This window comes from Phycodurus eques, chromosome 15 (genome assembly GCF_024500275.1).
Source record: "Phycodurus eques isolate BA_2022a chromosome 15, UOR_Pequ_1.1, whole genome shotgun sequence".
Taxonomy (NCBI): domain Eukaryota; kingdom Metazoa; phylum Chordata; class Actinopteri; order Syngnathiformes; family Syngnathidae; genus Phycodurus; species Phycodurus eques.
Window position 1 is genome coordinate 18,385,023 of NC_084539.1, and position 69,909 is coordinate 18,454,931.

A 69,909-nucleotide genomic window follows, 5' to 3' on the forward strand; every position below is an offset into this window, starting at 1 on the left:
TCTATGTATAGTATATTTTGTATTTTGCCACAATTTCAAATTTACAGACGTCAAAGCATTTTTGTGTTTATACGTAGCACCAAGGATTACCCGGTGGTACCTCGCAGCACGGTGCGCCAACGCGTGAGCTCCAGCCAGAGTCCGTTCAGCGGGGAAGTCCAAGGCCTGGCCACCCCGAGCTCCCAGTACTCCCAGTGCGAGAACGGGGTGACGAGCACCTCGCAGGACTTGCTGCCCCAGTCGGGCTCCTATCCCCTCCCCCACGAGCATGGGCAGGCGTACCACTGCATCAAGAGGAAAGGTAGGCCGCTATCTCATGTATGTTGAACAGTTTGTTATCTGAATAAGATTATACTATGATGCATAAAAAATATGGCATTTACCACAACCTGACAATCTGAATCCAATGAGATCCAAAATAAGCGGTCAGTGTATTAAAAATTCTCACTTTATATTTGTTTAATTGATGTTGATGCTCTAATTAAAAGTAATAAATCAGGGGTTGCTCACCTGTTACTGAGTACTTGTAGTTTTTTTTTTCACTGAATAATTATTCTTACACAAGTAGTTATTTGGAGGACTACTTTTTACTGGCTTCATATTATCAAGTAACAGCACTCTTACTTTAGTCCAATTTTTGGCTTATCTGGCCACCTTTGGTCAAGGGTAAAAAAAAAAAAAAAAAAAAAGACCTTCTCTCACCAAGTCTTAAGTTCCTTGAAGGCTCTAAATTGTTTCTGCGATTTAGTGGTGACCAGTTCAGGGGTGTATCCCGCCTCTCATCATAAGTCAGTTGGGATAGACTCCAGTTCACCCATGACCCGAAAGAGGACTGTAGAAGATGGATGGTATTTTTGATAGAACCAGTGAATATGTTTGGATTCCAGATAACTGACATCCTTCTCCCCCAATTTCTCTGTCAAGACTTGACTGTAGTTGTTTTTTTATTAATTTTTTTGTGTGAATCCAGCAGCAGCGGAGGATGAATGCCACTCAGGCGAGCACAGCTACAAGAAAGCCTACTTGGAGAGCTCGTCCAGCGAGGAGGACCATTACTATCGCCCGGTCAGCTACGCACAGAGCCTGGGCCTCACCGCCGGGCCCTACCGCAGCGAGTCCAGCCAGCGCCAGGCCTGCATGTACGCCGGCGCCTCGCAGGGTGCCGAGCCCGTTCCCAGCTTGGAGGACATCAGCTGTAACACCTGGGCCGGCGTGTCGCCCTACGGGAGCTGTTCGGTGGCCACCATGCAGCCTATGGAGCGACTGCCCTACCAGCACTTCTCTGCTCACTTCACGTCAGGTTCTCTGGTGTCCAGACTCGGCGGGGTGGGGAGCCACTCCTCGCCCCAGCTGGCCGACGGTCACCACGCCGCCATGTACCAGAGCTCCATGACGCACCAGACTCTGGGTCGCCAGTGTAGCCCCGGCGCCGGGATCCAGTCGCCGACCGCCGGCCTGCAGGGGAACGAGTACCTCTACACGCACGGCATACCGCGCACGCTATCGCCGCACCAGTACCACGCGGTTCATAGCGTCAGCATCATGCCAGAGTGGAACGATAACAGCTAGAGGAGTATTTCAGGGTTACAGAAGGCAAGATCTTTAGATGCATTTCTATTTATACTTTTATATGGTGTGTGTTCAGCGACACTGGTAGGATGTCAGCGAGCGGGCAAGTCACATGAACATGAGAAATGTGGCACTTGAATGCACATAAAGACTGCGCGTGCGCGCACACACAAACGCGCGCACACACACACACAAAGACTCCACTCCAGAGACAAATGCGAATGTCGCACGGTTGAAAGGTTCACTGTACATATGGCTATTTGGATTAATACCCCGATTTTGTCTAAGGGACTTTCCCTTCTTGTGTTGCATGAGCCTTGGTTCTCAAGTTATTGTAGTCACCAACAAAGTTCCGAAGCAGATGATGGACTTTGTTGTGGCTCTCAAGTGATTGGATTGGGTTTTGGGCCTACATTTAACTCTTGCAGCCCTCCATCCAGTTTTAATCGTCACAAGCAAGCTGGAGTCCACCCCCGCTGCTGTTGGACAAGGGTACACCATGGACTTCTTCAGTCAATTACAGGACACCTGTACAAAAACAACAATTTGCCCTAACATTCAGTCTACAATTAAGCTAACATGCATATTGTACATGTTTTGGACTGTTGGAGAAGAATGGAGAACTCAGGAGGAGAATTTGTCAAAATGTCTTCAAATACTTCACTGGAGCACTCTTATTTGTGGTCTAATCTCCAATCTGGACCGGAAATGTATTTCAGTCTCAATGTCAGGTTCTCCAGCCCACTAAACAGCCAAGTTTACAATATTACAAAGCCTCCAAAGGTATTCAATTGAATTGCAAGAATGAAATGAGGAACAATGAATGTGAACGCGCGCTGAAGAGGAATGTTTTCTCTTAAACTCCCTGTAAAGTAATACCAATTCTAAATGTGACACACCACAGAGATTAAAAACCCTGCCAAATTTGAATGATTTAAAAATTTAGGGAAGATGCATTTTCGGGGTGTAGGCCGAGCTAGCTAGCTAGGTAGCTAACTGCACACAGTAATGGTAGAAATGGGCCTATGAATAATAACTCATTGAAAATGCACCAGATAACCACAGATGCAGAAGAAGGTTCTCAAGAAGAAAAATCAGGAAAACTGAAATGGTGAAAAAATAGTTTGACGCTATAGCTCGACAATGCAGTACTACATAGTTCTCGGTTTTTGCACGTTTAAAGCAATTCTCTTAAAAAATAGAATGTTCTTAGAAACAAATCTGAATTCACTCTACAGGGTCTTTCATATATACTGTAAATGTCCTTGGGTTCACATTATTATGCTGAAATTAAAAATACTGCATTGTCGTTGTATTAAAAAAAAAAAGTCAGTATTCTTTGGGGCGGGGGGGGGGGGGGTACTAATTTTACTCTTTACCCAAATCTCACAAAGTTGCAAAAACAATCAAGCATTGTATTTACATGAAGTTGGAAATCTTACTTTTCCCTTTTGGCAACAACCCAAGTGAAATATTCTATTTGTTATTTGCAGATGTCCAATCTGGTTTATTACGATCATTGTTTCTATGTTGAGACAATTACTGGTTTTCCTTGCAAGTTCAGAAAAAAACAAGTTTTGGTCACAAAAACTCCATAACTGTTGCAGTTTTATGTTAAATCCAGTAAAAGTTTGTGCTCCAATTTATAATGATCCTTGAACTGGCACTTCTCTAACAATAGAATTAAAACATTGTTATAACGTAGCAGCGGGACACCACAGGGAATGTAGTTTTATGAAACATACTTGATGTTTGAGAAAAGTTACTTCCACCACACATCCTTACATGTGGACAAAGGGTTATTTTTAATGCTTGTAGTTGATAGAATGTTAATTGTCAATAGTATTTATTTGTCACCTATGTAAATCACCTTGAACATGCATGTAGTAAAGATAGATGGTTACTTTTTTTTTTTTTTTTTTTTTTTTATAACCTGTTTTTAAAATTGATTTTCTATAGGATTTTCTAATCATACTCTTATAGAAAACAGGAGATTACTATACAGAGGTCAGTATGTATCTACAATAAGTACACACCAGGATGTCTTTGTAAATATACATGTACATAACAGAAAACTTGCAATAAATGTAAAACAAATCCTTGCTTTTGTCTGTTCTTTCGGGGTTAAAAGTTGGTTGGTTATATTAAAACCATTTCCAGGTGTGTTAATGTTTGTCATATGCTTTGGTTAAAAAAAAAATGTTATAGTTGAAATCGGCCTGTTTTAAGGGGGCTCTCCTGTTTAATCTCCCAGCCCCTCTACTGCGGGGTGTACACTTGTTACTGGGACGATCACAAGACTGCAGAAAGGTGGAGTCACCACTTCTAAAGGGACAGACGGAACCAAACCTCCATTGGGTTTGCATTTTCTCACAAGTCTGTATTAAATGTTCGGTTGGGTTGTCTGAGTCATTTAGCAAAACATAAAGGCTGGCCATCAGCTCTGTTCTGTTTTGCTGTCAAAAGAGCATGTCTGTTCTATTAATCCGAGCAACAGAAAAGTCAATTAATTAGCCAGACCTCAGTGATGTAAGCAATGTCTGAATTTCCCTCCCGCTCTATTTTTTTAATCAACTTACATGACGAAATGTAAATCACGGCCAGCATTCTTTCTCCCTGAGAAGCAATTTACCTCGCGTAACATCTTTTCGACTGACAAACTATGTTGGTAGAGGAAAAAGGCTAAATTCATTATTTAAGCCATTGACCGCAATTTCTCGATCGACCTGCCTTTGTCAAATGGCGTAAGGGTTTGTTTACTAGTGGTGCCATCGGCGATTGCTTGAGCTTTTTGCCACCTGGAGGTACGTGAGACGTCATGGTGAAAAGGTCTTAAGGTAGTGCGGTATATTGGCTTAGAGCTGGGAAGCATTCGTTTTTTTGTCACTTCGACTGGTGTAAAGCGATTCCTAAATATGAGTGAAATTTGACTTGAAAATTCGCCATCCATCTCCCCTTCCCCCATTCCGTGACCCTTGCAGCGTCTCCGCCTCGCTCCTATTTGTCTTCCACTGTCTCCAGCCATCGCTCGGCCTCTTCATCTCTTTTACTCCTCATGATCCTGTTCTCAATCCCTCCGAGCACCCCTCCACTCTCTCCTGCACCCCACGGCCCAAACACACTGACCTAGACTCCCGGCCTCCTTTGAAGTGAGCGATGTGACCCCGGCTCTCCAGATGCCCCGACACCGCCAGTCTTATCCTCTCCGAGAGCCGCCGGCACGGCCCACAGAGAGAGCCGGTCATTAACCCTGAACAACCTCCACCTCCCCTCCACTGCTTAAACACATGATGTATTACAACTCCCACCCCCGGCGAGCCCCCGCCACCCCCAACTCCACCCTCGATTCACCCAAACATGCATGTGTGGGCGAGGACCGATGATGCAATAAGCTCTTTAAACATTTAAAGAACAGGTCAGCTTTTCAAAGGGAGGAGCTGGAACCTTTGGCCACGGCTTCAGTTATCATGGTCAGTGCTTGAAAGTCTGCTGATACGTCAGAAGGAAACAAATGGTTCTATAATAAATGAGAAGCCCGGAAGATGGATGAAACTCCGGTCCAGGTAAACTGAAGGTTTATTTGGATAATGATCTTTACCTGGCATGAAAGGAATAGATAGGATTGGGAAAATAAACCACTATATGAACATGATGAAATGTGCTCGAGGCTACCTGAAAATATGTTGAAACCTTAAGAGGCTGCAAGAAGAATGAAATAGTTCTTATAATGTTTCTTTTGGTAGGCCAGATTGGGGGGAAAAAATTCAATCATTTCAGAGAAATGATGAGTCATGGCCTGTCGGCCTCCAACGAGAGCAGCTAAACAAATCAAAGAGCGGCTGCCCCCGTATGACAAAGTAGAAGAGTGCAAGAACAAGAGCATTCCTTGGGCTAGAAAAACGAGGGAGGGGGATTACGTTATTAAGATGTACTGAAACGCGGATCACCGCAGATGGATGAGCTCCCGGCACAAAGAGCTTTTTTTTCAAAGAATCAAATCCATCTCATCCAAAACATCTGCTTCCATTGTTAAACTGTTGCATCTTTGCTGTGCTCATCACAAACTGTTTGAAAAGTCCACGTTGGAGGCTTCAGATCTTAAAGAGATTATCTTTCCTGAGTAAATACAAAGATTTGTAATAAAGATGTTTTAAAAGTCAGGCCTCAATCAAGAGGGTATCTGGGCTGTGCACAAAGACGCAAATACTAATGTTGCTGTTGCTGGCAGATGCAATAAAGTTTTAAACACTTTTCTGGCCTATTTCCAGGGGGTGTGCTTGATTCCTAGGCTTGGGGCTTGCGGTCGACTGGCTAAGGGGTCGGTCTGGAATGGTCCCTTCATCAGATAACGCATTTTCTGGTTCATGTAAAGATGTCCGCCATATCAACAAAGACATGCATCAACGTAATGGGAAAGCTGCATCTGTAAAGGGGCAGCCGCGCTTTGCCTCACCAGCTGGCAAACACAAGCTACGGGACGGGAGCGCTGAAATGGAAGCAAAGACCTTTCCATCTCGCACGTTCAGTCTTTCAGCACCACTCCTGGCCTGAATCCTGAGAGATGGGGGGGGTGTTAAGGAGGGGGAGAAGCAGGGAGTGTCCTCTGGGAGAATCAGACAGGGATGATACAGTGATGATAGGGTGAGAACCAAAGCCTTACACTGTGTTCCAAATTATAATGCATATGGCTTTTATGTTAAACATTTGAGTTATAGTATTTCTGGGAAACCTTTTTTTCCCCCCATTGTCTAATTAGTTCTCAAACTTGGGCAAAAATAATCGGTGATCATTTCATTCCGAGCTTCAAGGCACCAAAATCATAACCCTGGTACACAGCTGTGATGGACAAGTGGTTAATGTGTTGGACTTGAAGTCCACTGGGCTCTTCTAGTGTAGGTTTGAACCCTGCTTGCAAAGTTGAAAATGGTTATGGACTATTGTGCCAGAAGAATGGAAGTGTACCAAACTTGAGCATTACCCAAACGTACTAAAGTGTTAAGTGGGCATGGGTTGTCTTGCTGTGTGTTTAAATTTTCTTTGATAAGAATTGATAAAGCAGACTGAGAACGATCTGCCGTTTGGCTTGGCTCAAAACTCTTTTGAAATGAATTCTGTCCTTGCTTTGGCAAACCAGTCATCCCTGATAGTTTGATGAGAACTGCAACTGTTCAAGCGCTGAAGTGAAATTTACAGGGGTGTACGCCAACTCTAAGGTAGTTCCCTCGATTTGTACTGACATAAATATTTTTTTCCAGTAAAAGAATATTGAGAAACGAAGTGTGAATCAAGGCCAAATCACTTTTCAGTAATTTATGGGAAGTTTTTGCATGAAAGGTAAATTATGACAGCATAAGCCAGTTTGCTCGGTTGAAATATTGTTCAGTACGAATCCCATCCAATTTAATGTAAAAATCGGCCTTCATCAGTTATTCACTGACATCTTGGTGATGTGAATCAGAGCACACATTAATCAGGATTTGATTTTTTAATTTTTTTTTTCGCTATGTCACAGATCCTGTTTTCAACAAGTCTTTCATCGAAGGCTGAGGGGAAATAGTAGCATTTACTCCAGAACGAAAAACAATTATTTTACATTTGAGTCAATGGTTAACGCTGTAAGAATTCCATCCAACCTCATCGGGTAGCATTAGCACTGTGGAACGTCACTATTTCAATGTCAAAGTTGAAAAACAGCCTCCAGCTATCGCATCATTTGAGCTGATAAGACACCGTGGCCAGGCTCTGACAATTTCTGACCTAGTCTGTGGGAATTACAGGTACAAACAGTGGTACCGCGCCAGGAGAAAACAACTCTTCCTCCCATCCACCTGGGGTAGACGTTTGGTCCATATGGAACACATTTAGACTGAATGTCAGTCGTGCGAGATCTAAAGAACTGGGCTGGTTTCTTTCAGTTTAAACATCTCTACCTGCTTTGTACATGGGAAGATCCTAACAGTGTCTTGACATGCTGCAAGTAGGATATATGCAGCACATTTTTATGTAAAGTACTGCGGATATGAGGAACGCTTCACGAAGGTTGATCAAGGAAAATTGGATCCAAAAATGTATCAAGGACGAAATTGTTTTGCCCTATCTTTGGCTTTTTAAAATGTATACCACTTTACAAGTATGTATCAATCGAGAAGAATTCAGGTAATGATGACAAAAAAATATTTTATTTCTTGCAGTGGACACTGATTTTGTACATATTAACTGATTTTTAAAAAGTGTCTTTTTGTGTGTGGTGTACTCAAGATGACCGACACAGCACACAAGACACGTAAACAATCTCTGTCGTAGTACCAAGACTGACCTGTGAAAAGCAGTGGTGCTACAGGGCATCCAGACTGCCGTAAATTAGAAAAGAAGAAAGACAAGTAGAAGTACAAGGAGAAGGAGGAGAAGCTAGGCTAACGGTTAGCTTATCTGGTAACTACATTGTGGCAGCAACAGCTCCAGCTTCGGTTCACTTCCTGTTTGGTTAATGTTCCGTTTCACATCTCAATCACAAAGTCTGTGGCTCAGCCCAACTTGGTGTTGACTACACACATAAGGACTTGCCATCGTAAACATTGAACAGGTTTAACATTTGAGATTGTCTTTCCGGCCGTTCTCCCAAGCAGATCTGGGAAGAAAAAATAAATAAATTTTACTCCACACTACAGGATGATAAGTCAGAATAATGTTTTTAAGATTCGATAACCTTCCAGTCAAAAGCCTTGACTGCCCTTTGAGGGGAAATGGGAAAAGGCTAAAATTTTGCGACAATTATCAGAATTTCTGGACACACTTTAAGGTAAGGTTCACTTCACCTTTTGTGAATGACAAATGAGTTACTTCTTTGGCAGTTTCTTTTTGCACAAAAACTTACAAGGACAAAGGTTTGACCGATCGAAGTATTCCATTCATGCTGTGATATTAGATGCACATGTTTTAGAACTACTACAAAAGCCAGCAGCTGTGATGGCCGAGAGGTTAAGGCGTTGGACTCGAAATCCAATGGGATGTTCCCGCGCAGGTTCGAACCCTGCTCGCAGCGTTTAAAATTTTCTTGTTAGTCCAGGACAGTGATTGGCAAGCTCCTTGGAAAATTTAGTGAGCTCGACTGCAAGATATTCTATGTAAAATGAAGCTTCACGACAGACCTGTGAAAAGCAGTGTGAATCCACAGGGCATCCAGACTGCCATAAATTAGAAGAAATAGAAGAAGCTAGGCTCACGTTTACCTTATCTGGTAACTACATGGTGGCGGCACTAGCTCCAGATCAGGTCACTTTTCGTATGGTTAATGTTCCGTTTCACATCTCAATCACAAAGTCTGTGGGTCGGCCTAACTTGGTGTTGACTACACACATAAGGACTTGCCATCGTAAACATTGAACAGGTTTAACATTTTCGATTGTCTGTCCGGCCGTTTTCCCCAGCAGATCTGGGAGGGAAAAAAATCATTTTAACACACTTCACACTACAGGATGATCAGTCAGGATCATGTTTTGAAGATTTGATAACCTTCCAGTCAAAAGCCTTTACTGGATTTTGAGTGGAAGGGGGAAAAGGCTCCAATTTGGCGACGATTATCAGTATTTGTGTACACACTCTAAGGTAAGGTTATCTGGTAACTACATGGTGGCGGCACTAGCTCCAGATCAGGTCACTTTTCGTATGGTTAATGTTCCGTTTCACATCTCAATCACAAAGTCTGTGGGTCGGCCTAACTTGGTGTTGACTACACACATAAGGACTTGCCATCGTAAACATTGAACAGGTTTAACATTTTCGATTGTCTGTCCGGCCGTTTTCCCCAGCAGATCTGGGAGGGGAAAAAATCATTTTAACACACTTCACACTACAGGATGATCAGTCAGGATCATGTTTTGAAGATTTGATAACCTTCCAGTCAAAAGCCTTTACTGGATTTTGAGTGGAAGGGGGAAAAGGCTCCAATTTGGCGACGATTATCAGTATTTGTGTACACACTCTAAGGTAAGGTTCACTTCACCTTTTGTGAATGACAAATGAGTTACTTCTTTGGCAGTTTCTTTTTGCACAAAAACTTTTCCAATGACAAAGGTTTGATCTGTCGAAGTGGTTTCCGTAATGCTTGAATTTTATATGCACGTGTTTGAACTGCTCCCAAAACCAACAGCTGTGATGGCCGAGAGGTTAAGGCGTTGGTCTCGAAATCCAATGGGATCTTCCCGCGCAGGTTCGAACCCTGCTCACAGCGTTTAAAATTATGCGATTTCTTGTTAGCCCACGACAGTGATAGGCAAGCGACTTGGAAAATATAGTGAGCTAAACTGCAAGATATTCTACGCTAAATGAAGCTTCAGGACAGCCGTGAAAAGCAGTGTGATACCATAAAGCACGAAGACAACTGTTAAAAGAAGTTAGGCTAATGGTTAGCTTATCTGGTAAATACATGGTGGTGGGAAGAGCTCCAGATCAGGTCACTTCCTGTTTGGTTAATGTTACGTTTCACATCTCAATCACAAAGTCTGTGGCTCGGCCCAACTTGGTGTTGACAACACACATAAGGACTTGGCGACGATTATCAGTATTTGTAAACATTAAACAGTTTTAACATTTTCGATTGTCTGGCCGTTTTCCCCAGCGGATGTGGGGGGGAAAAAAATCAATGACAATGACAAAGGTTTGACCTTTCCATTCATGCTCGCATATTATATGCACGTGTTTGAACTTCTTCCAAAATCAACAGTTGTGATGGCCGAGAGGTTAAGGCGTTGGACTCGAAATCCAATGGGATATTCCCGCGCAGGTTCGAACCCTGCTCGCAGCGTTTATAATTATGCAATTTCTTGTTAGCCCGCGACAGTGTTAGGCAAGCGACTTGGAAAATATAGTGAGCTCAACTCCAAGATATTCTACGCAAAATGAAGCTTTCTTGTTCGCCCGCGACAGTGTTAGGCAAGCGACTTGGAAAATATAGTGAGCTCAACTGCAAGATATTCTACGCTAAATGAAGCTTCACGACAGATGTGAAAAGGAGTGTGGTACCATAAAGAAAGAAGACTACTCGTAGAAGAAGCTTGGCATCCAGACTGCCATAAATTAGAATCTAGAAGAAGCTACGCTAACATTTAGCTTATCTGGTAACTACATGGTGGCGGCAACAGCTCCAGATCAGGTCACTTCCTGTTTGGTTAATGTTCCATTTCACATCTCAATCACAAAGTCTGTGGCTAGCCCAACTTGGTGTTGACGACACACATAAGGACTTGCCCTCGTAAACATTGAACAGGTTTAACATTTTCGATTGTCCGGCCGTTTTCCCCAGCAGATATGGGAGGGAAATTCTTTTTTTTTAACACGCTTCACACAACAGGTTGATCAGTCAGGATCATGTTTTTAAGATTTGACAAACTTCCAGTCAAAAGCCTTTCCTGGAGTTTGAGCGGAAGGGGGAAAAGGATCAAATTTGGCGACGATTATCAGTATTTGTGTACACACTCTAAGGTAAGGTTCACTTCACCTTTTGTGAATGACAAATGAGTTACTTCTTTGGCAGTTTCTTTTTGCACAAAAACCTTTCCAATGACAAAGGTTTGACCTGTCGAAGTAGTTTCCGTAATGCTGGAATATTATATGCACGTATTTGAACTACTAAAACAACCAACAGCTGTGATGGCCGAGAGGTTAAGGCGTTGGACTCGAAATCCAATGGGATCTTCCCGCGCAGGTTCGAACCCTGCTCGCAGCGTTCAAAATTATGCGATTTCTTGTTAGCCCGCGACAGTGTTAGGCAAGCGACTTGGAAAATATAGTGAGCTCAACTCCAAGATATTCTACGCAAAATGAAGCTTTCTTGTTCGCCCGCGACAGTGTTAGGCAAGCGACTTGGAAAATATAGTGAGCTCAACTGCAACATATTCTACGCAAAATGAAGCTTCACGACAGACGTGAAAAGCAGTGTGGTACCATAAAGAAGGAAGACTATTAGTAGAAGCTAGGCATCCAGACTGCCATAAATTAGAATCTAGAAGAAGCTAGGCTAACATTTAGCTTATCTGGTAACTACATGGTGGCGGCAACAGCTCCAGATCAGGTCACTTCCTGTTTGGTTAATGTTCCATTTCACATCTCAATCACAAAGTCTGTGGCTTGCCCAACTTGGTGTTGACGACACACATAAGGACTTGCCATCGTAAACATTGAACAGGTTTAACATTTTCGATTGTCTGTCCGGCCGTTTTCCCCAGCAGATCTGGGAGGGAAAAAAACATTTTTAACACGCTTCACACTACAGGATGATCAGTCAGGATCATGGTTTTAAGATTTGACAAACTTCCAGTCAAAAGCCTTTTCTGGAGTTTGAGAGGAAGGGGGAAAAGGCTCGAATTTGGCGACGATTATCAGTATTTGTGTACACACTCTAAGGTAAGGTTCACTTCACCTTTTGTGAATGACAAATGAGTTACTTCTTTGGCAGTTTCTTTTTGCACAAAAACTTTTCCAATGACAAAGGTTTAACCTATCGAAGTGGTTTCTGTAATGCTAGATTATTATATGCACGTGTTTGAACTACCACAAAACCCAACAGCTGTGATGGCCGAGAGGTTAAGGCGTTGGACTCGAAATCCAATGGGTTCTTCCCGCGCAGGTTCGAACCCTGCTCGCAGCGTTCAAAATTATGTGATTTCTTGTTAGCCCGCGACAGTGTTAGGCAAGCGACTTGGAAAATATAGTGAGCTCAACTGCAAGATATTCTACGCTAAATGAAGCTTCACGACAGACGTGAAAAGGAGTGTGGTACCATAAAGAAAGAAGACTACTCGTAGAAGAAGCTTGGCATCCAGACTGCCATAAATTAGAATCTAGAAGAAGCTACGCTAATATTTAGCTTATCTGGTAACTACATGGTGGCGGCAACAGCTCCAGATCAGGTCACTTCCTGTTTGGTTAATGTTCCATTTCACATCTCAATCACAAAGTCTGTGGCTAGCCCAACTTGGTGTTGACGACACACATAAGGACTTGCCCTCATAAACATTGAACAGGTTTAACATTTTCGATTGTCCGGCCGTTTTCCCCAGCAGATATGGGAGGGAAATTCTTTTTTTTTAACACGCTTCACACAACAGGTTGATCAGTCAGGATCATGTTTTTAAGATTTGACAAACTTCCAGTCAAAAGCCTTTCCTGGAGTTTGAGCGGAAGGGGGAAAAGGATCAAATTTGGCGACGATTATCAGTATTTGTGTACACACTCTAAGGTAAGGTTCACTTCACCTTTTGTGAATGACAAATGAGTTACTTCTTTGGCAGTTTCTTTTTGCACAAAAACCTTTCCAATGACAAAGGTTTGACCTGTCGAAGTAGTTTCCGTAATGCTGGAATATTATATGCACGTATTTGAACTACTAAAACAACCAATAGCTGTGATGGCCGAGAGGTTAAGGCGTTGGACTCGAAATCCAATGGGATCTTCCCGCGCAGGTTCGAACCCTGCTCGCAGCGTTCAAAATTATGCGATTTCTTGTTAGCCCGCGACAGTGTTAGGCAAGCGACTTGGAAAATATAGTGAGCTCAACTCCAAGATATTCTACGCAAAATGAAGCTTTCTTGTTCGCCCGCGACAGTGTTAGGCAAGCGACTTGGAAAATATAGTGAGCTCAACTGCAACATATTCTACGCAAAATGAAGCTTCACGACAGACGTGAAAAGCAGTGTGGTACCATAAAGAAGGAAGACTATTAGTAGAAGCTAGGCATCCAGACTGCCATAAATTAGAATCTAGAAGAAGCTAGGCTAACATTTAGCTTATCTGGTAACTACATGGTGGCGGCAACAGCTCCAGATCAGGTCACTTCCTGTTTGGTTAATGTTCCATTTCACATCTCAATCACAAAGTCTGTGGCTTGCCCAACTTGGTGTTGACGACACACATAAGGACTTGCCATCGTAAACATTGAACAGGTTTAACATTTTCGATTGTCTGTCCGGCCGTTTTCCCCAGCAGATCTGGGAGGGAAAAAAACATTTTTAACACGCTTCACACTACAGGATGATCAGTCAGGATCATGGTTTTAAGATTTGACAAACTTCCAGTCAAAAGCCTTTTCTGGAGTTTGAGAGGAAGGGGGAAAAGGCTCGAATTTGGCGACGATTATCAGTATTTGTGTACACACTCTAAGGTAAGGTTCACTTCCCCTTTTGTGAATGACAAATGAGTTACTTCTTTGGCAGTTTCTTTTTGCACAAAAACTTTTCCAATGACAAAGGTTTAACCTATCGAAGTGGTTTCCGTAATGCTAGAATATTATATGCACGTGTTTGAACTACCACAAAACCCAACAGCTGTGATGGCCGAGAGGTTAAGGCGTTGTACTCGAAATCCAATGGGTTCTTCCCGCGCAGGTTCGAACCCTGCTCGCAGCGTTCAAAATTATGCGATTTCTTGTTAGCCCGCGACAGTGTTAGGCAAGCGACTTGGAAAATATAGTGAGCTCAACTGCAAGATATTCTACGCTAAATGAAGCTTCACGACAGATGTGAAAAGGAGTGTGGTACCATAAAGAAAGAAGACTACTCGTAGAAGAAGCTTGGCATCCAGACTGCCATAAATTAGAATCTAGAAGAAGCTACGCTAACATTTAGCTTATCTGGTAACTACATGGTGGCGGCAACAGCTCCAGATCAGGTCACTTCCTGTTTGGTTAATGTTCCATTTCACATCTCAATCACAAAGTCTGTGGCTAGCCCAACTTGGTGTTGACGACACACATAAGGACTTGCCCTCGTAAACATTGAACAGGTTTAACATTTTCGATTGTCCGGCCGTTTTCCCCAGCAGATATGGGAGGGAAATTCTTTTTTTTTAACACGCTTCACACAACAGGTTGATCAGTCAGGATCATGTTTTTAAGATTTGACAAACTTCCAGTCAAAAGCCTTTCCTGGAGTTTGAGCGGAAGGGGGAAAAGGATCAAATTTGGCGACGATTATCAGTATTTGTGTACACACTCTAAGGTAAGGTTCACTTCACCTTTTGTGAATGACAAATGAGTTACTTCTTTGGCAGTTTCTTTTTGCACAAAAACCTTTCCAATGACAAAGGTTTGACCTGTCGAAGTAGTTTCCGTAATGCTGGAATATTATATGCACGTATTTGAACTACTAAAACAACCAACAGCTGTGATGGCCGAGAGGTTAAGGCGTTGGACTCGAAATCCAATGGGATCTTCCCGCGCAGGTTCGAACCCTGCTCGCAGCGTTCAAAATTATGCGATTTCTTGTTAGCCCGCGACAGTGTTAGGCAAGCGACTTGGAAAATATAGTGAGCTCAACTCCAAGATATTCTACGCAAAATGAAGCTTTCTTGTTCGCCCGCGACAGTGTTAGGCAAGCGACTTGGAAAATATAGTGAGCTCAACTGCAACATATTCTACGCAAAATGAAGCTTCACGACAGACGTGAAAAGCAGTGTGGTACCATAAAGAAGGAAGACTATTAGTAGAAGCTAGGCATCCAGACTGCCATAAATTAGAATCTAGAAGAAGCTAGGCTAACATTTAGCTTATCTGGTAACTACATGGTGGCGGCAACAGCTCCAGATCAGGTCACTTCCTGTTTGGTTAATGTTCCATTTCACATCTCAATCACAAAGTCTGTGGCTTGCCCAACTTGGTGTTGACGACACACATAAGGACTTGCCATCGTAAACATTGAACAGGTTTAACATTTTCGATTGTCTGTCCGGCCGTTTTCCCCAGCAGATTTGGGAGGGAAAAAAACATTTTTAACACGCTTCACACTACAGGATGATCAGTCAGGATCATGGTTTTAAGATTTGACAAACTTCCAGTCAAAAGCCTTTTCTGGAGTTTGAGAGGAAGGGGGAAAAGGCTCGAATTTGGCGACGATTATCAGTATTTGTGTACACACTCTAAGGTAAGGTTCACTTCACCTTTTGTGAATGACAAATGAGTTACTTCTTTGGCAGTTTCTTTTTGCACAAAAACTTTTCCAATGACAAAGGTTTAACCTATCGAAGTGGTTTCTGTAATGCTAGATTATTATATGCACGTGTTTGAACTACCACAAAACCCAACAGCTGTGATGGCCGAGAGGTTAAGGCGTTGGACTCGAAATCCAATGGGTTCTTCCCGCGCAGGTTCGAACCCTGCTCGCAGCGTTCAAAATTATGCGATTTCTTGTTAGCCCGCGACAGTGTTAGGCAAGCGACTTGGAAAATATAGTGAGCTCAACTGCAAGATATTCTACGCTAAATGAAGCTTCACGACAGACGTGAAAAGGAGTGTGGTACCATAAAGAAAGAAGACTACTCGTAGAAGAAGCTTGGCATCCAGACTGCCATAAATTAGAATCTAGAAGAAGCTACGCTAACATTTAGCTTATCTGGTAACTACATGGTGGCGGCAACAGCTCCAGATCAGGTCACTTCCTGTTTGGTTAATGTTCCATTTCACATCTCAATCACAAAGTCTGTGGCTAGCCCAACTTGGTGTTGACGACACACATAAGGACTTGCCCTCGTAAACATTGAACAGGTTTAACATTTTCGATTGTCCGGCCGTTTTCCCCAGCAGATATGGGAGGGAAATTCTTTTTTTTTAACACGCTTCACACAACAGGTTGATCAGTCAGGATCATGTTTTTAAGATTTGACAAACTTCCAGTCAAAAGCCTTTCCTGGAGTTTGAGCGGAAGGGGGAAAAGGATCAAATTTGGCGACGATTATCAGTATTTGTGTACACACTCTAAGGTAAGGTTCACTTCACCTTTTGTGAATGACAAATGAGTTACTTCTTTGGCAGTTTCTTTTTGCACAAAAACCTTTCCAATGACAAAGGTTTGACCTGTCGAAGTAGTTTCCGTAATGCTGGAATATTATATGCACGTATTTGAACTACTAAAACAACCAACAGCTGTGATGGCCGAGAGGTTAAGGCGTTGGACTCGAAATCCAATGGGATCTTCCCGCGCAGGTTCGAACCCTGCTCGCAGCGTTCAAAATTATGCGATTTCTTGTTAGCCCGCGACAGTGTTAGGCAAGCGACTTGGAAAATATAGTGAGCTCAACTCCAAGATATTCTACGCAAAATGAAGCTTTCTTGTTCGCCCGCGACAGTGTTAGGCAAGCGACTTGGAAAATATAGTGAGCTCAACTGCAACATATTCTACGCAAAATGAAGCTTCACGACAGACGTGAAAAGCAGTGTGGTACCATAAAGAAGGAAGACTATTAGTAGAAGCTAGGCATCCAGACTGCCATAAATTAGAATCTAGAAGAAGCTAGGCTAACATTTAGCTTATCTGGTAACTACATGGTGGCGGCAACAGCTCCAGATCAGGTCACTTCCTGTTTGGTTAATGTTCCATTTCACATCTCAATCACAAAGTCTGTGGCTTGCCCAACTTGGTGTTGACGACACACATAAGGACTTGCCATCGTAAACATTGAACAGGTTTAACATTTTCGATTGTCTGTCCGGCCGTTTTCCCCAGCAGATTTGGGAGGGAAAAAAACATTTTTAACACGCTTCACACTACAGGATGATCAGTCAGGATCATGGTTTTAAGATTTGACAAACTTCCAGTCAAAAGCCTTTTCTGGAGTTTGAGAGGAAGGGGGAAAAGGCTCGAATTTGGCGACGATTATCAGTATTTGTGTACACACTCTAAGGTAAGGTTCACTTCACCTTTTGTGAATGACAAATGAGTTACTTCTTTGGCAGTTTCTTTTTGCACAAAAACTTTTCCAATGACAAAGGTTTAACCTATCGAAGTGGTTTCTGTAATGCTAGATTATTATATGCACGTGTTTGAACTACCACAAAACCCAACAGCTGTGATGGCCGAGAGGTTAAGGCGTTGGACTCGAAATCCAATGGGTTCTTCCCGCGCAGGTTCGAACCCTGCTCGCAGCGTTCAAAATTATGCGATTTCTTGTTAGCCCGCGACAGTGTTAGGCAAGCGACTTGGAAAATATAGTGAGCTCAACTGCAAGATATTCTACGCTAAATGAAGCTTCACGACAGACGTGAAAAGGAGTGTGGTACCATAAAGAAAGAAGACTACTCGTAGAAGAAGCTTGGCATCCAGACTGCCATAAATTAGAATCTAGAAGAAGCTACGCTAACATTTAGCTTATCTGGTAACTACATGGTGGCGGCAACAGCTCCAGATCAGGTCACTTCCTGTTTGGTTAATGTTCCATTTCACATCTCAATCACAAAGTCTGTGGCTAGCCCAACTTGGTGTTGACGACACACATAAGGACTTGCCCTCGTAAACATTGAACAGGTTTAACATTTTCGATTGTCCGGCCGTTTTCCCCAGCAGATATGGGAGGGAAATTCTTTTTTTTTAACACGCTTCACACAACAGGTTGATCAGTCAGGATCATGTTTTTAAGATTTGACAAACTTCCAGTCAAAAGCCTTTCCTGGAGTTTGAGCGGAAGGGGGAAAAGGATCAAATTTGGCGACGATTATCAGTATTTGTGTACACACTCTAAGGTAAGGTTCACTTCACCTTTTGTGAATGACAAATGAGTTACTTCTTTGGCAGTTTCTTTTTGCACGAAAACCTTTCCAATGACAAAGGTTTGACCTGTCGAAGTAGTTTCCGTAATGCTGGAATATTATATGCACGTATTTGAACTACTAAAACAACCAACAGCTGTGATGGCCGAGAGGTTAAGGCGTTGGACTCGAAATCCAATGGGATCTTCCCGCGCAGGTTCGAACCCTGCTCGCAGCGTTCAAAATTATGCGATTTCTTGTTAGCCCGCGACAGTGTTAGGCAAGCGACTTGGAAAATATAGTGAGCTCAACTCCAAGATATTCTACGCAAAATGAAGCTTTCTTGTTCGCCCGCGACAGTGTTAGGCAAGCGACTTGGAAAATATAGTGAGCTCAACTGCAACATATTCTACGCAAAATGAAGCTTCACGACAGACGTGAAAAGCAGTGTGGTACCATAAAGAAGGAAGACTATTAGTAGAAGCTAGGCATCCAGACTGCCATAAATTAGAATCTAGAAGAAGCTAGGCTAACATTTAGCTTATCTGGTAACTACATGGTGGCGGCAACAGCTCCAGATCAGGTCACTTCCTGTTTGGTTAATGTTCCATTTCACATCTCAATCACAAAGTCTGTGGCTTGCCCAACTTGGTGTTGACGACACACATAAGGACTTGCCATCGTAAACATTGAACAGGTTTAACATTTTCGATTGTCTGTCCGGCCGTTTTCCCCAGCAGATTTGGGAGGGAAAAAAACATTTTTAACACGCTTCACACTACAGGATGATCAGTCAGGATCATGGTTTTAAGATTTGACAAACTTCCAGTCAAAAGCCTTTTCTGGAGTTTGAGAGGAAGGGGGAAAAGGCTCGAATTTGGCGACGATTATCAGTATTTGTGTACACACTCTAAGGTAAGGTTCACTTCACCTTTTGTGAATGACAAATGAGTTACTTCTTTGGCAGTTTCTTTTTGCACAAAAACTTTTCCAATGACAAAGGTTTAACCTATCGAAGTGGTTTCTGTAATGCTAGATTATTATATGCACGTGTTTGAACTACCACAAAACCCAACAGCTGTGATGGCCGAGAGGTTAAGGCGTTGTACTCGAAATCCAATGGGTTCTTCCCGCGCAGGTTCGAACCCTGCTCGCAGCGTTCAAAATTATGCGATTTCTTGTTAGCCCGCGACAGTGTTAGGCAAGCGACTTGGAAAATATAGTGAGCTCAACTGCAAGATATTCTACGCTAAATGAAGCTTCACGACAGATGTGAAAAGGAGTGTGGTACCATAAAGAAAGAAGACTACTCGTAGAAGAAGCTTGGCATCCAGACTGCCATAAATTAGAATCTAGAAGAAGCTACGCTAACATTTAGCTTATCTGGTAACTACATGGTGGCGGCAACAGCTCCAGATCAGGTCACTTCCTGTTTGGTTAATGTTCCATTTCACATCTCAATCACAAAGTCTGTGGCTAGCCCAACTTGGTGTTGACGACACACATAAGGACTTGCCCTCGTAAACATTGAACAGGTTTAACATTTTCGATTGTCCGGCCGTTTTCCCCAGCAGATATGGGAGGGAAATTCTTTTTTTTTAACACGCTTCACACAACAGGTTGATCAGTCAGGATCATGTTTTTAAGATTTGACAAACTTCCAGTCAAAAGCCTTTCCTGGAGTTTGAGCGGAAGGGGGAAAAGGATCAAATTTGGCGACGATTATCAGTATTTGTGTACACACTCTAAGGTAAGGTTCACTTCACCTTTTGTGAATGACAAATGAGTTACTTCTTTGGCAGTTTCTTTTTGCACAAAAACCTTTCCAATGACAAAGGTTTGACCTGTCGAAGTAGTTTCCGTAATGCTGGAATATTATATGCACGTATTTGAACTACTAAAACAACCAACAGCTGTGATGGCCGAGAGGTTAAGGCGTTGGACTCGAAATCCAATGGGATCTTCCCGCGCAGGTTCGAACCCTGCTCGCAGCGTTCAAAATTATGCGATTTCTTGTTAGCCCGCGACAGTGTTAGGCAAGCGAATTGGAAAATATAGTGAGCTCAACTCCAAGATATTCTACGCAAAATGAAGCTTTCTTGTTCGCCCGCGACAGTGTTAGGCAAGCGACTTGGAAAATATAGTGAGCTCAACTGCAACATATTCTACGCAAAATGAAGCTTCACGACAGACGTGAAAAGCAGTGTGGTACCATAAAGAAGGAAGACTATTAGTAGAAGCTAGGCATCCAGACTGCCATAAATTAGAATCTAGAAGAAGCTAGGCTAACATTTAGCTTATCTGGTAACTACATGTTGGCGGCAACAGCTCCAGATCAGGTCACTTCCTGTTTGGTTAATGTTCCATTTCACATCTCAATCACAAAGTCTGTGGCTTGCCCAACTTGGTGTTGACGACACACATAAGGACTTGCCATCGTAAACATTGAACAGGTTTAACATTTTCGATTGTCTGTCCGGCCGTTTTCCCCAGCAGATCTGGGAGGGAAAAAAACATTTTTAACACGCTTCACACTACAGGATGATCAGTCAGGATCATGGTTTTAAGATTTGACAAACTTCCAGTCAAAAGCCTTTTCTGGAGTTTGAGAGGAAGGGGGAAAAGGCTCGAATTTGGCGACGATTATCAGTATTTGTGTACACACTCTAAGGTAAGGTTCACTTCACCTTTTGTGAATGACAAATGAGTTACTTCTTTGGCAGTTTCTTTTTGCACAAAAACTTTTCCAATGACAAAGGTTTAACCTATCGAAGTGGTTTCCGTAATGCTAGAATATTATATGCACGTGTTTGAACTACCACAAAACCCAACAGCTGTGATGGCCGAGAGGTTAAGGCGTTGGACTCGAAATCCAATGGGATCTTCCCGCGCAGGTTCGAACCCTGCTCGCAGCGTTTGAAATTATGCGATTTCTGGTTAGCCCCCGACAGTGTTAGGCAATCGACTTGGAAAATATAGTGAGCTCAACTGCAAGATATTCTACGCTAAATGAAGCTTTCATGTTCGCCCGCGACAGTGTTAGGCAAGCGACTTGGAAAATATAGTGAGCTCAACTGCAAGATATTCTACGCTAAATGAAGCTTCACGACAGACGTGAAAAGCAGTGTGGTACCATAAAGAAGGAAGACTACTTGTAGAAGAAGCTTGGCATCCAGACCGCCATAAATTAGAATCTAGAAGAAGCTACGCTAACATTTAGCTTATCTGGTAACTACATGGTGGCGGCAACAGCTCCAGATCAGGTCACTTCCTGTTTGGTTAATGTTCCATTTCACATCTCAATCACAAAGTCTGTGGCTAGCCCAACTTGGTGTTGACGACACACATAAGGACTTGCCATCGTAAACATTGAACAGGTTTAACATTTTCGATTGTCCGGCCGTTTTCCCCAGCAGATATGGGAGGGAAAATTCTTTTTTTTAACACGCTTCACACAACAGGTTGATCAGTCAGGATCATGTTTTTAAGATTTGACAAACTTCCAGTCAAAAGCCTTTCCTGGAGTTTGAGCGGAAGGGGGAAAAGGATCAAATTTGGCGACGATTATCAGTATTTGTGTACACACTCTAAGGTATGGTTCACTTCACCTTTTGTGAATGACAAATGAGTTACTTCTTTGGCAGTTTCTTTTTGCACAAAAACCTTTCCAATGACAAAGGTTTGACCTGTCGAAGTAGTTTCCGTAATGCTGGCATATTATATGCACGTGTTTGAACTACTACAAAAACCAACAGCTGTGATGGCCGAGAGGTTAAGGCGTTGGACTCGAAATCCAATGGGATCTTCCCGCGCAGGTTCGAACCCTGCTCGCAGTGTTTAAAATTATGCGATTTCTGGTTAGCCCGCGACAGTGTTAGGCAAGCGACTTGGAAAATATAGTGAGCTCAACTGCAAGATATTCTACGCTAAATGAAGCTTCACGACAGACGTGAAAAGCAGTGTGGTACCATAAAGAAGGAAGACTACTTGTAGAAGAAGCTTGGCATCCAGACTGCCACAAATTAGAATCTAGAAGAAGCTAGGCTAATATTTAGCTTTTCTGGTAACTACATGGTGGCGGCAACAACTCCAGATCAGGTCACTTCCTGTTTGGTTAATGTTCCATTTCACATCTCAATCACAAAGTCTGTGGCTAGCCCAACTTGGTGTTGACGACACACATAAGGACTTGCCATCGTAAGCATTGAACAGGTTTAACATTTTCGTTTGTCCGGCCGTTTTCCCCAGCAGATCTGGGAGGGAAAAAAAACATTTTTACACGCTTCACACTACAGGATGATCAGTCAGGATCAAGTTTTTAAGATTTGACAAACTTCCAGTCAAAAGCCTTTCCTGGAGTTTGAGAGGAAGGGGGAAAAGGCTCAAATTTGGCGACGATATATCAGTATTTGTGTACACACTCTAAGGTAAGGTTCACTTCACCTTTTGTAAATGACAAATGAGTTACTTCTTTGGCAGTTTCTTTTTGTACAAAAACGTTTCCAATGACAAAGGTTTGACCTATCGAAGTAGTTTCCGTAATGCTGGCATATTATATGCACATGTGTTTGAACTCCTACCAAAACAAACAGCTGTGATGGCCGAGAGGTTAAGGCGTTGGACTCGAAATCCAATGGGTTCTTCCCGCGCAGGTTCGAACCCTGCTCGCAGCGTTCAAAATTATGCGATTTCTTGTTAGCCCGCGACAGTGTTAGGCAAGCGACTTGGAAAATATAGTGAGCTCAACTGCAAGATATTCTACGCTAAATGAAGCTTCACGACAGACGTGAAAAGGAGTGTGGTACCATAAAGAAAGAAGACTACTCGTAGAAGAAGCTTGGCATCCAGACTGCCATAAATTAGAATCTAGAAGAAGCTACGCTAACATTTAGCTTATCTGGTAACTACATGGTGGCGGCAACAGCTCCAGATCAGGTCACTTCCTGTTTGGTTAATGTTCCATTTCACATCTCAATCACAAAGTCTGTGGCTAGCCCAACTTGGTGTTGACGACACACATAAGGACTTGCCCTCGTAAACATTGAACAGGTTTAACATTTTCGATTGTCCGGCCGTTTTCCCCAGCAGATATGGGAGGGAAATTCTTTTTTTTTAACACGCTTCACACAACAGGTTGATCAGTCAGGATCATGTTTTTAAGATTTGACAAACTTCCAGTCAAAAGCCTTTCCTGGAGTTTGAGCGGAAGGGGGAAAAGGATCAAATTTGGCGACGATTATCAGTATTTGTGTACACACTCTAAGGTAAGGTTCACTTCACCTTTTGTGAATGACAAATGAGTTACTTCTTTGGCAGTTTCTTTTTGCACAAAAACCTTTCCAATGACAAAGGTTTGACCTGTCGAAGTAGTTTCCGTAATGCTGGAATATTATATGCACGTATTTGAACTACTAAAACAACCAACAGCTGTGATGGCCGAGAGGTTAAGGCGTTGGACTCGAAATCCAATGGGATCTTCCCGCGCAGGTTCGAACCCTGCTCGCAGCGTTCAAAATTATGCGATTTCTTGTTAGCCCGCGACAGTGTTAGGCAAGCGACTTGGAAAATATAGTGAGCTCAACTCCAAGATATTCTACGCAAAATGAAGCTTTCTTGTTCGCCCGCGACAGTGTTAGGCAAGCGACTTGGAAAATATAGTGAGCTCAACTGCAACATATTCTACGCAAAATGAAGCTTCACGACAGACGTGAAAAGCAGTGTGGTACCATAAAGAAGGAAGACTATTAGTAGAAGCTAGGCATCCAGACTGCCATAAATTAGAATCTAGAAGAAGCTAGGCTAACATTTAGCTTATCTGGTAACTACATGGTGGCGGCAACAGCTCCAGATCAGGTCACTTCCTGTTTGGTTAATGTTCCATTTCACATCTCAATCACAAAGTCTGTGGCTTGCCCAACTTGGTGTTGACGACACACATAAGGACTTGCCATCGTAAACATTGAACAGGTTTAACATTTTCGATTGTCTGTCCGGCCGTTTTCCCCAGCAGATTTGGGAGGGAAAAAAACATTTTTAACACGCTTCACACTACAGGATGATCAGTCAGGATCATGGTTTTAAGATTTGACAAACTTCCAGTCAAAAGCCTTTTCTGGAGTTTGAGAGGAAGGGGGAAAAGGCTCGAATTTGGCGACGATTATCAGTATTTGTGTACACACTCTAAGGTAAGGTTCACTTCACCTTTTGTGAATGACAAATGAGTTACTTCTTTGGCAGTTTCTTTTTGCACAAAAACTTTTCCAATGACAAAGGTTTAACCTATCGAAGTGGTTTCTGTAATGCTAGATTATTATATGCACGTGTTTGAACTACCACAAAACCCAACAGCTGTGATGGCCGAGAGGTTAAGGCGTTGTACTCGAAATCCAATGGGTTCTTCCCGCGCAGGTTCGAACCCTGCTCGCAGCGTTCAAAATTATGCGATTTCTTGTTAGCCCGCGACAGTGTTAGGCAAGCGACTTGGAAAATATAGTGAGCTCAACTGCAAGATATTCTACGCTAAATGAAGCTTCACGACAGATGTGAAAAGGAGTGTGGTACCATAAAGAAAGAAGACTACTCGTAGAAGAAGCTTGGCATCCAGACTGCCATAAATTAGAATCTAGAAGAAGCTACGCTAACATTTAGCTTATCTGGTAACTACATGGTGGCGGCAACAGCTCCAGATCAGGTCACTTCCTGTTTGGTTAATGTTCCATTTCACATCTCAATCACAAAGTCTGTGGCTAGCCCAACTTGGTGTTGACGACACACATAAGGACTTGCCCTCGTAAACATTGAACAGGTTTAACATTTTCGATTGTCCGGCCGTTTTCCCCAGCAGATATGGGAGGGAAATTCTTTTTTTTTAACACGCTTCACACAACAGGTTGATCAGTCAGGATCATGTTTTTAAGATTTGACAAACTTCCAGTCAAAAGCCTTTCCTGGAGTTTGAGCGGAAGGGGGAAAAGGATCAAATTTGGCGACGATTATCAGTATTTGTGTACACACTCTAAGGTAAGGTTCACTTCACCTTTTGTGAATGACAAATGAGTTACTTCTTTGGCAGTTTCTTTTTGCACAAAAACCTTTCCAATGACAAAGGTTTGACCTGTCGAAGTAGTTTCCGTAATGCTGGAATATTATATGCACGTATTTGAACTACTAAAACAACCAACAGCTGTGATGGCCGAGAGGTTAAGGCGTTGGACTCGAAATCCAATGGGATCTTCCCGCGCAGGTTCGAACCCTGCTCGCAGCGTTCAAAATTATGCGATTTCTTGTTAGCCCGCGACAGTGTTAGGCAAGCGAATTGGAAAATATAGTGAGCTCAACTCCAAGATATTCTACGCAAAATGAAGCTTTCTTGTTCGCCCGCGACAGTGTTAGGCAAGCGACTTGGAAAATATAGTGAGCTCAACTGCAACATATTCTACGCAAAATGAAGCTTCACGACAGACGTGAAAAGCAGTGTGGTACCATAAAGAAGGAAGACTATTAGTAGAAGCTAGGCATCCAGACTGCCATAAATTAGAATCTAGAAGAAGCTAGGCTAACATTTAGCTTATCTGGTAACTACATGTTGGCGGCAACAGCTCCAGATCAGGTCACTTCCTGTTTGGTTAATGTTCCATTTCACATCTCAATCACAAAGTCTGTGGCTTGCCCAACTTGGTGTTGACGACACACATAAGGACTTGCCATCGTAAACATTGAACAGGTTTAACATTTTCGATTGTCTGTCCGGCCGTTTTCCCCAGCAGATCTGGGAGGGAAAAAAACATTTTTAACACGCTTCACACTACAGGATGATCAGTCAGGATCATGGTTTTAAGATTTGACAAACTTCCAGTCAAAAGCCTTTTCTGGAGTTTGAGAGGAAGGGGGAAAAGGCTCGAATTTGGCGACGATTATCAGTATTTGTGTACACACTCTAAGGTAAGGTTCACTTCACCTTTTGTGAATGACAAATGAGTTACTTCTTTGGCAGTTTCTTTTTGCACAAAAACTTTTCCAATGACAAAGGTTTAACCTATCGAAGTGGTTTCCGTAATGCTAGAATATTATATGCACGTGTTTGAACTACCACAAAACCCAACAGCTGTGATGGCCGAGAGGTTAAGGCGTTGGACTCGAAATCCAATGGGATCTTCCCGCGCAGGTTCGAACCCTGCTCGCAGCGTTTGAAATTATGCGATTTCTGGTTAGCCCCCGACAGTGTTAGGCAATCGACTTGGAAAATATAGTGAGCTCAACTGCAAGATATTCTACGCTAAATGAAGCTTTCATGTTCGCCCGCGACAGTGTTAGGCAAGCGACTTGGAAAATATAGTGAGCTCAACTGCAAGATATTCTACGCTAAATGAAGCTTCACGACAGACGTGAAAAGCAGTGTGGTACCATAAAGAAGGAAGACTACTTGTAGAAGAAGCTTGGCATCCAGACCGCCATAAATTAGAATCTAGAAGAAGCTACGCTAACATTTAGCTTATCTGGTAACTACATGGTGGCGGCAACAGCTCCAGATCAGGTCACTTCCTGTTTGGTTAATGTTCCATTTCACATCTCAATCACAAAGTCTGTGGCTAGCCCAACTTGGTGTTGACGACACACATAAGGACTTGCCATCGTAAACATTGAACAGGTTTAACATTTTCGATTGTCCGGCCGTTTTCCCCAGCAGATATGGGAGGGAAAATTCTTTTTTTTAACACGCTTCACACAACAGGTTGATCAGTCAGGATCATGTTTTTAAGATTTGACAAACTTCCAGTCAAAAGCCTTTCCTGGAGTTTGAGCGGAAGGGGGAAAAGGATCAAATTTGGCGACGATTATCAGTATTTGTGTACACACTCTAAGGTATGGTTCACTTCACCTTTTGTGAATGACAAATGAGTTACTTCTTTGGCAGTTTCTTTTTGCACAAAAACCTTTCCAATGACAAAGGTTTGACCTGTCGAAGTAGTTTCCGTAATGCTGGCATATTATATGCACGTGTTTGAACTACTACAAAAACCAACAGCTGTGATGGCCGAGAGGTTAAGGCGTTGGACTCGAAATCCAATGGGATCTTCCCGCGCAGGTTCGAACCCTGCTCGCAGTGTTTAAAATTATGCGATTTCTGGTTAGCCCGCGACAGTGTTAGGCAAGCGACTTGGAAAATATAGTGAGCTCAACTGCAAGATATTCTACGCTAAATGAAGCTTCACGACAGACGTGAAAAGCAGTGTGGTACCATAAAGAAGGAAGACTACTTGTAGAAGAAGCTTGGCATCCAGACTGCCACAAATTAGAATCTAGAAGAAGCTAGGCTAATATTTAGCTTTTCTGGTAACTACATGGTGGCGGCAACAACTCCAGATCAGGTCACTTCCTGTTTGGTTAATGTTCCATTTCACATCTCAATCACAAAGTCTGTGGCTAGCCCAACTTGGTGTTGACGACACACATAAGGACTTGCCATCGTAAGCATTGAACAGGTTTAACATTTTCGTTTGTCCGGCCGTTTTCCCCAGCAGATCTGGGAGGGAAAAAAAACATTTTTACACGCTTCACACTACAGGATGATCAGTCAGGATCAAGTTTTTAAGATTTGACAAACTTCCAGTCAAAAGCCTTTCCTGGAGTTTGAGAGGAAGGGGGAAAAGGCTCAAATTTGGCGACGATATATCAGTATTTGTGTACACACTCTAAGGTAAGGTTCACTTCACCTTTTGTAAATGACAAATGAGTTACTTCTTTGGCAGTTTCTTTTTGTACAAAAACGTTTCCAATGACAAAGGTTTGACCTATCGAAGTAGTTTCCGTAATGCTGGCATATTATATGCACATGTGTTTGAACTCCTACCAAAACAAACAGCTGTGATGGCCGAGAGGTTAAGGCGTTGGACTCGAAATCCAATGGGATCTTCCCGCGCAGGTTCGAACTCTGCTCGCAGCGTTTAAAATTGTGTGATTTCTTGTTAGGCAAGCTACATTGAAAATATTGCGAATTTAACTGCAAGATATTCCACATTAAATGATGCTCAACGACACTGAATCATACACATACCAGAGAAATGTAGCAAGCTAAGGGTGTGTTACACACATTAGGGTTTTTTTTAAATATCTTAAAAGATATCTTTATCTGTGACAGACCCCATACATAAAGATAAAAAAATTCCGTCATTTAACAGTTTTGGTCAAATTGCGTGTGGTGTGTTCTGATCATCTCACCACATAACCGACACACATAAAGATTCTGCTCAACCGCCAAACTCGAAATCTCGTGTGCTCACACAAGATCTCACAAAACCGAAGAAGAAGAAATTCTTCTGGATAGGCGCTGATCTTTGCCGAGTGTATGCGAATGTTGCTGGAGCCGGGAGCCTTGTAAAATGTCGATGTCCTAAAAAAATTACTTGCTTTGGAAAATACTAAAAACTACCGATAAAAATTTGGAACTGAAGAAGCCTTTTGGATTGAAGGACAAACAAGAACTCCAGTTTCCTCGATTCAACCTTTGCCGATTATCTTTAGAGGTTCCTCAATGATAATCGCCTAATGAGGTGGCCGCTGTGATTCACACCAAATTCAACCAAACCTTTTTTTTTTTAAAAAGAAACAAATTGAATACTGTCTTGAAAATGCAGATTTTTAAATGTAAACCGGCAAGACTTGTCAAGTCATGGAGTTCAAGTCGAAGTCAAGTCTGATGAAAGCCAAGTCACAGTCAAGTCTTTCATAGGTTATAGTCAAGCAAGTCCCAAGTCTTAAAATTGACGACTTAAGCCTGACTTGAGTCAAGTCACGTGACTCAGGTCCCCAACCTCTGTTGGACAGTATCTAGCAATGGGATACATCAACCGCAGCTCACTGGGAAGCCTCGACTCGACGGGGGTGTTCTGTCACTGCTTCCAGATCAATACCTCACCTGCTGAGGAACTGAACCCGAGGGTAGCGGTGCAACGAGCTTACGTGATCCCACTGTGCCTTGGGAGACGGCGCGCCAACGCAGCAGGTCAATACGTCTCGAGGCAGCGGTATGGGGCCATCACATTTGGGAACAGTAAGGTGACTTTTCATCCGTGCCACACTTAGAACAGCAAGGCAATTGCACATGACGCTGTTGACGCTGTTCAGAGGTTTTAGTAAACCTATTGATCCAGCTAGACTAGGCTAATTGCATTAAATATTGATTACAGAGATGGCAAAAGTACTCGGGCTCTGTACTCTGTCGAAGTACAGATACATGTGTAACAATATACTTGGGTTAAAGTAGTAGTATTGCTTCAACTCTGTACTTGAGTGAAAGTAAAACAAAAAGTACAGACTAAAATGTATTTCACTACACTGGAAAAAAAGCAAAAATGAATACAAAAAAAATCACTTTACACGTTACTCGACCTTGGCTTCATCAAACGATAACACATTTTCCCACATGTGTTTGAGAGATGTCAAGAGTATTTTTGCAAAATTTTGAAACCGAGGATGAACGTTATGGCCATACTGTAGTTCCAACAGGTATGTTTGGCACAAACACAACACCAAAAGAGCACCATAACTACAGTCAGGAATGCTGGTGGCAGCATCATGCTTTGGGGCTGTTTTGCTTCAGCTGGAACTGTGGCCTTAGACAAGGCAGAGGGAATCATGAACATCTCCAAGTCGCAGTCAGTGTTAGCACAAAACCTTCAGGTTTCTGCGAGAGAGAGTGAGAGAGAGGGAAAAAAAGGCAGGAAAAGCCGACTAGAACATCTGAACTTTATTTGGGTCACTATCAATGGTGGAGGTGTGTGCTGACTCTCATTTAATATGAGTTTGAATGTGATTGCTAGATCTAAACACAGCCACATCCCCAGTTATGAGGGTGTGCACAACAACATTATCTCATTTGTTAATTTACTTCCCCTGTCTAAAAGATTGGGTTGTTTTTTGGGTTTTTTTTCTCATCAATTGAGTTGTACAGGTTGTAGGTCACATTAATGGCATAAATTGTGAAATGATTTATCTTGATCTCCTTTTTGACTTCACAAAGACCTGCCATTTAAAAAAGGGTGTGTAGACCTTTTGTATCCACTGTATATCATCACAACGATATTCACTCGCAGGACAGAAACAAGGCTACATAAGTATTGAATCAATACGAGCGATCCTCAAGAGGCGCTCTGAGCCGTTTGGAGTAAGATATCGATCTGCCTAAATGCGAGGTGTCCGCATGATGTTCTGTGAGGCTCCGCGGTCTGACTGCGTGCCAGCGCACCCGCACAATTCACCCCCCCGGCTTCCGCCCACACGCCAGCCCCACGCCGCCTTTGCCCTTTGAGCGGAGCCTCCACAGAGGTCCACGTGTGACTTGATGCCGTCGATAAAACTAAAAACATCATTGGAGATGGGCCAGTGTCGCGACCCGAGCAGTTATTCGGGCCCTTAGAAATGAAGCAACTGGGCCCCGGAGGAGGTGAACACTCAATATCTCACCGGTGGGTTCTCACGGATCCGTAGCCATTCATTTTTCTGCCTCTGAAGCAAGGGTGAGCAAACCTTTGTGCCCTTTTTTTTTTAACTCTCAGATGGGCCAGGTTATTCATAGATGAGACAAGAGAAAAAAGGTGTATGTAAAATATTTTGTTTAAAAAAAATATTTCTCATTTTCAAATGTACCACAAATTATATTCCCAAAACAATTTAATTTCATTTCAAACTCATTTTACATTACCCTTAAAAATAAATTTCAGATGATTTGATTCCAAAAAAGTGAACAAGAAGTGCGCATGTACATGCACATGCGGCAAAGACTCTTCATAACTTCCACTGACAACCCAGGCTAAACTTACCTCCTCCTGAACATACAATGAACTCCTGTCAACATAAAAAAAATATCTACAAGTCTGGGAAGATGTATCACTTCAATGCTCCCTTGACATTATGCAAAATTATGCAACTAATATTCCAGCACTCTTGATAATGTAAATGCTAGGTGGGCCAAGATAAAGTGTGGTGCCAATTACAGAGAAAAATTGAGCGGAGGTGACAGTGAATCAAAAAAAAAAAAAATGGACCAAAGCACTGCTGTATTAACATAACAAAAAAATATGATTGGAGTTAGGGTTATAGACTTTGTGAGCTTTAATAAAAAAATTATGAATTGCCAAGCGTTTTGTGTCTGCAAATCAGCTGTTCCGTTTTCCTCTTATCGCTGACAGCTTGTTTGGTTTTTGTAACGACTTTTTATCTATGCATGTGAAAGAGGTCACACTTCATGTGTGTGCGCGCGTGTGTGTGTGTGTGCCTGTGAGGCTGTCTTTGTTGGGAAAGGCTCAAGTGATATAATGCTGGTGGTCTCGTTCTGTCTCGCACTTGAGAAACACGCCGGCTCTTGGTCCACTTTTACAAGATGACGCACCAAAAACACAACGCTCTAAACTGTCCATAGGTGTGAATGTGAATGGTTGTCTATATGTGCCCTGCGATTAATCAGCGACCAGTTCAGGGTGTACTCTGCCTCTCGCCTGAAGTCTGCTGGGCTAGGCTCCAGCACATCCACAACCATGGTGAGGATAAAATAAGTCGTATAAAAGATGAATCGAAGGAAAATAAAATCCATAAAAACAAAGATTTGGTACTTTCTGAATTTGGTCCTCTGTGTGGTGTGTAACAAAATTATACAGCACACAATGTAAAATTAATCGAGGGCACCTAATCACTCATAATATTGTACATTATAAAAACATACAGTAATAACATAATTAAATAGAATGTAAATAATTAAACAGTTTTTGTATAGTGATTGATTGATTGCATCTTCTTCTCGTGTGTGTGAACTGACTACAGGGGGGCAGTATACAGTAATACTGTCACGCAAACACAAATGAAGAAGAGTTTCACAACTACTGTAAATGACTCAGTAATCTGCAGTCATATTAAACCAGGATAAAGAATATATGCCCGTGAGTAATTTTATATTGTCTGTCTTTGTGTGTTGATGCATCATTTGTGTGCGTTATAAAACCGCCACATACTGTTTGTTAGCCTCTCTATGGTGGTTTGAATTGTTTGTTAGCATTAAACTAAGCAGATTTAATGCAAATTTATGTGGTTGATTTAAATACACCTGTAATTCTCTTTGTTTTATGCTTAGATTTCAACTGGGAGTCGCAATAAACAGTTTGAAGCCTCTTTTTTGAAGAATTGTTCACTATCTGCCAAAATGCTGCTTGTTGTGAAGTGGGTTGACTAGAGTTCAGTACCACCATACAGTGCTCGAATCTCAGATTTTTGCTCACAAGTCAAAGCAAAAAATTGGCCGAACGGCGGCTTGTATCTCGAAAAACGCAGTCAGGACACTCGTATCTCAAGACACCACTGTAGTTTGCGCCTCTTCTAGTGTGCAAACCAACTACAGTAGTAAAGGCAAGGAATTTTTCTCTTTTTTTATGTTATTTTTTTTAATTTGATTGTTTTATATGTAGGCTATGGCTTTGTTTTTTTCACACAAATATTGACTGTCATAATGACTACTTCTCCGTTAGCGTAGGTTAGTGAGACTACATCCCTATGCTCACATACTGTACAAATTTGGGTGGAGTCACTGCCATAAACCGAGGACCACCTGTATTATTGTAATTCCATCGAGAGGAAAAAAAGAAAACAGAATCTTTTGATGCTTTCAGAACTGTGGTGTAGTGAGGTACGACTTGCTGACATCTTGACAAAGTTTTTTTCTTTTTTAACCACTCATTCACTGCCAGCCTTCCCAGTTAACATGGATATACTTCTAAAGCCGTCAATGGCAGTGAATGTGTTTTAATTTCAGTTTAGAGGCATATTTTTCCCGGAAATGTCCGGTCACCAGCACGTTGCGCTGGTGGATGCAAATGTTGTCCAGGTTAAAGCAAACTCTGAAAAGTTGACAGATGACAGTAACAGAATGGAAGACACCCCGTGGCTCCGTATCTTAACAGGGCGCCCTATCAAGATGGATGAGTCTGAAAGGACACAGCCATGACTTGAGCGGGCTGATAGGACAACAGACATACACCAGCAATGATAATCGGGTCTGTGGATGTGAGACGGGACACCGACAATGTCTGGATGTTTTGGATTTGAGCATTTTCCATCATTTACGATCAACGTCATCAAAAGCTTGCTTGTCTTATGTCTTTAATAGATTATCCTGAGTGATTACCCTGTGGTGTGCAGTGTGTTAAGTGTAATTTTTCCTCGCCGATAAACAATCATAAATGTTAATCTTGTTGCAATATTTACGATGAGTTGGACTAGCTTAGCCTAGCCTATCTTATTGTCATTCTGTCTTCAACTACTCCTTTGTATTTTCCAGCAGTGAGGATGCTCTTTGGCACCGTGCTGCCTCTCACAGGTCAGTCTTGGTACAATGACAGATGAGACTCTTGTGTGCCACTTCTTCAAGAAATAGTTTTTTTTGTGTGTGTAGTACGCGAAAACCTGGCAATCCACCAGTGTGTTATGATGTGGAGTGCAGACTCAACCTCATGAAGCAAATATCATAGAGGGAGCTCCGAAGAATATTACATTAGGAGTAAATGATTATTTTGCAGTTAAAATCGTGAAAAAGAGACGACTTCAGAGATCAACCATTACTATAAAAGCCATATAGACAGGTATGTCACGTTAACGTCACAGTTTTGCTAACCGATAGCTGGTCAAATATGAACTAAGCTTCAGATCGGTTATGCGTTTAAATGAAAAGGCAAAAAAGTAATAGATAATACAAAGCCTGGGTTAGGATTTTGAATGTGTTAGTACAGCTAACTAACTCAAATATGTGTATTTTAATGAGGAAAAATAGCACTCCATAATGTACTTCATAAAACCACACAGTTATGACATAATTAATTAGAATTACAAAGAATTAAACAGTTTTTGTCACACTGCATCAGTTGAATGGCCATTGTGCTGTTCTTTCTGGTGTGCCTGCCTTGGCCATCTGGTGCAGTATAAGACAAGACAAACGGCTATACTGTTCATTTAGATATCTCAAAGCCTCTCAGCTTATCGGTACTGCACTAATATTAGTCATTCCTCACAGAGGATAAAGAATATAAGCCTATGAGTACAGTTATATTGTCTGTCTACATGTGCAGCTGCACTATTTGCATTCAATCCTTTGCTCAAAGGGTCATAGGATTGCAACATAGATGCTACTTAGTGTTAGCATTCAGCTAGCAGAATGAAAGGCTGAGATACGTGGTTGTTTTAAATACACAAGCTGTAATTCTTTGTTTGTTTGGAAATCAACTTCAACTGGGAGTGGAAATAAACCGCTTGAACCTCTTTTTCGAAGACACTTTCACTAATTGCCAAAGTGCTACTTATTGTGGAGTGAGTTGAGTGCACTGCCAACACACAGCGCTCGTATCGCACGTCTGCACTTGCAAGTCAAAGCAAAGAAAAGGCACAACAATGGCTCATATGTCGAAAAACCTAGTAAGATGAGTCACTCATATCTCAAGGCAGGACTGTACTAAGTGCAAAGTGGCTAATATATACAAATATATGTTTTGACTGAGCAAAATTGTATGACTTGACTAAGACTTGCTGTATCCAAGTATGACTTGACTCGCCTTGCTTGAAATTTAGTAGGAAGTCCGCTTGACTTGCTTAAAACTTGAAGGTTAAGATTTGAGACTTGCTCATATGTGACTATGTGTCTCTCGCTTTCAGTTTTGATGTTAAAAATAAGCACGTGTAGACCCCGCGCTACTTCCGCTCTCAGGGTGCTTGCACACTAGTACCCTTAAGTAGGTTTGTATAGAACTCTAGTTTGGTTTCTATGGAACTCTAGTTGGTTTTCCCGCTTGGTGCAGGTCACTTGAACAGGTGTTTTGTGGTCTCAGTACACTTCCGAACACATTCTACAGAAGAGCGACAGAACTCTGTGTACTTTTGCTGGCATTGTTTATAGTATTTTTTTTAAATAATTTTTTTATGGAGATCCAGACTAGACTGTAGGTAACGCACTTCTGCTGTGTTTAGGCTGTCAGGGAGAGACCAACTCAGCCCAGCTTTGGCCCCGAATGTAGCTGAGATGGATGAGTGTGTGACAGGACTCTCCCTTTACTGACTCAGTGTGAGGCTTATGATGGGTCATGCATTGTGTGCGTGCGTGCGTGCGTGTGTGTGTACTGGTTATATAAACTCACACAGAGAGGACCATAAGCCCAGGGAAGATAAAGACCTCTCGGAAAATGTAAACACTCTGTGAAGTGGCGAGTCGGGCAGCTGCAGTCGCGCACACACACATGTTTGGAGAAATGCAATCCCAAGGTCAAGGTTAAGCGCTAACAGTCATTCAACTCATTCACTTTCCCTCTTGACCTTTCCGTCGCGCTCTGAAGTTTTGGGGTGCAGAAACGCGGGGCGGCCCAGACAAAAAGAAGGAGCGCAGAAACTGCCTGTACTGTACCCACCACGGTCAGATGACTGATTTAAGAGCGCTTGCACTTTGATTCTAGAGCCTCTAAGTGCAGTTGGCGGAGTGAGCAACGGCGGGGAATTAATCAAAAAAAGTCCAAGTATTTAAAAGTGGGGGTGGGAATGGCGGGGTTTGGTGGTAATGTAGGAGATGAATCGAGTGATGATATTGGAGATGAAGAGTGGGCAGCACTGGCTGTGTAAAATTGTTTGATGGGAAGGCAAGTTTAGTTTGTCATTTTTTGTGTCATTTGGCAACAGAAGAGGAAGCACGGACGAGTGGTGAACAGCTGACTTTGGCCGAGAGAAGCCGGGTTCACCCTGGACAGTCACATTCCCACTTACGGACAATTTAACTTACTTATTTATTAACTTACTTATATATTAACTTACTTATTTATTTACGGACAAAATAAGTCTGAACCCTCAATTTTCATGCATGTTATATTCAGTGAAGATAACATGCATGTTTTTGAAATGTGGGAGGAAGCTGGTTAGAGTAGTCGGGTGTGATTCAACGTTGCAAGTTCGTTTGGTGGGCTCTGTATGTGTATATGTAGCCGAAACAAGTAACCTTCAACCTAACGTCTTAATATAATATTATCGTCATTATGGCGTTGAGAAAAGATTTTTGTGGGGGGGTGTTGTACACAATAGTGACATAGTCTAAGCGTTTGTCCTAAATTAAAATGTTTCCCCTTGCATTACTTTTACTTTTATACTTTATGTAGCTTTGGAACCATTACGTTTACACTTTTAATTGAGTAGAAAGCTTGAGTGGATACTGCAACTTTTACGTCTTCTTAAACCTTAATATCTGTATTTCTACTTGAGTAATAAACGTGAATACCTATGACACTTCTGTCAAAAACTAATACAGTTCACATTTCAAACATTCAATACAATCTAACAAAGTTTTTAGCCATGCGTACATCCTGTTTAAACATTTTTTTAAATCTAGTACAGTACATTTTTAAAGTACAATTCAGTTGTATTTAACTTTTAAGTACAAGGCAATCCATTGCATTTAAACATTTATTTAAGTACAATTTGTATTTAACCTGTGTAGTAGATTTGAATTGAACCATTATTTAAGTACAGCGAAGCAATTTTTTTGACGTGGTATTTGGTGTAAAAAGTTGGAGAATTAAAGTTGCAACTGTCACTAAGCTGACAACTCGATGTCTTATGCCTGTGTGCCATTACCCGGGTGATGTTTGTGTACACAGAGGGAAAACACACTTAACAAGTACTTAACAAAGTACCTTTGGCTCAAGTAAGAGTGCGGTGAAAAATGAAGCAGGCTGGCAGGGGCGGCGGGTAATCTTTGCTGGAGTCCATCTTTATTATCTCACTCAATGGACAGAAGTGGATCCCGAGGTAAAAATACCCCAGCCTGCTTCTCATCAACGCGATGCTCTTATCTGACATTGCAGATACATTTGGGACAAGCGAGTGCGTATAGAGCCGCGCTAAGCTGAGAAGGGTGAATAATTCAAAGCATCTATTATTTTATCGAAAGAAACAAAAGTGGGCCATGACTTGTTTATTTCAAGTGAAAAGGTTGGGAAGTGCAAGAGATATCAGAGGAACAAGAGGGAAATGTTTTCTGTGTTTAAGAGCGACAAGGTGAGAAATTGCAGCTTACAGGGTACAGTGGTTCCACTCTAGTGAACTATTGATTTTGTCCCCGTTTTTCCCGACATTGCAGACACTCTGCGGCCTTCGGTGGCGCTCTTGCTCCCCTCTGGGACGCCACATGAGAGGATGTAACCGAAATGGGCTGTGAATCGTTGAGTTGGAAACACCTCCAGAGATGGCTGTCCGTGTTATTAAACGGAGACAATGGTCCTCGGTCGCATCCCAGTGCTGCTGAGGGATGCAAACACTCGTTCCGAGTCGGTCAAGTGCAAGAAGAAAGAAACTGGAGCTGAAAGGACTGTGAGGAGGACAATGAAATGTATTCAAGTGCACCTTGTACAACCTCAAAGTCATTTGACTGTGGCTGGAATAAAAGCCGATGATATATTTTAAAGTAACAAAATGCACTTCAGTTCCACAAACTAAAGAAAATTACATTTCTTCTTAGATCATCTAAAACCAATAAAGCGGTGCCTTGACATACATTAATTTGTTCCGCAACCACAATTGATAGTTGAAAAATGTACTTACCATATATTCGTCGATATATACATATATTTGCAGAGAATGGCGGGATTCCAGTTGATCAATCTAAACGTCCATAGTAGTGAAAGAGTTGAGAATTTTGTTTTTGTGGGAAATTTTGTAATACTGTCCTATTTTAATTCCATCACTACTTCAGTACCAAGCCATGGACAGTCCCAAGCCAGGATATATTTATAAAAAAAATTAAAAAAAAAGTGGCTTGCATCAGGGAGGCCTTCTGGCATAAAAATCTGTGCCAAACAAAGCATATGAGTGATTGGTTGTGAGGACCCCTGATGGGACAAGCCGAGAGTCGCAACTGATGTTTACTGGAGGTCTTTCCTTCTTTGGTTGCACAAGTATAGCAATGGTAACTTTACATGGAATAGAAATGTGGTGTTTTTTGCTGATTAAAATTTAAAATGACTACATAATCATCATCAAGATGCAGGTCAATGTGTTAAAGCATTCACTTTTTAATTACAAGAAAGATATATACAGCGTTTGGGAGTCATGAATAAAGCATTTCCATGTTTGTGGGGACTCACAAATGTTTCACAAAGCGTCCCAGCAGGGTATTTTTGTGGAGGCACAGAGCTGAAGCCAACTTCTAATTAGGAATTCAATAGTGGCTACATTTTTTTGTACAATTTTCTTTCTGTTTACTCCGGTCCCGACATGACATTTATGTTACAAATAATTCATGTTACAGCACGTACTGTTTTCCATTTGATTGTTTTGTATTTGTTGCCTTGTTTTTCATGCAGATATTTAATGTAATCATGAATTTATTTCTGTTTTAGTAGAGGTTAGTGAAAGAATATTGACCATTTGATTTTTTTACACTTATTGCCTAGTTTTTTTTCCCATTCGAATATTTACTGTAAATACGACTTTACTACTGAGTTAGCCTCAGTTAGTGATAGACTAAGTAAGGTTCCGACTTGTTAGCATACACTGAGCCAAACATGTAGCAAGAGGGATTTTACGTAAATACATTATGATAGGCTGGATGGTTCCGAAACCTTATTAAAGTGCTGAGAGTAAGATACAAACTCCAGGAATGCTCATAGTTTAGTTTTTCATGGTTCTATGGATTCTAGAAGACAAACAGAAGCATCAGCTCGTGTATTAATGCCGCGGGCCGGCAGTCAAGCAGACAGACGGGCGGGCGGCAGATAAAGAGGACTCTATTAGTCTCGCCTCATTGTGTCACTCTGATTCCGCCGTCCTAATTGGCTGGCTTCTGTAGGCTTGGCAGCCATATTTCAGTTTAAAGGCGAAGGATCCGCGGGTCACGGGAATAAAGGGAACCCATTTGACAGGTCACCAAGCTGATGTCTACGCCATAATCTTGGGTCGGGGGTCAAACTAACATCAAGACAGGCTGTGGTGGCGAGGGTCAGCCGCTACCCAGCAAGTACGTTGGCAGACTGGCTGGAATGTTGCGATCGGGGCAGCAAATTTGGTTAAAACTACAAGCAAGGAAGTCAATCCATAACTGAAACTCTACAAGGGCTCAGAGTTTTAGCTGCAAGATGACAGTTAAATCAAGTCTTTTGGAGCAGTCTTTCCCAATCTTTATTGAGATTATTATCACACCACCAAACAAAAAAGTCACAAACATTTGATACACAGATTGATCGAGTGGAAGAGCATTTAATTCTTCTGCCTGTCATGTCACTACGCATTGCTGGCATATATAGGTGAGCAAAGATATATTATTTGTAGTGAATAAATAATTTTCAGACCAAGTAATCAAAGTGTGCATGTCCCATAGCACATTGGCCGGGAATAACTGTTTTAGAGACAGTAATGTCAACATTGGTTACAATACTATGCATTAATCCTGTGTCCTGATTAGCTCCAAAACATGGACTATTAACTCCACCTTTAGTGTTACTTCCAGTTGTTGCTTCGTAATTCTGTTATTTTTTCTAAATTAGCAAGGTGTCAGCAACAATTTGAAATGTATTGCTGCTTCTCATTATCACATACATCACTGAAGCAAAAACAGACAAAACTAACCATCGTAATCCAATTAGGGGTAATACAAGAAGTCAGAAGACTTAAGCAACAGGACAACAGTCTACCTCGTCTGATTTGTTTTGAGCGGCACATCGCATTGGAATCGGCTCCCTCGGAACTCCACGCGCACAAAGGATGAGTAGCCTGAAAACACGAAGTTTGGGATGCGCATTTGCACGCACGCATGCACACACACACACACGCACATACAAGCATGCACATACATACACACACGCACAGGACAGTCTGCCTGGCACCAGACAGCAGTGCGCTGCCAAATGAGATGTGTGAGAGCCCCCTGCTGCCAAGAGGCGGACAGGAAGAAGAAACAAACCCTCTCTAATGGAGACATGACATGCTCGCTGGGGCGGAAACTCAAACAAACGATTAATGGGCCATGGAGACTTTAGTACGGCAGCAGCAAACCCCCACCCACCCCCTTCTTTGTACTCCCTCACTCTGGTTGTGTCCCACGTTGGCTGAGAGGCTTTGACATTTCAAGACGCAGGCCTCTGCTTGGGGGCGGCCATTTTTGGCCACCCTCTAAGCCCACTTCTGCCTGAAACCAACAACGCGGGACGACGGCCAAGGGCCAGAAAAACCCGAAGGTATATTCTGGTCTTTTTGCTCTTTTTGTTTTGCAAAAGACAGAAACCTGCTATCTGGACAAGAGTCCTATCATCTGATGGAAGTCTCCCATGACTGATTAGAATGTTGAGTATGTTTGCAGTTAGGGGGATAGTTCCTGTTTCATTTAATCAGACGATGACAAAGTCATTCAAGAGAAAGCAGTGGTAGTCGGCTAGAACACAGTCCACGTTTAGTGAAGATCTTGAGGTGTGGCTTACAGAAGTATTCTTAGAACAACCATTGTGCAAGCAGCCTTTCTTGAATGGTTGATGTATTAAATCATCAAACATATCTCCTGGATATTATTTCAGTAATTTTAAAATCTAACATCGTCATTATGTCTTCTGGTAGATAGCTGTCAGGAGGCGGTGACCTGCGCAACCATAGAGAGACTACAGGCCATGGGAAACGATAATGAGCTGGAGACACAATGTCCCCTTGAAGGATCCCGTGTGAAGCAAGCTCAGAATACAAACATCAGTTGGTGAACAGTAAACATGAAGTTTGTCCAAAACTTGATTTTATACATCTGGGACCTTCGAAGACTCGGGTGGGTAGGAGGGTAGTGGGGCGGGCCCGTCCGTTTCAGTAGCCAATGCCGTGTCCTCCTTTGTCTCAGTCTGAGATCCAGAGGGTCAACACAAGGGAAGCCCCTTACGCTCATGTGTTTTGATTAGCAGGTAATGATCTTTGATCTAATTCGCTGACTGGGAAAGTGCGGCTCCCATTGAAATCCGGTGGATGCTTGGCCGACCTGGAGCCAGTGTCACTTCTCGTTAGGGCCTGCAGCTCCGTGACCTCCGCGTTGCCAGTCCCAGCCCCCGCCTCTCAGCATGTGCACCCCGCGTAATGATATCAATAGCAGCAGGGGTGCAATGAATACAAATCCGCGTGCAGAATGTTTGGACAAGAATTCGCTGGCGGCCCACCACCACCACCCCTCCCCTCCTCATCACGGCTCAACCTCTATCCCGGGACACAAAGGGCAGCGATCTGGATGCTTGATTTCACACAAAATGGTTGGCTACACAAAATAAATGCCCCCTGCTGGTCGGCTATATATTGTATACGTTTCCTAGCGGAATTTTTTATGTCTCCACCGTTTAGCTTGACTGTACTGTGCGTCAAACTTGTGAATGCACATTTGGATTGTTTAGTTTTATTCATGCATGCAGCATCCATTCAATTCATCGGAGCTGCAATGTGTATAATAATCTGGGGTGGGAGGTACAAAATACTTTGCTACTGTACTTAAGTAGATCTTTCAGGTATATGTACTTTACTTGAATATTTAGTTTTCCGATAACTTTTTTGTTGCAAAAACAGCCAAAGAAAATGTGAAATACTTGTTTGCTGAAGTGAGCTCATGTGAGGTATTCTGAGGTCTTGCGTCATGGCCTTCCATGGATAACGGTCCATTTTATTTTAAAAATTGTCACAAAATATCCAATGAAAAGGTAAATACAGTGGTGTTGAGGCCTTTTGTAATTGTGTAATGTGTACTAAGTTAGAATCTAGAGAATTAAACAGTTTTTGACACTTTTTGCTTAATTTGAGTGGACATTGTGCTGCTCCTTCTGGTGTGCGCACCTTGGCTACCTGGGGCCAGTACAAATTTTGTCACTATTTTAGTTTTTAGTAGTTGTAAATATAGTTTCTTTGTCTTCATATCTAGAAAGGCTCTCTATAAAACCATCTTACTAGTTTTCATAATAGTAGTTGTCAGGCGCCCCCCCACAACAGACAGACATCCTTTTTCAACACCCCCACTTTTCATGCTCCTATTACGTTGTGCCCCTTGTCAAATGTTATTTTTAGTATATGATGCCGGCCGCAAAACAAGGGAAAAAAAACAAAAACAAAAAAACATGGCCCCAGGGCCATAATTTGGACACACGTTTTAAAACCACAGTGTGTATTTCTCTTTGTATTATGTTTAGTTTGACAGCAGACTTCAACTGGGAGAGGCATTAAACAGCTTGAAGCCGCTCTTTTGAAGAACTGTTCACTATCTGCCAAACTGCTGCTTGTTGGGAAGTGTGTTGAGGTCACTGCCACCATACAGTGCTCGTATCTTTAATTTCTGCTTGCAAGGCAAAGAAGAAAAATCGGCCGAACAAATTCATCCTTTGATGTTGGCGAGAAAAGCCCCAAAAAGTCAAAGAAAAAAGCTAAACAGATGTCGAGAATTAATACTACTAGATTTTTTAAGGGAATTTGAACCCACTGGATTACCATAATTTACTCTATATGAAAATATAAAAGTCCGAGTATTTTCCCAGTCACACAATCATCTCCTATTGAACCGAGCGGCCACCTGATTTCCGTCTCTGGTATTGACACAGCCGCTAGAGGCGGCCTGGCCGGCGGTGCCCATTAAAAAAGGTATGTTCATGGAAGCGGCCAATGTAAGCCCCGCTTAAATCAGGAAGGAAATAACCAATGCATTTGGTTTCTGAATTAACAAGACTGGAAAAGCAATAAAAAATCCCCCCGCTATGAGACCTGTTTATTATCAATTACAGTGGTACAATGTGGCCAAACTGTGAACGCAGGCGTGCTGCATGCCATGTGCACACGCCCGGCGCACACTGGGTCCAGTCTTCCTCTCTCGTCTGGTCGTTACTGACATTTGAACGCACCGCTGTTGCTTTCTGAGCAGTTTGTGTCTACATACAGCGACAGTATATGCAACTGTAATATGATATGTACGGTATACAGTGATGGACAAATTACTATTATTATATTATAAGACCACCACGCAATGTAAATTTGATTCCACAGATATCCAAAATTATTTTTTTACACATTTCACCCAAATTACATTTTTAATGAAAAAAAATATATAACTTTTGTTTTATGAAAATGTTCCCATTTTAAAAGCTCACCAAATACTGAATCACATTATTCTCATTATTATTAAATACTTGCATTCCTGAACAGAACATTTTGTTGATTCTACGGTTCTGGATTCAAATCTTGGCTCCAGCCTTCCTGTGTGGAGAGTGCAAGTTCTCCCCGTGCTCCCTGTGAATTCTTTGTTTATTTTTAACCATTGTAGATATATAAACTGGGATGATTAGTTACTTGATGGAGAATATGTTTTGGTTCGTAGGTATTTTTTGTAGGGCAGCACGGTATCATAGTCATTAGCACATCTGCCTCACAGTCAGGAGATCTCGGTGCTTGCATGGGTTTTTGTCCTGGTTCTCCAGTGTCCTCCCACATTCCAAATACACGCATGTGAGGTTCATTACAACCTGTAAATTGTTCATAGTTGTAAATGTGAGTGTGAAAATGTGTTTGTCCAGAATATACCCTGCTTCAATCATCAAAGGTCATCTTACCTTCCTTGCAAACTCTAACCTGTCCATAGGTGTGAGTGTGAATATCTGTAGTGTGTTCCCCTGCATGCCCTGCGATTGGCTGGCGACCAGTTCAGGGTGTACCCCGCCTCTCGCCCGAAGATAGCTGGGATAGGCTCCAGCACGCCTGCAACCCTTGTGAGGATAAAGCGGTTCAGAAAATAGATGGGTGTTCCCCTGCATAGGAAAAATTTGCCATTTGCCAATTTGGATTTTTTTTTTTCAACCTATCCTCTGTTAGTCACTGAAAAACTCATTTGCTGTTTTGTGTTCATGTCAAAGCAAAGTCTAATACAGCGGACCCCCACCATTAATAGTGCTTGATAGTGAAAATCCATGAATAAATTGTCATTTAAAAATGTTGTTTTTCAGAAGACAGAAAAGTGTTTAAAGAAAAAGGTTTATCAGTGCAGTCATCACTCAAGAGTTACTGTACATTTAAAATGTAATAGCATTGTTACAACTGTAGGAAATGAAAGTTTTATGTGCACATGAGGAGGCTTCTCCAGGTTGCACATATTTTGTCAAAGTGTCCGGGCCACTCCAGGCATGAATAAGGCAAACGTTCAGTTGTGTTTCTTATTGCAGGTGTGATGGTGACAATATACTTGACGCATCTAGATAGTTTTTTCACAAGATTTCTCCCACAGATGTTTGACGGCCCGACACGACTGCGTCTCTGGTCGAAAATTGAGAGGATAGATGAAGATGAATAGCTACATCTTGAGACCGCTGGAACTTTCAAGGAAGTGGAGATAAGCAAGGAGGCTGTGGTTATTCATCACCTTCCAGACACATGGCCGTGCATCACCGGAAAGGCTGAGAAAAACAGACGCGGGACGGAAATACATCAGTCGTTCGTACGAGAACGTAGCACCCGATGTTAAATTTGGTATGTGTGTACACCGCTTATTTGGCTATGGTTCAGTTTCCCGTCACAATTATGGAATCAGTGGTTCAGACCAACTTGGTCTTGACAACACATGTAAGGATTTCCATCGTAGATATTGAACAGGTTTAACATTCGTGATTTTCAACTGATCGGGTTGGGAAGAAATGACACTTAACACACCGCACACCACGAGATAATCGCCCAGGATAATCTTTCAGAGACAGTGTGTTTGCTGAAAACAGAATCGGTATCCTCTTTATTTGTCGAGTATGGTAAAAGACAAGGAAATGCTCAATTTCTGCCCAATTATCCGTATTTGTGTACCCCGCTGATTTGGCTATTGTTCCGTTTCATATCACAGTCAGGGTCCGTGGCTTGGCCCAACTCGGTTTTGACCACACACATAAGGATTTACCATCATGAATATTAAACAGCTTTAACATTTACGATTGTCAACTGATACGGAGGAGGAAATCCCTCTCAACACACCACAGGGTAATCGCTCAGGTTAATATTTCAAAGACATCCAACAATTGGGCCTTTGTTGACTCGGCTGACTTTGCTCATCGGAAGGGGAGGGGAAATGTTCAAATTCAGCCCAATTATCGGTACATGTGTACCCCGCTTTAGCTACTCGAATGCCAAGTGTAATGCCAAGGTAAATCGTCACTTCATGCGCATGACGAATCTTACTTGTTGTAAAAAAAGCCACAAAAAGCAAACACACACAGTAAGACGATAAGTAAGTTGATTTTGTGCGATACAGTGAGGTTTATGCAACTTTTGAGGCATAAATCGCCTGAAAATTGGAGTTGAACACATCTCGGGATGATCGCTCATAATATTTTTGGGGAGACATCCAATAATCAGGTCTTTGCTGACATTGATCGGAAAAATGCTGAAAATAGGCCCGATTGTCGGTATGTGTGCACCCCGCTTGGTACCTGGTTCATGTCACCCATCATGCAAATCGACAGTGCCCCACATATCCCCTTGCATCCCACTCGCTTTTCTTTCCATTTTCCACAGGGGAGTAATTTCTCGTCCAGATCGTGACTGACATAAAGCCCAGAGCCCCGAACAGAAAGTGATGCAGAGCCCAGGCTTCTTGTCCTCGCGTCTGCGTCATCTATCTCCTTCTCCCACTCTTTCCATCCCCTTAACCATAGTTTCCCCCCCGCCCCTCTTTGTTCTCGGGCTCGATCGATGCGCCATAACTCAGCCGGCCTGTGGTGTTTGATGTCTGTGCTCTGGATATCATTTCAACCAGCGCAACCACAGTGATAATACCCTCTCGCACGCACGGCACATTCATTTCACACCCTTGCAGGGACAATATACATGAAAAAGATGTTGAAACAGAGAGATAAAAAGCTTTTGCAGGAAGCCAAACGGGTAATATGTCACAGGACCAACAGTATGTTTGAACTGCACACTGCTGCACAATATTATTAGAGTATTTGGGCATTATACATTTTATATAATCATGTAGAACATGCCGCCACACAAGTTTATCATAAGTACTTTGCAAGAAAAATGCAATTTTTTTCTATTAGGGTTATAGAGTTATATTATAAAAAAGTTAATAAACTGAAATAAAAAGACAATAGGGTCAATACGGATAATAAGGCCTAATTTGAGCATTTTTCTTCCCCTTCGGATCAAAGTCAGGAAAGACCCGATTGTAAGATTGTTCTGAAAAATTATCATGAATGATTATCCTGAGGTGTGGGGTGTGGGAAATGTGATTTTTGTTTTCCTCACCCCTAGCTGCTTGAAAAACGGTCGTGGCAGACAATCATAAATGATAAACCTGTTCAATATCTTCAGCTCAAGTACACCACAGAGTCAGTTTAGATGTCACAAATCGGTATGTGTGTACAGTAAGGGGGCAAGTCCTGCCACAAATAGCAAAAAACGTAATAATGCCCCCCCTAAATGTTTTATAATTGCCTCAGTAGTAGTAGTAGTAGCCACGGTAAATATATCACAAACTATGATCACATAACAGTTGAATATCACTTCAAATGCACTGGATGTGGACGTGTACATGCAGCAAAGACTTGCCACTAACAACCCAGACTAAATGTAACTTCTCCCTGACGTACACCACTTGTTTCTCAGTCGAGATTTATCATTTCAACATATTTCCTTGACACAATCTACTACTTTAATATTACACAGAGCATTGGTGCATGTTGTGAAATCTCAGGGTGTTTCAGAAAGAACACAAGAAAACACCAATATGTGAGTTTTTCAGCTAATAGGTGAGGATAGGTTCCACAAGAAAAACAAAATTGCAATAGGTACATTTGTGAAAAGTGAACTGCAAATATTTAGAAACGCGACCTCCTGAAGGTTTTGTCATTTATAATCAGCGTTGTTAGAATGCTATTCATTGAGCAGTATGCCTAATACTGTACTGTATTCTTTATCCTCTGCGAGAAATGACATATTACTGCAGCTTACTGGGGAAATGTGACCATATCTTGCCGCCATGTATAATCATGATGTACAAACTGTTACATTCTTAACATTCTATTTAATTATATAATTCCTTGTGTTCTTTCAGAGAGTTTTTCTTATTGAAGTACCTGTTACATTAAAAAATGGTTAGTGTTTTACTTGGGGGCCTGGAACGGAATAATGGCGTTTTCAGTCATTTCAATGGGGAAAGATGATTTGAGATATAAGTGTTTTGAGTTGTGAGCATGGTCACGGAACGAATTAATCTTGTAAGTCAATGCACTACCGCATGTCAAAAAAAAGACCGAAGGTCGAGTTGCGTCGTTGATAATTGAGCTTTATTGTTGTTGTTCTTTCAAACAGTGCTCTTATATTCAGTGTCAACCGCTTTGCTTTTAGGGGAACAAGGTCCAGATGGCTCGGGGTGGGGGGGTTGCTGTCGGTTTTCCCTCAACCAGCCACTCGGCTTATCGGCAAGTTCACTTCACTTCAAGGAACCACTGACAGCTCAGTTAATTTGCACCTTTTAGACCCTTTTTTTCCGCCAAACATCAAGACACTCGCATATATATTATGGGACTCTCCTCACTGGAATTTAGAAAAAATTAAAACTGAAATTAGTGTTTAACTGTCACATTTTGGGGATTGCTTGAAAAGGCTTGTTTTTAATGCATTAATTATCGTTAAAATAAATAACAAAATTCAGTATTTCTGGCCCATATAATCACTTTAAAATTATGGCAAAATAGTGATTTTACAAGAATGATTGAAACTTTTATATGTGTGATACAATAGAGATAGAGAATAATCAGAATCAGAATCAGAATCATCTTTATTTGCCAAGTATGTCCAAAACACACAAGGAATTTGTCTCCGGTAGCCGGAGCCGCTCCAGTACAACAAACAGTCAATCCACAGAACACCCTGGGGACATAAAGACATTGACAAAAAACAATTGTGCAAAAAGATGCAGAGTCCTCTAGCACCTAGAGCAGTTCGAACGACCAATATTGCAATAGTCCGGTGCAATGACCACTGTGCAAAGGGCGCCGAGACCTCAAGGAGCGTACGCGGTCCAAAGTGACGAGCAGTGCGATCATCCGGGACAATGTCGGTTGTGCAAATGTTACAGATACTCCTCAATCAGTGTGCAAATGGAGCAGATGCTACTCTGGCATGAGTGGCCAGTATATGCAAATAGTGCAGCATGGCGAGACAACTACAGTGAGTGCACAAGTAATACATAATTGGCCCCACAGAAATGTGACAACGAACTCAAGTCAAAAAATTGCCAGCTTGTTGTAATGGAATTATAGGTTAGGTGTTTAAGAAGTTGATCGCAAGAGGGAAGAAGCTGTTGGAATGTCTACTAGTTCTAGATTGCGTTGATCGGTAGCGCCTACCTGAGGGAAGGAGCTGGAAGAGCTGGTGGTAATAATGGTAATAATGATAATAATGTTGACAATATATACAGTATTGATAAGTGATTTTAGCATAGAATGCTTGCTACATTCATAAGTGTGCTCAGTTACGCTCATGTTGAGAAAGACACGAAAATGTGCGTAAATTTGGTACAATTTCAGTCTAAATTCTCATAAGAAAATTTTTGAGAGAGAAAAAATAGTAATGAAATTAGAATGAGATTATGTGCATGAAACGATGAACGCAGAAGTTAAAATCAGTTAATGTTATTTTGTCAAGTTAATTTTGCAGTTGTCAGTGAAAGGCAGGTATTTTTGCAAATTTTGTTGGTTTATTATTTATTTATTTAACAGTGAAGCACTTGTATAAGTGGAAAACTGACATACAGTATTTGGGGATTGCTTGGAAAAAGCTTTGTTTTGCATATATATATATATATATATATATATATATATATATATATATATATATATATATATCGTTATATATATATAACGATAACGCTGGCGTCGGGCAGAAAAAAAAACGCCACTTTTCGGAAACCCAAAAAAAAAACATGTTTATTGAGCCATTAACATTACATCGTCAAAGAGAGCAGGCCATTTTTAACACTTTATATTGGTCAATAATTTGTCAAAATAACACCCACGTGGGGACTGACCATAAGTATCGAGTTGTGAAAAAAAATATTAATTTGACCTATTTTGGACATACTGTAGATGGTTTCGGCCCGACACCAGCCATATATCCATATAGATAGATATTATATATGTATTCCTTATAACTACTTATATACCGCTAAATTAAAGAAAATACATTCCTTTTTTTTAAGCAGAGAATGCTTGTTACTTTTATTGCAGTTACACTCATGTCGTGGGCAAATAAGAAAGACACGAAAATGTACAGAACTTTTGTACAATTTTATACTAAATTCTCATGAGTAAACATTTTGACAGAAAAAAAATATTAGAATGATGTTGATGTTTCATGATGTTAATTTAATAATGTATTGTATTATTTTTAAGTATTTATTTTTTAATTTTGCAGGAGTCAATGAAATCTCCACATTATGTGGGGGCTTGTTTTTTGGTGTTTATTGAAAAAATTCACTTTTTTTTATAACACAAGAGTAAAATTTGGAATTACATGCTTGCCTTCAGTGTGTTGTTTCATGTTAAGGTTGTTTAATATGTACTCCCCATCATGTCCAGATGCTTATTAAAGTTACCTATAGCACTGCGCAGAAAATAAATGTACATTTAGGATTGCCGTGCCACCAGAAAGCATCCAGTAATGAAGAGTCGGGGTTGGGGAGGTCCGAAACCGAAAGCCTAAAGACTCGGAACACAGCGGCATCAGTTGGGGGGGGCCAGGGGGGTTCACTTGCCGGCCCTTGGCCTCCACCCTCAGCGGAACTGGGCTGCTGACCCCGCAAGTCATTTGTCCGAGGGCGCAGGTTAGCCGGTGGACAGCCTGCAAGGGAGTGACTTTGATCTGTCCCTACGATGAACTGGGAGTCGTGGAAGTGTCACTGCTAGATGACAGCGGGGGTCACCGTGTGCGCTGCTTACAGGTGACCGGTGCACATCTGGGTCGCATTTTGGGATTAAATAGGATGTCGATTAAGCTCGATACTGACTCGATAGTGGTTCGCGAGCTGTACCTCGGTGGTCGGATATATCATTTTCAATGAATTATTATGTCGTATCATTTTTAAAAAAGAACGCAGTGTAGCTACAAAAAAACTACCTAACCTTAGCTTTGGGCTAATTAAAAGCTCTGATATGATGGCGAAGTATCACATACATCTGTAATCCCTGAATGCTTGCGGCATTTTTAGCTCTCTTTTCTGATGTAGAGTAACTTGTACAGGTGAGGCAAGGGAACCTCGGTAAAATATTTGCGGTGCGGAAGCACATACCGTGGGTACACGTGGGTATACATGGTTAAATCAGTGGTTTTGCTAAGAATAAATGGGCACCATGTCTTTGACTATGTTCAGCGTGACTGACTCCCTGATTGGTTTCCACCCAGCAGCTTTCTTCTCATACGCAAAACCATGTGAAAATTATTGCACTCATGCTGTCTGTTTCCTAGCAGGCAGCGACATTTTTTTTGGTATGTGCGGCCACAAAGTCTCTCACCTGTAAGACAACAGGAAATAAAAACAAACAAATAAACAAACATGTAATACATAAATAAACAAATAGGAGTACACTTTCAGCCGTTTACTGAAGGGGACGAACTGTCAAACACACAAATACAAAATGAATACACTCACAAGGAACATAGAGATGCTCACACTGAATTAAGCACGTGGTCAGTGGCCAACTGGAGCTGAAGTCAGCGCTCGTTCCGTCCACAGTAGAAGTCGCATTTGTTTTTGTAACGTGAATGACTACATTAAAAGATTGAACAAAAAAATCTGAATTGCATATCATGCCCTGCAGTGCGAACGTAGCCTTAGATAAGCAAGATGACACTCAAAGAACACTCAGTTCCTGTCTCCTCTCCTTGAGAAGATTTTTAGTAGAGGATAGAGCACATTTAAAAAAAAAACGCTGCAGTCTCTTATGTTTCTTAAATGCAACCAAGCTCTCCTTTATCGCTTCATTTTTAAATACACACAAGGATTTCGTTTTTGCAAGAATGTAGTTCAATGTATTATTATGTTTGTTTGTTTTTTTAGATTTTTGCATGTTGTGCTTTGAAAGAGTTGTAGACAATGTTTTTGGCTGTCAAATGTGTTTAAAAGATAATTCAATTTACTTTTGAACTGTTTAAAATTTGTTTTTATTGTCTTGGTCTTATCTATGGCTCAGGCAAGTCTTGTTCTTGGATAGTGTGGCCTTGTGTCCAACACTACCATTTTTCTTCATTAAAACCATGTAACAAAATGTTGGGGTTTTTGGGGGGGTCTGGAACATTTTAAAGTAATTTCAATTCATTTCAATGGGGAACATTTACCACTGTATTTAATCCGAGATTTTCAATCAAGACCGGGCATCTTACTATATTGCAGTCATCCCTACACAGGACGACTATAAAGAGCTTAATCGTCGTGCGTGTTTGAAGTGGTCATTCCTGGGGGGGGGGGGGGCGGGACAAAAGGTGTTGACTGATAGCCACTCGTCCTATTGGGCGACGCGGGCTTCCTCCAGAAGGTCATGTCCCGTCTGGCCCCTGTCCACGACACACTTCCACAACATATCCGGGGTCTCGGCCCTCTGACACGCACACACGCACTCGAACATGCGCAAACACGAGACTCCGGTACCCCCTTGGCGCCATGCTGCGGCGGTGGTCAGGCCCTTGCGTGCCATCCGGGGCCTGCGGTGTGGGGGGAAGAGAGTGATGGGAAAATGTTCTTCATCCAATCACGGCCCCTCCCCCCCCAGCCTCCCCTTATGGAACATGTTAGGCCGCTCTTCCTCCCCCTCGCTGTAACTGTAGTCCATTACTCAACGCGCACAACGTGGGACATACGTAAGGGGTCTCAGCTCGACCCCCACGTGAATTGTAGCGGCCACCGTGGTCAGCTTTGGGTGATTACCGAGCACTCAAATTCACCCGCACGATCATTTAACTACAAAAAGCCGTCATTGAGGTCCATGTACTAGTACGCACTTTGTCCTCACTAGCAAGGCAATTCCGTGTACTAGTACAATGACAATGATGCACTAGAAGAATGACTGTTTCTTAAACGTAACAAAAAATTCTACTAATAGTACCACTGATGTCCTACTAGTAAAACTTTAAGATGGATATCAAGGATATAAACAAATAAAAAATGCTTTATGGAAAGCCGTTTAACTAAAATGCGCTTAATAAATGCTTCAATATCCCTGATATTGACTAAATGATCAAAGAGCTTCGGCTATCAAGAATATCAAATGAATGTATATCAAATAAACATGGAATTGACATCGAATCAATGAAGGATAACAAATGTATATCGAATAAATGCTCAAAAGCCTTCAAAATTAAGGATATTGAATTCATGCTCAAAAGACTTTGATATCAAGGATAAATCCATATTGAATGTCAATGTCAATGCATATTGAGTAAATTATATTTTTTTTATATCCACCTTGAGCATTGTACGACGCAGGTTCACTAGTAAAATTACTGTGTCTTACTGGTAATGTATTTTCCTCACCTACTACTAGTGCCTTAGTAGTTCTACTCGTGTGCTGGACTATCTTCTAACTAGTGCGGACCAAGTGCAAACTCGTCACTGGACATCAAGGATATCAAATAAATGCTCAAAAGGCTTTCCAGATGCAACAAGTTGCTCACTCATCAGCTGAGCCTGGAAAATGGATACAGCGCCACCTTTTGGCTGCCAGGCTAAAAGCAGCAATAAAAAGTTATATTCTCGTGATATTGCAACTTAATTCTCACAATTTTAAAAGGTATTTTTTTCAGAATTTTACAGGTTGTTGGGGAAGAAAAATCATTCTTGCAACGTTTATTCTCATATTAGTACAACTTTACTGTCGCAGCGTTTTTTGGGTTTTTTTCGAGCAATTTTAGGGATTTGTCGTAATACTTTTTTTTCACACTAAATTGTCAATTTATCCTTGTATTATATCTTAATTCTCTAATATTAAAAATGTCGACTTTTGCAACATTAGGACAGGATTTTTGTACTGTTCTGACTTTATTCTGGTAATATTAAAAATTAACTGGCCAATATCCAAATATTTTTTCGAATTTAGTTTTTTTTCTCACATTACAACTTTCAGAATATTAAAAAACATATTGCAAAAACTTCCTTCTCATAATATTAAGTTATGTTCACATAATATTAAATCTTAATTGTCTGAAGGATTATGACTTTTTTAGATGTTTCAAATGTATTCTTGTAAAGTTCTTAGTTCCATAATATGACCGTTCTTGTAATATTACTCTTATTAATTAATTGTCTAATACCCTTACTTTTCTCTAATAATATTTGGACTTTTTTTCCTGCAAAATTAAAACATGATTCTTGCAATATTTCAGAGTTTTTCTCATGTTTTGACTATTCAGGCGACAATAAAACGTTTCTTATCTTGTAATATTTTGACATTAATGTCATAAATTCGGATTCTCTTCACTTTTAACGTCGTAGCAACCTGGCAACGTACCACACCAACATTCTGTTGAGTATGTTTTGCATAATCCTGTCAAAAAAAAAAAATAGAGAGAATAGAGTTCTTGTAAACTCGACTTAAAGAAGATAACGGCGTGGAGTGGCCATTTTCTTCCGAGCTCCGTCTTAACAAGCTTTGTCATCTTGTTATCAGGACTTTGTCTCCGAGACTTTTCCTACTTCATGGCGGGGGTGATTATTTTGATATTTCGCTGCTTCTCTGATCCTGGCGAAGACAAATGAAGTGCGTCGCCACACAGAGAGACAGAGTGCTCGCAGAGGGCAAAAAGCGAGTCTGGGAAAACATTCCTCGGACGAGGAAAGAGGAGAAGGCAACAGAAATGTGGACCAATAGCCCTTTTTTAAACGTTCCTTCTTTTGCGATAGCGTGACAATATTCCACCCAAAAAAGACGCGATGATGACTCGATTCTCGTAATTCGCGAAATTCCATATTTATTGTCGTGTTTCAAATTTTTCTTGTAAAGTTGAATCTTGTTTCAGAATTTTATGACCCTCTTCTTGCCACATGACAACTTTGCCTTGCAAAATAACTTAACGATAATTCTCTAATATCATTTTTCTCGCAAAATTAGGTTTTTCTCGCAACATTATGATTTTTTTCCCCATCTTATTCTTGTAGAATTTTACTACATTCTTATAATATTTCCATTTTATTCTGGCAATATTTTAACATTTCTCTTGCAAATTTCTATCTTTATTCTTGTCATGTTACAACTTTTTCCACACCAAATTAGGACTACCTCATAATATTTTCACTTTACTGTCAGAATTTTTGATTTATTTCTCATAATATTTTGCCTTTTTCTCACAACATTACAAATGTTATTTCATTTTATAATATTTTGACTTTATTCTTGTAATACTTCAACTTTATTTTCCTAAAGTTGGATTTAATTCTCATAATACTTTCACTATGTTTTGGCAAAATTACAAAATTGTTTTAATCTCATAATATTTTGACTTTATTCTTGTAATATTTTAACTTTATTTTCGTAAATTTGGATATTTTCCTTTTAACATTTCCACATTATTTCCACAATATTTAAAAATTTTCCACCAAATAGTACAGCTTTCATCTGGAAATATTTACATATTTTTCTAACTTTTTTCTCATAATATTATCATTTTATTACTGCAACATTATGACCTATTATGTGCAAAACTATGTAAATTTTTGCAACATAATGACTTTTCTCTTGCAAAATTACAACTATTATTGTTGCAATATTTAGATTTTTTTTATTAAGAAACTGTTTCTTGTAAAATCCAACATTATTCTCAATCATTTATTATTCTCACAGCATTATGTCTTTTTTATCTCGTAATTATTGTCTGCTTTATTCTTGTAGTATTTCAACTTAATTCTCATAGATTTTGAGTTTATTCTTGCAATATTTAAACTTTTTCTCTCTCAATATTTCAATGTTAATCTTCTGATATTTCAAATGATTTCTCAAAATCGTTTCAACTTTCTTTTTGTTGCAAACTTCCAACTATTATTACTGCATTACTTCAATTTTTTTCTCACCAAATTACAACTTTAGTCTAAAATGTAAAATTGTATTTTGTAAAGTTCAACTTAGGTTCATAGATATGTTGACTTTATTATTATTATTTGTTCTAGACGAGTGGAAGCGCAAATGCTGAGGCTGCATATTGAAGACAGACGATGGAAAAGAGCACAGCAAAAATAGGGGCTTCTACTGGGAAAGCCAAGGGTTTGTGCTCCGTGCCAGTAAAAAAAGGCTACGAGGTGTTGACTGCATGCAAACGAGTTGGCTCCATCAAGTAGTAGTGGCGCTGATAAGCCACTTTCCACCCGCCCCAAAGAGGACTTCTTTATAAGGGCCTTCTACACTCAGGAACATCCCCCCAAAATAACTCCGTGTGATCTAGTCAGGGCCGTGACTCTGCGCCAGCACAGAGCAGGTTCTAATTGTCAATCATGTAGTAGATTAGCAAGGCTAATTAGCGCTCAAATTTGTTCCTACTGCCATTGAATGCAACATCCAGATATCCACATCCAACCCATATCGGGCACACTTTAAAATGCAGACAATCAGCTGAGCTGATCATAAAACATCAACTCTATGCATTTAGCATGTACGCATTCATGAACCCATGTTACATAACAACTATGAACTTATATTTTTCAACACAGACAAAACACTTTCACACGGGACTCATCAATAGCTTTAGCTAGCATAACTGGACTAAATAACACGCTAGTACAAACTGACGTGACATCACACATGGGCATGCAAATATGCGCAAAAGCACTTTACACGGTACTAAGTCATTAAACTCACCTTTTGGAATAAATGTTCGGAAATACAGGCACATTTTAACAGCCAAGTAAACCTTTAGAAGCCCCATCAATGGAAAAGTAGAGACATACATTTTAACTTTTCACAGTGCACAAGGTGAATTCAAAGCTGGCCAATAAAACAGGGCATTTCAAATACAGAACAAGAAACACGATCAATTAATTAACCAAGCAAGTACACCAATATTCCGCCAGATGGCACCAAAGTCAATATGATATTTTGGCCAATGCACAAAAACAGCGAATATACGAGAGTTTTAGTGAATAACAGAGGCTGGTCCCCCCCACCCCCCCAAAAAAAAACAAAAATCTGCAATTCGCGAATGCGGAACCGCTAATATGCAGGGTTTCACTGTACAGCGTTTAACTTTGTATACTTGGATGACGAAGAGTCTTAAATGGTACTTAAAACATTTACATAGTTTGATTATGGCAATAAGTTGACCCATGAATTGATTATTGGCATTATTTCCTGTACGAAAAATGTATTCTCAATTGGAATAGATTAGAGGTGGACTGGCATGTTGGAACAGATTGGGTTTGACCTCAGAGGTTCGACTGTAAGCGGATTATGGAAAGATGCTTACAGTACCAAAAAGATGTGCAAAATAAACCAAAGTCAAGAAAATGGCAGATTGCATTTCACCTTCCTAAAACATTGGCCCGCATTTAAGTTTCCATGTAACAGTCCCTGAGGCCTGAATCCAGATTGACAGATCACAGTGGAAACGCAGCTGTGGAGCTGTGGAAAACCAGTCTTTACATTCAAATTGGCAGGTGGAGTTTTCAGACAGGCCTCTTTCAGTCCAGACACTGTCTCGTTGCATTGTTCAAAAGGGTCATACGGTCATATTTATGGCATTCATTAGTCCATCTTTCTGCCTCCAAAAAGCAGACTTTTAACATGTTAACTGATTTTTAACGTGTGTGAAACCCTATAGATGACGAGGAATAAATCACTGTGCGTGCTTAAGGCTCTTATATTGTGTGGTGTACTTGAGATGACCAACCCAGCACACCACACACATAACATTTTGTAACCATATCCCCACTGACAATCGCGAGTCTTTTCCCCAGACTCCGTGTTGACTACACACACAACGATTTGCCATTGTAAATATCAAACAGGTTTTACATTTACCATTGTAATGCTCGATCAAGAAGAAAAAAATATTCTCACCACACCCAACACCACAGGATAATCACTCAGGATAATCTTTCAGAAGCATCTGACATTCAAGCCTTTGCTGACTTTGTTCGGGAGGGAGGCTAAATTCTCCAATTTAGCCCGATTGCCAGAATGTTTGTACCGCCATTAAGTTGGACGTTGCACATCCTGAGCAGGACGTTGCTGACATATTTCGAACGAAGCATTCATTGTGTTGGTAATGTGCTGTCACTTTGTCATATCAAGTTATCCAAATGTTCACACGTGGCCTTCTGGAGGTTCTAAGTGACAATTTCACAAAAAAAGACATTTGAGGAAAGCGAGACTTACACGGCTGGGTGGTGTCATACAAATCTATCAGAGCAAATGCTGCATGTTTACTCTGGTTCCTATTCCTTTTAGTCTTGGAGGTGCACACAGCCAACATCTCCAGATCTTCGTGCTTTTAGGTTAAGTTCTAATTAGGACGTTTGTGGCCGCGAGTCACAGTCTTCCCTTGTGATGGAGCTAATTTGAGGCTCTTAAACATCTGCGATGTTCCAAACATCTTCATGAGCTGTCTGTTTTCAAAACAAAGCTGCAGCTTTGTGATTATAATACGACAATAAACATATCTAACCAGCCGGTGACCCCGCAGCATCTCAGTCCCCCCCCCCCATCCTCTTCCAGAAAAAAAAAAAGTCCTGCTAAAGATAAAAGGCAGCCTGTTCAGGGTTTCTGTGAGGGAGAACGAATTAGCCGGCCGGAGATTGGCAAATGTCAGTCATTTTGGGCTGTTGTCATCCCTCAAGCGGCCGGTAGCCTTGTCGGCAACAGCCTGAGAAAGCCCGAGCAATCCATGGCCCCGCTTGTAACTCAAAACAGTCGTATCTCGAAACCTCTTTTCCCATTTAAATGAATGGAAAGGCTAATTGTCAGTTCCAGTCTTCAGCCCAAAGTCGTTAGCAGCCAAACATATTGCAGCGGGGCATATGTTGCCTAGAATTTAAGTGGGACTCATAACAACACTTCAATGAGCCATCTCAACTCTTCTCTCAAATCATCAATACAGCATTAATTTTAGGTTTATTTGTAACCACCTACGCAGAGGATAAAGAATATATGACTGAGTTATATTGTCTGTATATGTTGTTGCTGCACTGTTTGTGTTCAAGCCTTTGCTTAAAGGGTTAAAGTACTGCAACATAGATGCTAATTAGCATTAGCATTAAGCAATCAAGGCCTTTCTTTGGGTAGTTGCTTGGTTGCTTTAAATACACAAGGTGTAATTCTTTTGGCTTTATGTTTTGTTTGAGTAAACTTTAACTGGTCGTGGCATTTAAAAACTTGAAGCCTCTGTTTTGATGATTTTTTTCAATATTTCCAAATCTGCAGCTTATTGTAGAGTGCATTGACTTGATTTCACTGCCACCATACAGCGCTGTGTGCTCGCAAGTCAAAGCAAAAAAATCGGTTGGACGATGACTTGGATCTCAAGAAACCCGTGAGTTGAGTCACTCAGATCTCAAGGCACCACTTTACATAGTCCATGACACTGCAGATTGTCCATTCTGAAGGTAATACATGATACAGACTCGTCTTTTTTACAGTCGCAACCAAATTCTTGTGAGAACATGTCATCATGTTATCTGAAGAAAAATGGGCATATTATTTGTGGCTTGTAATACACTGTTTAAAGATGATGACAGGTTGTTGGCCCAGGACAACAATTTGAAGTGAATGGACTAAAATCTTGCGCTAATATACTATTTTATATAATATTTTAACAAGTGTGCAGCCTGCCTTGCATTGCTTCCCTTTTCCACCTTCTCAAGAGCACGCGACAGGCTCTCAGTGTATCTCGAGCGGATGTTGTGTCCATCCTGGCAACGCTGAATGAAGATAAGGACGCTGACATCTGGAGAGCTGGCTGCGATGAGAGGATGGTAAAGACGATAAAGGGCACAGGGCATGAGCTGATAGCCAAGGTAGCATTCCCTCATTATACTAGACATATTTTACGATATTATTAACATAAATATGGACTATGTTTAGTGCTATAAAATATATTGTCTGTCCATCATTCTATGTGCTTGCAGGACAATGAGGAAAAAAAACGCAAAATGTACTGATTTCACTCTCATGCATTCCGATACACAAGTAGAGAAAAGCGCAACGAGTGGGAAAGAGTGTGGTTGCTCTCTAAATTGCAGAATTGCTATTTGAACTGTTCTTGTGTGAATACATATACGTAATTAAATAGCTCAATTTGAACAATTACAATTGGAGATAAACTTGTTGGTCCATGGTGAGTGCTTGAGCACTGTTGTAAACACAGAAAAAGTGTATAAAATGAGCCTCCAACCACACACACACACAAAAATAATAATAATAATATACAGTAGTAAATTTATCATTTTAAATCTGAAGTAGTGTAAGAAAAAAAATAGAGGTGCCTCCAGATACAAGTTTAATTTGTACCATGACCACACGCATAACTAAAAAAACTCATATCTCAAATCATATTTCCCCATTGTGATGAATGGAAATGCCATTAATCTGTTCCAGCTCCCCAGTAACACAAACAACAAAATATGTTGTAATGTGTTTGTTTTTTTTAAATACAGCTCTCCAGTATGATACTTATAAAAACATACAGTAATAACATTATTAAAGGAAAAGTAACGAATTAAAAAGTTTGTGCACCATGATTTCATGCTTTAAGTTATGGTGCAGCTCTTGGCCACCAGAGGGCAGTATAATATATACATACGCACAATCATACAGTATATATGAAGATGGCCACAACTGCCCAGTAAGCGGCAGTAATATGAATAGTTTTTGCAGAGGATAAACAATACATGCCTGTCAGTGTTGTTAATTGTCTGTACATTTGTTGCTGCACCGTTTGTGTATAATTATCAGTTGCTTAAAGGCTTACAAACACTGTGACGTCCAACTAGTGAGTTTGGTAAGCCCGTTTATGGCGTTTTGCATTGTGTGTTAACATTAAGCCAGTGGACTTTCGTATGAGGCAAAGTTTTGTGATTATTTTAACTACAGGTGTAACTCTCTTTGTTTAATATTTAGTTTGAGGTTAAACTCAACTGGGAGTGGCAATAAAAAGCTTGATCCCCGTTATTGATGAATTGTTCACTGTCCTCCAAACCGCTGCCTGTTGTGGATGAAGTGAGTTGAGTTGGCTCCCACCACATCGCGCTCAAATTTCAAATCATTGTTCACAAACCAAAGCAAAAAATAGGCTGAGTGACGACTCCTACCTCAAAACATTTTCAACTTGCGGGTCACTCGCAAGGTAAAGTGCCGCTTACAAGATTAAAAAAATACATCATCTAAAAAACGTACAATAATAACCATATAATTTTAAGATACAAGAATACTTTTAGAATACTATAAAATAATAAATACATGTAAAATTAATGGATACATAAGAATACATCAATCACAATTATTTTCATATCAAGACTAAGGAAACATATAAGTAGTTATTGCCCACTTATTATCTTTTATTTAAAAAATATTTTTTTTGATCCACCTTGGCCAGCTGTGAGTCATGTCAGTGGGAGTCTGGTGACCGTCGCCATGGTGACGCAGCTGTGTTTAGACCCAACAAAATAACTACATACCCGATCACTGCTCATTTCTCCTCTTTAGCAGCGTGCACGTAAAAGACAGGAAATATTCACAGAAGAGCCTCTGGTAACGGCAAGCACGGATAACAACATAGATTAACCCCTGAAAAAAAACAACCCAAAAAAAGATAAAGATATGATGGGACTAACCATATCCAGATGAGATGAGGAACTGCTCTCCTTCACTTTGATTGGCACGGTGCTGATGTGTCCTCTGCATGTGCTCATGTTTTGCACCTTCCCAGCAGTTGGAGGGATGACACGGCTTCTCTTAAAGTGGGTGACGGACTTCTGCAGATGATAAATCACAATAGTGTTTTGACATGTAAGCAGTGGTGATGAGTGTGGGATAACGTGGCCCAAAACTAACTTTTAAAAAATTTGAATTTTTAACAGTAACATTTGGTATATTATGAATAATTTGAAACTATATTTAATATTTCAAGATTTTAAAAAATCCATACTTTATTGTACACCACATACCTCAAGACCTGGTAAAAATGTGACTAAAAAAATTGAATACATCTGGTATTAATATGATGGCTAAATATCATTTGAAATTACTCTGCTGTTTAAAATAAATCAATAAAAAATAGGCCAAAAATGAAGACAAACTGAACCTTTAATGCTTTTCAATGATTGCCAAAAAGTGAATATATTATTTTGCTCTACATTATTATTTATTTATTAAATATGGAAAATTTATGTTGAATTGCTTCATAAATACTTGCATTCAAATTCACCTGTTCGTCGAGCTCAGTAGACAAGAGCGACATCTGGTGGCATTAATAGTCATTACAAGAATTTTTATTATTTTTTTTAAAGCAATACAGCACTGTATTATCAAAGCAAGCACGATAATACGAAGGACAACTTGGGGGGGAAATAAGTAGTTATATCCGTAACCTTCATGCTTTGTGGTATTAAACTTTAGCCTCTTCGTGTGCTAAGGTTGCTAACAGGCCCCTTCGCTAGCATGTCGAGATAACTTACGTCGGTTTTTAAGTTTTCCAACTTGTCCCCCATTTCCACTTCTTTAAATACTAGCCTGTTTATCATTTATCACTCTTTAAATTGAACCTTACAAACGTGACAACCGTCGTGTGTATGGTAATTCGTTAGCCTCCTATCATGCTAACAGAGATAATCTTGTTTAGTTGTTTTTCCAAGTGGTCACCAATTTATTGTTAATTTATTGTTAATTACGTAATGTGATGCCACAATTATTAGGGTTCCCACTCACCAAGTCCACAAACACAGTGCAGCTCAGCTTCTGGCTAGCAGGTGTCATGCCTTTTGACTCACTGTAATGGCATAACTTGAAATGTGAAAATCAGTGCAGCACAAAGAGGGGGGGTTTGGCAAACAAGAGTACACATGAATATTAGTGCAGCACAGGGGGGGTAAAACAACCTCTCCCACGCTCTTCAAACTGAGCCAAAGCAATAACAAATTCCATTAATTTGTGGTTTATAGAAACAAAATTCACATTGCTTAAACTGCTACCGTTGCAATTGTTTGCATCCTTTTCTGAAAAAAAAAGACTAACTGATGTTGCACTTTCCTAAAAATGAAAAGATTTGAGCTATGTGTGTACTAAACCCCAAACGATTAAACATTTGTGGTTTCAACGGTGTAACCGGACTCGAGGGCAACCGTAAATACAATGTGGCTCATGACAAAGGTTTAACACCCGTCCAAGATGGTAACATTTGTTTGATTTTAAATAAAGACATGACAAAAAGTTGCCCTGTTTTTGTCTGTATTTATATGAATTATTTATGTTACATACACAGTAGAGAATCAAAAGCGTCTCTAAAACAAATCACTCTCAAACATTCCCATTCAGAGAGTTCACATAGTGATGATGGAGAATCCCAATGAGCATCTCCACCTTAAATCCTTAACTAAAATATCTCATTGCTCATTCTCACAACCTCTTCTTCATCTTGCCCTTCTTTTGGCTGCCTCGACCGAAGCCGGACTTCTTCACCTCTCCCAGCCATTTCTTGTTCTTGGCGCGTATTTTCTTGTGGCCTCCGCTCTGCAGGAAGCGGTGCTTCTGTTGCTTCTTGCGCTGCTTCAGGATCTGCTGGCTGGTCTTGAGCTCGGAGCGCACCCTGGTCCCGTTCGCCATGAACTGAGGACCCGCCGAACTCTGGCCTTGAGGACGGCCACGACCGCGGCCTAGAGGACGCAAACAAAATAGAATTTCATACTGAGAAGCATCTTTGCAGTTCAATGTATGTACTAACGTCTGTGTCTGCATGAAAGAGTTTTACAAAGGATGAGTAGGGTCACACTGGAATTAAAATAAAATTACTAGATTAAAGTCACAATGTTTAGAAAATAAACACAAAGTCGTTTTTTCTACAGCTTCCAACACCAGATATATTTTTTAAAATGTTTTTATAAATAGATTTCCTTTTTTAAATATTTTTTTATTTTACATTTTGATGACATAACACTTTTTTTAACTTACATTTTATTTTTTTTAATTTTGCCCATCACAGGACAATACATTTTTAAAGAAAAAAGTTAGGTTTATATTTTATAAATAAGAATTCTTAATTTGTTCTATATTTTTAATTTTTGCCCACCATTGAGAACATAAAAGAAAAAACAGCTGGCTTCTGCAGCTTCTCACCCTGCATGTTTTTAAACAAGTAGATAAGATTTTACAATATGTTAAAATTGACACCGTGAAGACCAAAATTTGACAGACAAATCCTCGCATGAATACTTTCCTCCTCATTATATTATATGTAAATATAAATCCAGATTGACATGTCAAGCCCTCCTTGGAAGGTAATATTTTTTATTTCATTTAAATGGTGTTTAAGCACAAAATGTAATATATACCTCTTCCTGGCTTCCTCGCTCCTCCTCCTCCTCCTCCTCCTCCTCCTCCACCTTCTTCTCCATCTGAACCCACCACTGCGTCCTCAATCTTGTACTTCTTCTTCCACTCCTCGTAACTGAGCGCTTGTTAAGTATTATGGCAAAATATTGGCATCCACTCAAATTCACATTCTGAACTGGTAAATGACCACAAGTAGATGTGAGGTGTTTGTCCAAAGGATACAAGTTCTTCTTGTTCTTCTTCTTGTGGATGGTTTGACCGCCATCGAGTTTAATCCTCTTCTTCTGGTCCTCTCTCCCCATTTCTGTTACGAATCGCTTCCTCTTTCGGTCCCTACAAATCGAGTCGGAGTAAATATTGAGTAGAAAAGATGATGACATTGGAAATCTAAAACATTTTCACGTCACCATTTCATAATTCTCTTGTGCTGGTTGAGTTGTTCCCCTTCGTCTCCCATGAGGTCGAGGACGGCGGAGGACGCTTGCGTTTCAAAGGTGCTGCCCTCACCGCCCAAACTTAACCTAAAAGCACAAAGACCTAGTGTAAAGCAAACATCTGATAAGATTTGATTCATACGACACTTCAGAATATGCTGTCACCCTCTCTCCGAGTTGAAGTCTTTGGGTCTGTAGGGGATGTAGTACTCTTCATCTTTGGCCGCCTCGCATTTGCCTCGCTTGTTCTTTGGACGCTCTTCTCCTCCGTCCTGATGACCCTTCCTTTTCCCACCAACCACCTCTGAGAAGACCTCCTGTAAGGAAAGACATCGTCTTTCTTCAAACTCGGGATGCGCTGATAGCACTTGTTTTGAGACTGAGTATAAAAGGTAACACTATACTTCAAAATGCAACATTAAAAATACTGACTGTGTACCTGTAGTGCGTCGTCATCCTCACTGACAGCGTCTTTGCCGGCTGGGATGCTGACGGGCTTATGAAGGTGTCTCTCGGCGGCCCGAATTTCTCTGTCGTTGCTGTATTTGTCCACCCGCCGTGAGTCCTTGGAGCGCTTGGCCCGCATCACCTCGCTGGCGGATGTCTTGCTGCTGGAGTTGACTTCAAAGATCGTCTAGACGATAAGGCAAATAATTATCCTCCCAACTTCACCTTTGAACCAATTAAAAGCTCTGGTATGATTGTGATGTGTCACATAAATCTCACATCCCTGAATTTAATTCAACTTAAATTGAAAAGTTCCTCTCTTTCTATTAAACAGGTCATTAATATTTAGGTTGAAGCATAAAAAAATTGTAAATAAATTTTAAAAAAAAAAAGAACAATTCACACAATTTAGGGCCGCACATGATAGTTATGTTTAATTGACATTAGACTGATGAAAAGGTCCTTCGAAAAAAATCTTTTACCAACAAGGCAGGTGTGTCCAAACTCATTTTTGTTGCGGGCCACGTCATGGTTATAGTTTCCCTCAGAGGGACGTTATGACTAAAACCATATAAATGTATAACTGCCTCATATTATTACAAATGCACAACAAATTGATGGCTAGCTTGCTTTAAAATCAGAAGCTAATAAAAACTGTTCAACTGTTATAAAACGTATTTCAAAAGGGGGACTTGTAACAAAAAATGCTTGCAATTATCAACATTATTAAAGGTGAAGACCATTTGCAATTTGGTATTTTAGCATGAAACGAAGTTGACACATGATTTGCTTTCGCTGGCCACATCAAATGACGTGGCAGGTCGGATCTGGTCCCCGGGCCCTGAGTTTGACACATGTACAGTAAAAGTTTAAGAATGCCTACATTAAAGGTTGTGTCATAAGTTGGCTGAGAAGCATCACCATTAAAAAAAAAACACACTCACCGATTTTGATTTGTAGCCCTTGATGGCATCAACTAGCTGAAGGCGTTCCAGTTCAGTTTTCTCCAAACCGGACCCTAAAGAACAAAAACAAACAGTCAACAACTTGTGCCTGACGAGCGTCGTCGTCGTGGGCTCTCTTCCTCTCAAGACAGACCCAGCAAAGGATGGACGGCCATGCAGGACAGGTCCATGTTCTTCACTCGTCTGATGGACTCGGCCGAGGGGCTGGGCCGAGACTTGAGGTACTGCTTGTAGGCGTTTTCCGAGATGCGGTGCAGGTTCTGCAGGTCCAGGGAGTTGTCGTGCGCCGTGATCAGATTGGCGGCTTCGTCGTCCAGGACGCTCTGAGGCACGCGACCGAACACACCGTCTGTATCTGCAGGGAGGACCATTTGCTTTTTATACAAATTGACTTTTTTGTTTTGTTTTCAACAAAATGCCCAACCTGGCGTGTGTTCTGGCGTGGCCAACTGCACGGGTCTTCCCAGGAAAAGGTGAAGGTCAAAGGTGAAAGGAACCTCATCCGGACATATCATGCTATAGGCCGTGCCGCTGCGCCCCGCTCGGCCCACACGACCTGAGAAGCAAATACCATTGACCATTTAGTTGATGGAAATAAATATTTTAAAATTTGCATCCGAGATGACATGTATAACAGTTTCGATAATACAATTTAAAAATAAATAAATAAATTTCCGCATGTTTCTCCCAGTAGGCTACAAATTTAGGGTTCATTCATAGTTAGGGTTTATGAGCAACTTTTAGTTGTAGATGAACCGGATTTTTTAGGATAATCCTATTGTATAGAAGCCATACAATATATGAAGTACTCATATTGTTTGGGGGGGCGGCCGATATCATGTTACATTTTAGTAAATAAAAAAAGGAAAACCATCCTATTGTTTAAAAAGGCATAATGTATTAATACATTATTAAAATATAGTATATAATATATAAAATTTACACATTAGCTTACAGAAAAAAATATTTAGTAGAAAATCCCATTAAATAAAAAAAAATAATAATCAACACAATGACAAATGAAATAAGTTGGACAAAAATCCTATTAAATTTTAAAGATGTCCCAGAAAAAATATTATTTAAATCTGAAAAAAATTAAATAAAATAACATTAAATGGATACATAATTGACAGAGAAAAATATAGATGGGAGGATATTTATAGAGGGAGGATCATAAAATGCAAAGAAACAAAAGTTTCATCAAGATTAGATCCAAATAGGACATTTGGCAGGAATTCTCATTTGATACGTCCAATCTTAGTAGAAAAGGCTGCAATTTGTCGCACCATAAACTGTAGCCTTTCACTCAATTGTTTCTTGCAGATAAATGTTTAAGCATCGGCTCCAGTCTGTCGTTTGCTCACCAACTCTGTGCAAGAAGAGCTTTGACTTGGAGGGAAAGTTGTAGTTGATGACATTGTCCAGCAGCGGGATGTCTATACCACGAGCGGCCACGTCCGTCACAATGAGCACCATGGCTTTGCGGTGCACAAACTTCCCAATGTTGATCTTCCTCGCCGTCTGATCCAGGGCGCTGTAGATGTAGGCGCACTCCACCCCTTCTGACGACAACAGCTACACAATCACCACGGACATTAGAATCTCGCTCAAACGCACGCAACTCTTCCGGGCGGTTTTGTGGCGTTACGCTGACCTCCTTGATGTACTCCACGTGATGTTTGGTGGCAGCGAAGACCACCGTCTGCTCCTGAGGCTTGACCACGTTCCTCAGGAGGTGGAGGAGCAGCGCCGGCTTGTCGTCCACTCGTAGGTGGAAGAACGACAGCTGGGGGAAGGAAGACAAGGCGCTTGAACTATACATGCACAACTTACATGCTTAAATGTAATAATAATAATTTTTAGTTTTTTTTTTTTACTTTGATCTGGTCACTGAGCTTAGAGTCCACATTCAAACGAATCAGTACTGGTTCTGTCAGCCCTGGGAAGAAAAATAACTGTCAGTTTTGTCTAAACGTACTGTATTAGGTAAACCAGCACAAACATTTGACGCAATATATATCTGCCTCTATTTTCCTATCACATTTTTTTTTACAGATTCTGCTCATAACTAGGCTACTCACTCTAATTTCCATAGATTTACAAATTTATATCCAGTGGCACCTCAACTTGCGGGTGACCCGACTTACAAGTTTTTCGAGATACGAGTCGTCGCCCGGCTGACTTTTTTGGTCGAGTTGCAGGCAAAAATGTGAGTAATAAGCTAACTTCATAACATGCACCAGCTAGTAAACCATTCTAAAAATATATATATTTTCACGGAGCAGTTACTGTCACCTTGAAAAGACATATTTGATAAATTGCTGATATTGGCTGAAGTGATTGTCAATGTGAAGGCCACATTGGAAATTATCTCACCAGCTCTGGCAAACTCCACCAGCAGTTTGGGCAGCGTGGCAGAGAACAGCAAAGTCTGTCTTGTGTCAGGAAGCCTCCTGATGATCTCCTGGAGCTGCTCGGCAAAGCCCATCTCAAACAACCTGAAAGGGTGAGGACCATTAGCGCAGACAGTCGTGGAATTCGATAACAGTCTGCGAAAGGAACACGCGATGTTTGAATCACCTGTCGGCCTCGTCGAACACCACGTACTCCACGTTCTTCAACTTCAGGTTCATTTCCTGAATGATGTGCATGAGTCGGCCAGGGGTACCGATGATTCTGGAGGACACAGAGAGAAATTATCAACAAAGACATTTTGGTCCTTTGCCCATCTGGACAAGACATAATTCCTGGACTACAACACAAAAGGCAATGTTTTGGTTTGTACTCACATGTCAGGGTTTTCATGAAGCGCAGCAAACTGGTCTTCCAAACTGGTGGACATAGAAATTGATTTAAGAGGACAACCACAAAGATTTGAAAGTAAAAGTGAAATCAAAATAATGGGGGTTTGGGGGGAAACCACACCTGTCTCCACCGAGGATCAGAGTCATCTTCAGTTTAGTGAACATCCCCAACTGCAACGATCAAATTGAGTGAAATGTAACTAATTTCCACGCCCAACTCACGTTACCCCGCTCCTCGTCGTCTTACTTCTTTTGTGAACTTCATGGTCTGCAGGGCCAGCTCTCTGGTGGGGGTCAGGATGAGGGCCCTGGCACCGGTCTGGGCTTGCGGCGCTTTCAGCTTCTCGAACATGGGCACCAGGAAGGCGGCCGTCTTGCCGCTGCCCGTGCGAGCCATGGCCACGACATCCTTGCCGTCCAAAATGATTGGGATAGTCTGACGTTGAGGAGGATGAGGTTAGGGCATATCGTTTCAATATACGTCATGCATATTTGAGGATGCAAAGAGAGGCCAGGCTCACTTTTCTTTGGATCGGCGTCGGGACTTTATAGCCCTTCTTCATGACGCCCTTGTAGACTGAGTAACAGAGTCCTAACCACACACAAAAATATAATATCAGTACAGCTGCAACGATAGTCCAATTTTTATCCCGTGATATCACGATTCATCGTTTGCAACCCTCGCTATATGACACGTATTTTTTTAATACTACGTACATTTTCCTAGCGAACATTTCGGACCAATGGTTGCGCGAGAGTTTGAACATTTTATACTTCCTAAGTCTGAATGTAGAGTTGCTCGCTTTCATGCTAATTTATGTCAGCCCCGCTATGACGTTTCACGTTATATGTTAGCATTAAGCCAGGGGACTTCCATTTGGTCAAACAAGTTGGTGTCAAGTTTAGTTTGTGTGTCAGTTTTACAGTTAATTTCAACTGGAAGCAACAAACAGCTTGAAGCAAACACGCTTTGCCTCTTATTTGGAGAACTGTGGGAGCAAGTCTTTCCACTTCCTCGAAAGTGATGTTCTATGATATGTCTTCCATTTCTTGATAGCGAAAGAATGAGTACAGATGCTAAAGAATATTTTGAAAAGTCTATTTTATTAAGTTTAAGTGTATTTTAATACATTTAAATATCTTTCCAACGTGTGGGGGAGGAAACCTATATTAACAAAAAGGATTTTTGATATGGTCTGCATATCACAGATTTTAACCTATCTGGAAAGTATCCCCCGCGATCACTGTAATTGTATTGTTTAACTGGATAATAACTATCTTTGGCCGTATTAAATAGCAACAGTAAGTCAATGAGGTGTTGTTATTGCGCATTAGATTTGTTCTGGTGACTCTCACCCATGGACTGAAATCCTCCGGATTTCTTCTTCTTCTTGTTCTGTGCTCGGACCAGCTGCCTGGTGTCCGGCTCCACATCCGACAGGCAGTCCGAAGCAGTGGGGAAGCGCAACAGCTTGCCCCTGGGCTGTCGAAAATAACAAATAACTTATAAAACAACCTAATTTTCAAATTATAGATGTTATCCAAAGATAATGTATTTCCCCTGAGTGTGGGCATCAGATAAAATGGACTATGTGGCGCAGCATTGGAGGGCCAAGCAGTTGACAT

The 69,909-nt window shown here is 41.1% G+C and overlaps 2 protein-coding genes and 23 non-coding genes across 26 annotated transcripts in view; 24 read left to right on the top strand and 1 right to left on the bottom strand.

Annotated features, from left to right (window-relative positions):
* Positions 1-1,794, top strand: part of tbx5a (T-box transcription factor 5a) — a 17,833-nt gene extending 16,039 nt beyond the window's left edge. For both annotated transcript variants that reach the window (XM_061698691.1, XM_061698690.1), the window contains exons 7-8: positions 78-301; positions 977-1,794. In XM_061698691.1, coding sequence (XP_061554675.1) covers positions 78-301; positions 977-1,569 — 817 coding nt within the window. In that variant the 3' untranslated portion in view covers positions 1,570-1,794. The remainder of the gene's footprint in view (positions 1-77; positions 302-976) is intronic.
* A 6,735-nt stretch (positions 1,795-8,529) lies between these two features.
* Positions 8,530-8,611, top strand: trnas-cga (transfer RNA serine (anticodon CGA)). Its single transcript has one exon. It is a non-coding gene; the product is annotated as a tRNA-Ser (tRNA).
* Positions 8,612-9,717: 1,106 nt separating this feature from the next.
* Positions 9,718-9,799, top strand: trnas-cga (transfer RNA serine (anticodon CGA)). Its single transcript has one exon. It is a non-coding gene; the product is annotated as a tRNA-Ser (tRNA).
* Positions 9,800-10,290: 491 nt separating this feature from the next.
* Positions 10,291-10,372, top strand: trnas-cga (transfer RNA serine (anticodon CGA)). Its single transcript has one exon. It is a non-coding gene; the product is annotated as a tRNA-Ser (tRNA).
* An 839-nt stretch (positions 10,373-11,211) lies between these two features.
* trnas-cga (transfer RNA serine (anticodon CGA)) lies at positions 11,212-11,293 on the top strand. The gene has a single exon. It is a non-coding gene; the product is annotated as a tRNA-Ser (tRNA).
* An 839-nt stretch (positions 11,294-12,132) lies between these two features.
* trnas-cga (transfer RNA serine (anticodon CGA)) lies at positions 12,133-12,214 on the top strand. The gene has a single exon. It is a non-coding gene; the product is annotated as a tRNA-Ser (tRNA).
* A 753-nt stretch (positions 12,215-12,967) lies between these two features.
* trnas-cga (transfer RNA serine (anticodon CGA)) lies at positions 12,968-13,049 on the top strand. Its single transcript has one exon. It is a non-coding gene; the product is annotated as a tRNA-Ser (tRNA).
* An 839-nt stretch (positions 13,050-13,888) lies between these two features.
* On the top strand, positions 13,889-13,970 carry trnas-cga (transfer RNA serine (anticodon CGA)). The gene has a single exon. It is a non-coding gene; the product is annotated as a tRNA-Ser (tRNA).
* A 753-nt stretch (positions 13,971-14,723) lies between these two features.
* trnas-cga (transfer RNA serine (anticodon CGA)) lies at positions 14,724-14,805 on the top strand. The gene has a single exon. It is a non-coding gene; the product is annotated as a tRNA-Ser (tRNA).
* Positions 14,806-15,644: 839 nt separating this feature from the next.
* Positions 15,645-15,726, top strand: trnas-cga (transfer RNA serine (anticodon CGA)). Its single transcript has one exon. It is a non-coding gene; the product is annotated as a tRNA-Ser (tRNA).
* Positions 15,727-16,479: 753 nt separating this feature from the next.
* Positions 16,480-16,561, top strand: trnas-cga (transfer RNA serine (anticodon CGA)). The gene has a single exon. It is a non-coding gene; the product is annotated as a tRNA-Ser (tRNA).
* Positions 16,562-17,400: 839 nt separating this feature from the next.
* Positions 17,401-17,482, top strand: trnas-cga (transfer RNA serine (anticodon CGA)). The gene has a single exon. It is a non-coding gene; the product is annotated as a tRNA-Ser (tRNA).
* Positions 17,483-18,235: 753 nt separating this feature from the next.
* trnas-cga (transfer RNA serine (anticodon CGA)) lies at positions 18,236-18,317 on the top strand. Its single transcript has one exon. It is a non-coding gene; the product is annotated as a tRNA-Ser (tRNA).
* Positions 18,318-19,156: 839 nt separating this feature from the next.
* trnas-cga (transfer RNA serine (anticodon CGA)) lies at positions 19,157-19,238 on the top strand. Its single transcript has one exon. It is a non-coding gene; the product is annotated as a tRNA-Ser (tRNA).
* A 753-nt stretch (positions 19,239-19,991) lies between these two features.
* trnas-cga (transfer RNA serine (anticodon CGA)) lies at positions 19,992-20,073 on the top strand. Its single transcript has one exon. It is a non-coding gene; the product is annotated as a tRNA-Ser (tRNA).
* An 839-nt stretch (positions 20,074-20,912) lies between these two features.
* trnas-cga (transfer RNA serine (anticodon CGA)) lies at positions 20,913-20,994 on the top strand. The gene has a single exon. It is a non-coding gene; the product is annotated as a tRNA-Ser (tRNA).
* An 839-nt stretch (positions 20,995-21,833) lies between these two features.
* On the top strand, positions 21,834-21,915 carry trnas-cga (transfer RNA serine (anticodon CGA)). The gene has a single exon. It is a non-coding gene; the product is annotated as a tRNA-Ser (tRNA).
* A 755-nt stretch (positions 21,916-22,670) lies between these two features.
* trnas-cga (transfer RNA serine (anticodon CGA)) lies at positions 22,671-22,752 on the top strand. Its single transcript has one exon. It is a non-coding gene; the product is annotated as a tRNA-Ser (tRNA).
* Positions 22,753-23,505: 753 nt separating this feature from the next.
* trnas-cga (transfer RNA serine (anticodon CGA)) lies at positions 23,506-23,587 on the top strand. Its single transcript has one exon. It is a non-coding gene; the product is annotated as a tRNA-Ser (tRNA).
* An 839-nt stretch (positions 23,588-24,426) lies between these two features.
* trnas-cga (transfer RNA serine (anticodon CGA)) lies at positions 24,427-24,508 on the top strand. The gene has a single exon. It is a non-coding gene; the product is annotated as a tRNA-Ser (tRNA).
* Positions 24,509-25,261: 753 nt separating this feature from the next.
* Positions 25,262-25,343, top strand: trnas-cga (transfer RNA serine (anticodon CGA)). The gene has a single exon. It is a non-coding gene; the product is annotated as a tRNA-Ser (tRNA).
* An 839-nt stretch (positions 25,344-26,182) lies between these two features.
* On the top strand, positions 26,183-26,264 carry trnas-cga (transfer RNA serine (anticodon CGA)). Its single transcript has one exon. It is a non-coding gene; the product is annotated as a tRNA-Ser (tRNA).
* Positions 26,265-27,103: 839 nt separating this feature from the next.
* trnas-cga (transfer RNA serine (anticodon CGA)) lies at positions 27,104-27,185 on the top strand. Its single transcript has one exon. It is a non-coding gene; the product is annotated as a tRNA-Ser (tRNA).
* A 755-nt stretch (positions 27,186-27,940) lies between these two features.
* trnas-cga (transfer RNA serine (anticodon CGA)) lies at positions 27,941-28,022 on the top strand. The gene has a single exon. It is a non-coding gene; the product is annotated as a tRNA-Ser (tRNA).
* A 34,489-nt stretch (positions 28,023-62,511) lies between these two features.
* The window catches only part of ddx54 (DEAD (Asp-Glu-Ala-Asp) box polypeptide 54), an 8,490-nt gene continuing 1,092 nt past the window's right edge, over positions 62,512-69,909 (bottom strand). The window contains exons 2-20 of the mRNA XM_061698391.1: positions 69,640-69,766; positions 68,805-68,875; positions 68,531-68,719; positions 68,405-68,454; positions 68,269-68,310; positions 68,060-68,155; positions 67,856-67,977; positions 67,357-67,418; positions 67,134-67,265; positions 66,844-67,054; positions 65,904-66,035; positions 65,613-65,834; positions 65,459-65,532; positions 64,507-64,701; positions 64,233-64,384; positions 64,041-64,154; positions 63,856-63,966; positions 63,633-63,748; positions 62,512-62,957 (exon numbers count right to left, since the gene is read on the bottom strand). Of these exons, the coding sequence (XP_061554375.1) occupies positions 62,701-62,957; positions 63,633-63,748; positions 63,856-63,966; positions 64,041-64,154; positions 64,233-64,384; positions 64,507-64,701; positions 65,459-65,532; positions 65,613-65,834; positions 65,904-66,035; positions 66,844-67,054; positions 67,134-67,265; positions 67,357-67,418; positions 67,856-67,977; positions 68,060-68,155; positions 68,269-68,310; positions 68,405-68,454; positions 68,531-68,719; positions 68,805-68,875; positions 69,640-69,766 (2,475 nt within the window). The 3' untranslated portion in view covers positions 62,512-62,700. The remainder of the gene's footprint in view (positions 62,958-63,632; positions 63,749-63,855; positions 63,967-64,040; positions 64,155-64,232; positions 64,385-64,506; positions 64,702-65,458; positions 65,533-65,612; positions 65,835-65,903; positions 66,036-66,843; positions 67,055-67,133; positions 67,266-67,356; positions 67,419-67,855; positions 67,978-68,059; positions 68,156-68,268; positions 68,311-68,404; positions 68,455-68,530; positions 68,720-68,804; positions 68,876-69,639; positions 69,767-69,909) is intronic.